At 33.7% G+C, this 52,063-nt stretch overlaps 1 protein-coding gene, 1 long non-coding RNA gene and 1 other non-coding gene across 3 annotated transcripts; all 3 read left to right on the forward strand.

The window, feature by feature from the left end:
• The first annotated feature begins 5,266 nt into the window (after positions 1-5,266).
• Positions 5,267-7,433, forward strand: LOC107853614 (chlorophyllase-2). The gene is made up of 2 exons (XM_016698598.2): positions 5,267-5,943; positions 6,650-7,433. The coding sequence occupies exons 1-2, from the start codon at positions 5,659-5,661 to the stop codon at positions 7,331-7,333; spliced, it is 969 nt and encodes a 322-aa protein (XP_016554084.1). The 5' UTR covers positions 5,267-5,658; the 3' UTR covers positions 7,334-7,433.
• A 3,370-nt stretch (positions 7,434-10,803) lies between these two features.
• On the forward strand, positions 10,804-10,889 carry LOC124897497. Its single transcript, XR_007054213.1, has one exon. It is a non-coding gene; the product is annotated as a small nucleolar RNA snoR116 (small nucleolar RNA).
• A 16,377-nt stretch (positions 10,890-27,266) lies between these two features.
• On the forward strand, positions 27,267-31,916 carry LOC107855631. The gene is made up of 3 exons (XR_007053463.1): positions 27,267-28,103; positions 28,187-28,314; positions 31,317-31,916. It is a non-coding gene; the product is annotated as an uncharacterized LOC107855631 (long non-coding RNA).
• The last annotated feature ends 20,147 nt before the right edge of the window (positions 31,917-52,063 follow it).

The raw sequence follows: 52,063 nt of genomic DNA on the forward strand, positions 1-52,063 counted from the left end.
GACAAAAAAACTATAAATATCTAAAAAAATTGAGTTCCCACAAGTTAAAAAGCCACAACTCAAAAAATTCTACGGAACACACTAAGGTGGGGACAAAATAATGGCCACAATAGTCCACTTTATCCAAAGCTAACTAACAAGAAAAGAACAAACTAAGTTATAGATTCCAGAAGACACACATACATAAAGAAACACATACATTGTAAACGGGGACGAGGGAGGGGGAGGTTCTAGTGTGGTGGTGGTTATGTTGCGTAAGGAAGGGTGGAGGGCGGAGAGAGGGTGGGGGACGAAGGTGAGAGGGACGGTGGTGGATGGGGTAGGGGTATGGTGGGGTACGGGGAGGGTGCTAGATGGGGTTAGGGATGGCGGTGGACGGATGGGGTGGGGGCGGGGTGGGGGACGAGTGGGGGAGGACGGGGAGGGTGCTGGATGGGGTGGGGGAGGGGAGAGGGGGTGGAGTGCTGGATGGGGTTGGGGGAGGGGGATTTTATATTTTTTTTAATTTATTATTATTATTTTTTAAAATATTATAAATATTTTTTTAATCATGTGCCCAAAAAAATGCGTGCAATCATGCATTATCCACCTCAGCACTTTAATTCCACATATGCATCAAAAGGATTTAAAATATTGAGATTTATTGAGTTGAGGGGTTCAGATGACAAAAATCTAAGTAAATGTGTTCACTTTACAAATCAGGACAAGTACAAAGATCTGTCAGACCATTTCGCCATTTTATAATGAATATTACAGTAAAGTTTTGTAATCTTTTTAATTTTAAAAAATTGTATAATTCTAGTAGTAGTAGGAGGAGGAGGAGGAGGAGGAAGAGGAAGAGGAGGAGGAAAGAAGGAGAAGGAAGAGAAAGAGAAGGAAGAGGACGAGGATGAGAAAGAAGAAAAATATAATTGAAAAAATTCACTGAAATCGCACTCGCCAAGATCAATAATTAGTCAAATTACTTTTGGTAAGGCATCCAACAGAAACACTCTTAATGTTTTTATATGCTTAAAATTTAATTTATTTATTCTTTTTTCTTTAATGTCACAACTAGCCGAAGATAATGTGAAAGACATTATTTAAATTATTATTGAATCGTTTAGTCGATAAAACCTTTCAAACTTTTCAGTTGAGTAAAACTCATTTAAGAGTAAATTATATTGTATTAATATCATTCATAAGGATACCTAAATAATCATTGTCAAGTGTCATCATTAGCTTTTGAATTAGTCAGTAGTTCTCACCTGTTGGAAGGTTATCATAACTGCACCAACTCTCTCTATTACATCTAACCAGTTCTTCAAATTACGTGATGGAATGTTCGATCAACCTACTGAATTGTCCATCTTCAAGTTGCCATAGTTTCAATTCCCTTAGTTTCCATGATTTTGTAGTGACCGCAGAATATTCCAGGCATACCAAGGCGAAAGTTTTCTTGAACTGCACCAATCAGATAGTTAATAGACAAGTATAATAACAGGTACATGCATTTGGTATGAAGATCCTACAAAATTTACACTCATTAAAATTTATATTAACAGGTACATGCATTGGGTATGATGATCCTACAAAATCTATACTCATTAAAATTTTTAAAGTCTTACCTTAATTTGTTTGTTGAAGTTGCAGTAAAATTGTTCGCCTTACTTGCATATGTAAGAATCGAAGAAGAGACATTGACTCAATCAAAAATTGCTGCTAGACTTAATCAGATATATGATTTTCTCAATTTCAGTCCATGTTCTTATATTTTTTTCTATTCTATAAGTTTTGAAGGATGATCCAACCATAAGGACACCAAGTAGTCATTGTGGGATAATAGTTGCTTCTATATTTGTGTATTTCAAACGAAAAATTGATTTAATTCACTAAATTAGTAAAATGTAAAGATCAACATCTGGTGAGATGTGATAGTTAAGAGTTGTAGCATATTATAGGTCAAGCTTATCACGCAGAAGTTCTTATCACAACCTTTTAATATAGGTCAAGCTCTTCATGCAGGACATAATAACTTTCTGAGTTATTACATCTTGATGGGTAGCTAAGAATTCTTTTATTAAGTAAGGCATAGTATAAAAATTTTTGACATAAACTAAATGAATCTTACAATTGAAGAAGCACAAAGTATACACTGAAGGAACTAAATAGCATACGATAATTGACAGTTTACTGATTAAGACGATTCCATTTCAGTAAGTTGGCATGAACAGAATATAAAGAAATCATTGGAATCAACATGTATGACGGGAGCCTTATGCACTCTATGTATGATACAACTACAACATACCAGTGTATTCCCATTGAATTAACACAATTCATGTGAATATTGTTAAACCTATTGTGTTGTTAGATCGATGTACAGACGACTGATCCATTCAAAATACTATTTTTATCTTAAATGTGTTTTGAAGTTGAATTTAGATAACAATTTCTCAAGAAAAAATAAAACATCAAACGAAAAGTAGAATTCGATCAATTTGGGTTTGTTCCAATTCTGACTGAAAATGCATTATGATTCGTTCAAAACACTAAATTGTCTTAAACGTCTTTTCAGATTACTTTGACATAACAATTTATCAAGAAACAATAAAACAAAATCTATAAAATAGCAAAAATATTGGATTTGTGTTAATTTAATTTTATTTCGATTCTAATCGAAAATGCTTGATACAAGTGCAACGCGCGTGCCCTAAACTAGTAAATAATAATAGTAGCAACATTATTTTTTTATTTATTATATATATATGTATATTTTTAAGATGTTAAAGTTAAAATTTGACTTTAGACGTCAAACATTTAATTCCATAATTTTTTAATTTCATACTCTTTCGTAACCTGTACGTCCGTGTGAGCATTCCAGTGATTACAAATTATGCATTATTCTACAAATTTTTAACCTCATACTCTACAAAGATCAACATAAGTTTAAATTTTGCCAGTTACTCTATCCTTTCATATTTTCCATCAGTCTAATTTATAGAAATGATATCATTAAAATTATCAGAAATATATGTAGCCCAGTTAAACTTCCCATTCACAAACACATCCAATTTACTGTATGGTAATGTGTTCTGAAAATCACACATTGCCCTCAAGAATGCGCTGATTATTCAGGGCAACGTCTTGATCATTCTCTCGATTATCCTCATTTATGTCATTATTATCTTTAAAGTCCTGAGCATCATCATGGTTATTCCATCATCCTGATTATCCTCCTAATTATGAATATCCTCCGTAATGTCCTGATTGCCCTAATTATTCTCAACGATGTCTTGATCATTCACCAGATTATTCTCATTAATGTGCTCATTCTCAAGATGATGTATGTTAGATGATGAAGAGATTATTTTTTGAAGTAATACCCATTACCGTGTACTAGGGTTTTGATAGTCTTTTTTTCATTACTTGATCTCAAAATGAAACTCTACTCTTTAATTGTGTAGCCAAAGTATGACGGGATATATATGTGTCATTTATCATAGTTCGGGGTATATTTGTCCTTTTTTATTTTATTTTTTTATTTCAAATAATTAACCCAAACCCCCTACCCGATCCAATTCCAATTAAAATTCAAGATATGCCTATCTAACATATCATTTCCCCACCCCTATATTGGTATACAAACCCAGTACAATAACACTCACTACTACCAACTTTTTTTAAAAAAAAAAAAAAATCATTAACCCATAACACCCGAAAACAACACCAAATAGATTGAACTTCTATCGTTTCAATTTCCAACAAAATACTGTCGGAAAAATACTATCCACCACCGGTAACACCATAGCCATCATCTTCGTTGAACTGAAAATACTCCACCGGTAAATCATTGTCGCACCTTTAGTTCTGGCCATCTCTGCCTAATCTCACGCCCTCAAGCCAACGAACATCAACAAGCAGCGACGACCAATCACTACAATTTAATTGGGATTCACATTTAAGAGAAAAATAAAGAGAGTATCAGATTTGAAACAAAAAATAAAGGTCAGGTTGAGTTGGTTTGAAATCCGGTTCGATGGGTTTATTTGGTCAGATAGTGAATTTGTGTTAATTATTTGGGATAAAAAAAATTATAAAAGAAAAGAGACAAATATATCTCCAAACTATGATAAATGATACACATATACCTTTTGTCATACTTTGGGTACACATATGCATCTGTCGTTAGTGTGAGGGGCATATACATACCATTTCATTGACGGCAGGAGCATATGTGTATCTAAAGTACAACGAAGGATATATACGTACCATTTTTCATAATTCAAGGGTCTATTTATCCCTTTTTCGATCCATTCTTTTGGTCATATATCCTGATATACACTATATTTCTGATAACTATTGTTGCTATGGCCTATGAGGTTTGGTAGCTCCATTTGAGCTATGATTTTTTTTACTCCAAGTCATTTCCAATCTTCCCTTGTATACAATCAAGTCTAGGTGTTTTCAATGAATAACAATCACACCCACTTAAAAAAAAACACTAAAATTTTCCTGATCCTAGTTCAATAATGGAGCTTCTCCAATTTTTTCGTCCATCTTGAAATAAATCAAGATTGATTATTTGCGGTCATTAATTTTAACTTTAATAACATTAAGCTTAATCTTTGGCTAAAATTTTGCCAATAGTTATTGAAAAACTATATAACATCATAATTTATTTTTACTAAACTACATAAAATTTTTATTTTTTTTTATTAATTACCTAAATACCTTTTTTTAAAAATAGCTACCCATAAATTTTCGGATAAATAATTTTAATTTTGTATCTCCGTTTGGTCTAATTAGTGTATTATGTATCTCGATCAAATAGTTTCAGAAATTGATGTATCTCAGTAATCAAAGTTATGTATCCGAGCAAGAATAGAGTAGTTAACTATTACATTCTTAAGTTCAAATTATGTATCTAACTTCAAAATTATGTATTTGAATGCTAATTATATGTCCTAAAATTATAGAATAAGGAATTATTTGTAATTAGCTAAGAATAAGGATAAAGAGCAATGGGGATAAACTTATATATACATGCCAATCGCTCCAAATTTTAGCCCAATTTAATAGTACCATGCCATTAGTAAGGTGCATTAGGCCCAAATACATTGAGACTAGCTAAGCTGGAAGGGCCCAACTAAATAGTCCATTCAATTGATGGCTTTGCAGTCCTGACTCCTGAGCAAAGATCAACTTTTGCTAGTCAAGTGGCATTGAGCAAGTGCTTGGTAAGTCGACAACTAATTAATTGATGGTCAGGTGAAGGTGAAATTCGGAAATTGCTATACTGCAACAAAATTCAAATTTTATACTTAAAACTTCGAGAGACTTATTGATGATTTGATTGAATTGCAACTATGAAACTTGTAACTCAAGACAGTAATTATTTTTTAAGTCGAGATGAAGAAATGACCGATAAACACTATTTCTACCTATTTCCCTACAGACAAAAAAAGCTACAAATATCTAGAAAATTTTAGTTCCCAGAAGTTCAAAAGTCAAAGCTGTGGGAACACACTAACGTTGGGGCAAAACAATGGCCACAAGAGTCCACTTTATCCCCAAGAGAAAAGAACAAACTAAGTTGTAGATTCAAGAATACACACATACATAAAGAAACACACACATACCAAAAAAAAATAATTGCAAGTTACAACAAACTCATCCATGGTGATAACTTGTTCTTCCTCCTTCTCTACTACTTCTACTACTTCTACAGCTATTTTTGATATTGGAAACTATTCAACTAAGCTATTGAATATTGAGTCACAATCACGCACCTATAATTCTTCTCTTCCTCTTCCTCCAAAGCCACTCTTGATTGCAACCCCATCAGAAGCAGGAAACTTTCCAGTAGTTTTATTCCTTCATGGCTATCTTCTTTACAATTCCTTTTACTCTCAGCTTATGCAACATATCTCTTCTCATGGCTTCATTGTTGTGGCTCCTCAGGTTTGTCATTTTTTCTCCTTTTTAAGTTGTCAAGAATTAGAATTCTGAATTATTAGGGATTTTTTCTTTTTTTTTGGATAACCGTAGAGTTAATCTGCGCGCACCTAGAGTAATTCCATAGGGTACCGAGTAGCTTTGTCCACCAAGTCTAGACAGATGGAAAGAAAGTACCTGGAGTTCTAGAATCATCTAGAATTTGAATATGAGATTTTTCTCAACCAAACCACTTCATCGACCCCTAAATCACACCCCTTGGGATAGAATGGGAACTTTTAAATATGAGACATTAATTTGATGTGGAAAGATGATAAGCTAATGGCTAATGATTATAGATAACAATCTTAAAGTGATAACTACTTAAGCAGTATCCGTTACTTCTTTTATAGTCACAACTCAAACTTGACAATCATGACCATATTTCTCTCGAATAAATATGTAGTAATTACAAGGGATTTGTTTCAAAAGGTTGTTTATAATGGATTTAACTTATATCATTGTGTTATTTAACCTATTGTAACAGGTTGTCTGTCTTATTTTCTAGCTAACTAGTTCCACTTATTGTGGACAATTACTTGTAGTTACTTTTTTGGCGTTTTAATAGCGTAAAAGCTTTTTATCGATGCATACAAGTTAAACTTGTTTATAATATGCATATGATTCTGATTCTTGGCTCTCACTTCGATATTCATTTTGCATACATTACAAGTTGTATTCGCTGGAAGGAGCAGATACAACCAAGGAAATAAAATCCATTGCTGAAATCACGAACTGGTTAGCTGAAGGATTACACAATTTTCTTCCATCTCAAGTTGAGCCAAACTTGAAAAAGCTCGCGCTAGCTGGCCATAGCCGTGGGGGAAAAGCTGCATTTGCTCTAGTTCTTGGCAAAGTTGCTAATGTTTCAACCAAACTGAAATTCTCAGCACTAATAGGCATTGATCCTGTTGATGGAATGGACAAAGGAAACCAGACTCCTCCACCCGTCCTCACCTACATTCCTCGGTCCTTCAATCTAGATATGGCGGTTTTGGTAATAGGCTCGGGTCTAGGAGAAGTAAAGAAGAATCCTCTGTTTCCTGCTTGTGCCCCGAAGGGAGTTAATCATCGTGATTTCTATAACGAATGTTGCAGGCCGGCGTGTTACTTTGTAGCAAAGGATTATGGACATGTTGATATGCTAGATGATGAAACTAAAGGGGTTAGAGGTAAGGCGACTTATTGTTTGTGCAAGAATGGTAAGTGTAGAGAGCCTATGAGGAGGTTTGTTGGAGGAATAGTGGTTGCTTTCTTGGAAGCTTATTTGGAAGGGAACTCAAGTGACTTAATGGCTATTAAGGATGGATGTGTTGCACTACCTGTAGAGCTCCAAGATGTTGATTTTCTTGTGTAGTTACTTATGATTTTGATTATGAACAAACAAGTCCAAGAGGTCAACTACCTGTTTTAGGGGTTTGAAACACATTTTACTAATGACAATCTTGAAAAATACATATCAAACATCACATTATAACATTAGTACATTACTATTCATTCTTCCTTCTTAGTGATCTGAGGGAAACAAGTGTAAAATTCAGAGGAAGATGGACAACTTCACAAGAAGCCATTGTAACAAGATTCTTGCTGTAGAAAAAATATCCAAATTAGGCATAATATGTAAACAAACACTCAAACTAGGCCTCGGTTGGCAAGTCAAAACTCCAACTTTGAGTAAGCACGTCTAGACACCTCAACTCGTCTCCACTAAGTTAAGAACATTCCAAGTTGATACCCTATGTAATTTGCTACGAGCTGTTATATAAAGGTATTAATTTGCTTGAGAAAAATAGTCATAATCACCTGGTAGTCCATGAGATTATATCATCAAGGTAAGGTGCAAAGACCACTCCTCATCTTTGAAATGCAAAAGAACTCTGATGTAGCACAACTCTGGCCCCAATAGAGCTAGTAACTAGTTCCATCATTGACCATGTAAACAGTCTTTCATCCTTCATGCGTTCCCCAGTCTGTGGAGGTAATGAGTGGATTAACCATAAACTTACACACCTCCTTCAAGGCCATTAAACAACCATGTGAACATTTTATCATGAGATGTTCGAATTTCAAGTAACTAATGGCTAATGCCATCTCGGTATATAAAGCATCCTGCATAACCGCGGATCCACCCAAGGGTGTGACATAGACATTCTACCTTAATACAAGCCCAAAGAGTACGTGTGATGTTGACGACCTTCCTAATGCAAGCATTAGCATGACTTGTAAGCTATCGGTCACACAAGAAACAATTTCACCTATCTCTAACCTCATTAGCTGCAAAACTGTGGAGACTGTTTGCTAATTTTGCCCAAAAACACATAGAAGATCTACAACTCTCACAGGTTACTCCAAGACTCTGTCGCATTCTTCATTGACGTCGGCGTGGTATGAACACTACTTCGCATCTATCAAATTTAGTTCGCCAAAAAAAACATACTTTCTCCGTCCCATTTTAAGTGTCATTCTACTTAGTGTAATTAGAAACAACTTAATTTTAAAATTCTACATTTTTTTTTTTTTACCAAAATCATCCTTATTTTTTCATCCAAACTTTAACTTCATCCTTATTATGTGTCACTTAACTTAAAACACCCTTTTAAGTTTTAAAAACTTGACCAAAAACATCCTTCTGTTATGTTTCCTATCTATTCCTAACGGAAGATTGTTTATTCACGTGACACATTTCTTTCTTCTTCCATATCTAATTCTAAGAAGAGTTTTATAAGACACAAGCTTTTGTCTTTTTTTATTTGGAGAGTGTCGTTCTCCCGCCTCCAAAGGACCATAAAAATTAAAATTGTCTTCTCGAGTGAAGTTTGTCTTGTGTGTAGCTTTATTTCTTGTGATATTTTGTCGTATAATAAAATCATGATATAATTAATTGAAATAATTATTTTAATATAGAGGTCAAGTAAAATGAAATAAAGTGAGTACATTATTTTATTCATTTTGCACTACTGCTCATATCTTGCCTTCGGCAGATTGTTTATCTCATGACTACTCCCTCCGTAAGAGAGAAGTGAGCATTACCCTGAACTCGTCGAATTTTATTCATGGTACATCTAAACTTTGATTGTTCTAAGTACCCCCGAACTTGTTGTTTTAGTAAGTCGCGAGGCCTTTTTTTGCTGACTGTCCAGTGCGTGTACACCACGCGCGTACACGTGAAAAAAAGTGTTGATGTGTTGATATGTATAATTAAGATTACAAAATTGAAAGAGTTTCATAGGAATGGAAATTGAAGTTTTAGATTGGATTAATAAACAAATGAAATTTTTTTTTAGATTAATAAACGGAATTTTTACAAAATTAATAAACGGATGAAATTTTTATTTCATAAACTAATTAATAAACTGAAGTTTTACAAAATTAATAAATGGATGATATATTTTTTAGATTGAAAGTAATGGAGGAAGAGGGATAATAAATAGGGAGAGAGGTAATTAAATTTTGTAAAAAAATTAAAGAAAAATGATTTTTTTTCATTTTTTAATCATGATAAATGCTGATTTGACCCAAAAAATACTCCATCACGCGTGTGATGGAGTGTGACTACAAACATTTTGCCACATCAACAAAAAAAGGTCACACGACTTACTAAAACAAGAAGTTTGGGGGTACTTAGGACAAGTCAAAGTTCAGGTGTACCATAAATAAAACTCGATGAGTTCAGGGGTAATAGATACTTCTCTCTAAATCTTTACCTATCGACTATTGAATTGGTCAATACTTTAACAAACAATAAATAATAGATTCGATTTTACTGTATCATAATTTGAATATAATAAAGTTGATGCTTTGAAAAATTCAATGAATTTAATAGCAAAGGTAAAATTAACATAAAATGAAAAATTATTTTTTGATTTTTCAAACTGGCTAAATATTAGAGCCAGGTCCATCCCCATTTTAGGCTCCCGATCCACGCACCAGTGTCAATTGGGCCTGGGCCTGAAGGGGACTGATTGGAGAATGAACTGGTAGTTTACTTATATAAAATTGGGTAATCCTCTCACCTCTTGATCAGTAATTCTTTGGCATTTTGTACAAATCTCTAGCAATTACTGGAATGTTACTTTTTTACTGTAGCTTTCCACATGTAAAAGAGATAGGAAGATATAATTGGGTAGAGAAAACGATGGACCATTATTTTCTTGGAGAAGGATCATACAAAGTAAGTTTTTAGTGTTCTTATGGAGAAGGAGGAACTTACATGGAAAGAAGAGTAAAAAAGTCACGTGAATAAATAAACTTTCGTTAGAAATGGATGAAAAACATAACAGAGCTATGATTTTGGATAAGTTTTTAGAACTTAAAAGGATGTTTCAAGTTAAAATTTGGGTAAAACAATAAGGATGATGTTGGTCAAAAACTCCTAAATTTTTTTCCATCTGTCCAAGGCAATTTTCGTCCTTTCCTACTCTTAACTCGTCCGGGGCATTCTGGTACTTTCAATAAGATGCAGTTTAGGGTTTAGCTGAGTTTCCCAGCCGCCTTAACTCTCTCTATATATATTCATCTACGCAATTTTCTCCCTTCATTATCAAATGTAGCCTCCCAAGTTACACAAAGTCGATATTTATTTCTATATTTCTCCGTATATCTTTTCTATAATTCCTTCGATTTAGAGTTTCAACTTGTTTTTCGTCTGCTTGTGAATTTATAAATCGTTTCTTTACTTCGTACTGGTCTGTAATGCTAGTATTTGAGTCTAAGATCTATCGAAAATAATTTTTTTATAAAGTTTGTGTACACATTAACTTCCTAACAATATTTATAATATTACACTGGTATATTATTGTTTGTAAATAACTAAATGTAGTATTTTTGAGGCTGTGATGATGAAAAATTATACCATCAAACTGTGAAAGCTTATGTATTAAGCTTGTTGATTCAAATACAACTCTCTGATGCCTCTGTCACTATGAAGAATTACGGAAAAGTTTATTTATTTTTTCTTTAATTGATTTTATTTGATGATGTAATGATACATATGTATCCATTTTAATTTTATAATAAAAGGCAATAAATTAGAGTCTCTGATGCACTTTGTTCATAGTGTAATCAGCGCTGTACCTTGCCAATAATAATGAAATAAAGAGCTGGAGATTCTGGCACAGGCATTCTTTTTCAAATGCATTGTGCATTCAGATGCCTCTACACTTCCAAATATTAATTTGATTTTATGATGAGTATTACAGTAAAGTTTTTTAATCTTTTTAAATTTAGAAAAATGTATAATTCTAAAAAAAAAAAAAAAAATTGTTTTTGATTTTTTTCAAATATCTTTCTTTTTTTTTTCAATAACAATGACAACAATATATTTAGTTTAATATTATGAATGGCGGAGAGAGATGATATACATGACAATAAGTTGTTTTTTTATGAACTTGTAAAATATAAGTAGAAATTAAAATACTCATAGAGAAATTATTCTAATAGGTAAAAGAAACATTACATTTACATTATAGAATGATATCAATTATTCAAAGTTGTTAAGAGTTATTTCATTTTTAAAAATTAAATGATTTCTGTCAATCTGGTTTGAAATCAAGAGACCATACTTTTGTTCGATGTGAATTCACTAGAACCATATGGAGAAGACTTCTTTCTTGGTCGAATTGGCCGGACTTTGTATCAACTACATAGACAAAACATTTGGACTAGACAATCAGAAACTCCAAGGGATCGTTTGGTGTGCGATATTAAAGTAAATAATTTCGGAACTGGGATAAGTTATCCACACATATGGTGGTATTACTATTCCAATATAATTGATCTTTGATATAAGATTATAAAATAATAAAAATACCCTCAAATCCTATGATTTTCATTTCACACATATATATATATTTCAGTTCAAGGAAAGAAATGATAGATCAAGGTATTATTCTAGTTCAATGTATATTTTCATTTCATTTCACACATATATAGATTTTTTATTTATGAATATATTATACGTTAAATTTATTTGAATAATTATTATACTTATTTATATATTTTGATTTCTTTTAAAAATAATAAAAATATTGACTCCATTGTTGAATTATATATTTTAAATTAAATAATTTTTTAATCACTTGAAAATTGATGTTGTATATATCAATTAAAATGAATCTTAATATTCTATATTAAATGAGTGATATTTGTTTAAATGAAGTGACATAAATAAAAAATTCTCTTTTACTTTAACAAACTTAAGTTTGAAGTTTTTATTTCAAGCTAAATAAAATGTAGTAAGATTTTTTTTTAAACAAAAAGGGCATAATCATGGGAAGACACATGCAAAAAAATTAAAGCTAAATAAGATGAAACTTTTATTTTTAAAATACACACGATATAATCATGAAAATCCACACACATAAAAAAATAAGCTAAATAAGATTAAAGTTTTATTTTTAAAAATAAATAATTAAAGCTTGAAAGTAAATTATACAAAAAAAAAGTTAAATAAGATGGAGGGTATTTTTGTAATCAATTAATTTATTCTTAAAAATTATACCATGCATATTACTTTAAATAGAACAAACTAAATACTCAATAAAAAATAATCTCAGTATAACTAATCGGGAAAAGTCATCATTTCAACCCTAAATTATACCCGAAAAGTCGACGACATACTTAAACTATTGAAGTGATTTAATACATACCTAAACTATGTAAAAGTAAATACTTTTAACCACTCTCATGATGGGAGATGTTCTGCGCTCGCCACACATCATCAATATGTCACTATCACGTCAGATAATATGTGAAAATTACAATAAATAAATTTCATGTCATTATTGTTGCTTTCTTCTTCATTATACACCATCAATTCACCATTGAAGAACCACCATTGAAGCTATCATCACCCACATCTCTATCACAAATATTTTCACAAAATACCACCAAATTCAAAGTTACACCAAAATATTATTACTATTAAAAACTGCAACAAGTTTTTACTAAATTTCTTAGCTTGTGAAAAAATTTGTAGATCTTTTATGGGAGACAACTTGTTCTTATTTATTTTTCTCCTTTTGTTAATAAATTATTTATTTTTTGTTCCATCACTATCAAAAACACACAAATTTACTTAACAACTCTCATTTTCACTATAATAATGCTAAAAAAAACTCAAATCTTTACAAGAAAATTTTAAGACGACCCACAAAAAATCGAGATCAAAAGTTCGATATTCACCTCAAAAATTACACTAACACCATTTTTATTATCGAAATTCACAACAACAATCACCACAAATTTTTGCATTCATCATCAAAATTACAACATTATCATTTTCAATCATCAAAAATAAAAACATACCAACTACTAATTTTTTCATCAATCACCAATTTCACCATCAAATAGTGAAGAATAAGTACTTAACTAGTGAAAAATAGATCTAACGAAGTAAAATGATATTGACAAGAAAAATGAAGAAGAGAAAAGGGACAAACAAAAAAGAAAAAGAAGAACAGGAAAGATATCAATGGAGGAGAGGAGACTATGATTTTTTTTCCTTTTTTGTTTTGATTTTATTCAAATAGGAATAAACAATTTTCATAGAAGATCTACAACTAATACTCTCTAACAATATCTATCAAACAATAAAGAAATAAAATTTCAAGTATTGAGCTTAAATTGATTTTCTTGCTTTGTAGAAGATGAACTTTACCTTACAACTTCTTTAAATTCTTTTTTTTTTTTGGTAAAATAGACCATGTGGCTATATTTTTAAAAAATAAATAAATAAAAAACGCGCCTATTTTCTTTTCCTTTTTAGTTTGTTGCCATATCAGTTTTTGGAGTGTAAATAAATTCACTTTTATGTAGTTTGGTTTGTATTAGATCGTCTCAATAGTTTAGGTGTGTCTTCGACTTTTTGGGTATAGTTTAGGGTGAAAATGATAACTTTTCAGTATAACTTATGACATCATAACTTATCCTATCATAATTAATCTCAGCATAACTTATATTCACACCAAACGACCCCTAAGGGGTCATTTGGTTGGAAAATAAGTTATTTCAAAATTAACTATTTCACCCTCAAGGACGAATATAAAAATACTACAATCTCGGGATTACTCGAAATGAGTTATCTTATGTATTTTGTCCTAACCAAACATGGGATAAGCTCCTCTTCTAAATTAGTTCAGGAATTAGTTATCCTTGTTCCTCTTAGGCTCCTACCAAATGACCTCTAAAGTTCTTGGTCGAATTAGCCAGACTTTGTATCTTTGGTCGAATTGGTCAGACTTTGTATCAACTACATAGACACAACGTTTGGACTAGACAATCAAAAATTCTAATGGCAGGGTGGCTCAAGGGTGAGACTAGCAAAGCCTTTGTTTTAGGCCCCCAAAATCTCTAAGGCCTTAAGAATTTTAATTGTTAATTTTATGTTTTTTTTTTCTTGATAATATTGAATATAATAAAAAAAAAAACTATTATCATTCAATAAAAATATTTTAAAACTTGAAATAAAACTACTCAAATTTTTATAATAATAAATAATATGTTTACAATAACATTCAAAGCAGTATATTACAAACTCATGGTCAATGTTTTATTAACTTAAATCAATCCTTACCATTATAAATAATAATATTACTATGCAAATATACTGTTGCACTAAAAAAAACAATTATGAAAACACAAAAAGCAACATTAATTTTTTATTAATTATAAACATATATTATATTTCACTTTTAGACCACTAATTTTATTGAGAGTCTTTGTGCAAAAATCACATATTTATTGGGAGGACTGATGGTCAATATTTTATTCACAATCCTTTAATCTTGTATGATTTCATAACCCGCACATCCGTGAATCTTCCAATGATTACAAACTAGAGAAAGATCAACATAAGTTTAAATTTTTATTCTCCATAACCACCGTTGGGTGCTTCACCATTCCATATCCCCATCAGTCAAATTTATAGAAATGATATCATGACATTTTTTACCATGATTTTCATTAAAATTGTAGCCCGGTAATTCTCATTCACAAACACACCTGTGTCACCATGAAAATCATTCGTACGTCTTCGATTTTCTTTATTTTTTAAAGTAATACCCACTACCTTTTAATCGTCGTGAGATTCATTATATTCAAAATCATGTGTTAAAAAGGATTAGACTTCAATGTAGATCTTGAATTGCTTGAACTTCCTGATCCAAAGAAAGTTATGATGTTTCTCAATGCTAAAACAAAACAACTCATTGACTGACCACAATACTTAATGATTTATCAAGAGCTTTCATTAGATAATCTAAGTCAAATGCCTCGAAAAGCAAGTCCTAGAAGTAGTAAAAGGACAGTAGTTAAGACTGACTAGGTTGTCAAGAAACCAAAATAAATGCATGGCAGGCTACTTCACTACAAAAAAGGTGACCACCTTAGCACCAAATTTGAGGGCCTCATTTTTTAATAATAATGAATTATATATTTTTTGCAAAAAATAATTAATATTATTTGCAAAAAAAATAATCTTTTTATATTAAAAGAAAGAATTATTAGAAAAGTTTGGTATATCTAGAGTACTATATACGTCTCAAGAAAGATTAATGTATCAATTATATTATTAACAATTATATAATTTTTAAAATAACTTTATTAAAAAAAAAAATTAAGAAAAAAAATTCAAGACCTTGGTTTGATTTTGACCCCTACGGGAACAAAATAAAGGAAACAAGTTAAGTTCACAAAGTTAGTTATTAAACAGTAACTTTCACAGAATTAATTAAGTTAGTTACATAGCTTCACAAAGTTAGTTACAAGCTTAAGAATTAGTTAGTAATGTGATCACCTAATCATCTAGAAGCTTCTAGCTTATGTGTATGTGTGTGTATCATTATTCACAACAATCAATTAATGAGAATAATTCAATTCATCCATTTCTCTCTTCTTCTCTAAGTTCTTTGTTCTGTACTTTACTTCCTTTTCAGTAACTACTGTAATTTCTGTATTCTTTGTATGATCAATGAGTTCATACACTTGAACTCATAATATTCTTCACGATATCAGAGAAATACTAGAACATTCCAGTAGATTACGATCCGCTCTTGGCTACATTCTCAAGTTCTTGACAGTTATCGGGACTGTCAACCAATTTCTGGTTTTTTTTTTTTCTGAAAGTCTATGTTCGATTAAATTCTTTCATGGCTGAAACTGTCAGCTCTGAGACTAGCAATGGACATATTCCTTCCGCACCATTCAATGTTCATTCTTCTCAGCCCTCAGTAACTACAATTGATCATAACCATCTTTAGTTTATGTCGACTACTGATGTAAGTGGCCTTACTATCATCTCTTTTCAATTAAAGGGTAGTGAGAATTAAGTGTTGTGGAGTAAGGCTATGAAAATTGCTTTGTTGAGATGAAATAATCTTGGTTTAGTTGATGACTTTTGCAAAAAGGAGTATTTTCCACCTAAATTAGGGGGCAGTGAGAAAGAGTTACTTTTATATTTCTTTCTTGGTTAATGAATTCTGTAGAAAGTAATGCTTCTAATGCAAATGTTGTGTGGGATGATCTTAAAGAGAGGTTTGATAAGCTTGATGGTTCAAGAACCTACAACTTGCACCAACAAATTTCTCAGATCACTTAAGGTTCTCAAGTTGTTTCTATCTATTTCTCTAAACTGAAATCATCGTGGGATGATTTTGAATTCATGGTTCCTTCCCCTGCTTGTAACTGTGTACAATCTAAAGATTTTGTGGTGTATCTGCAAAGGCAAAAACTATAACAGTTCTTAATGATTCTGAATGAATCATACTCTCAAGCTAGAAGTCAAATCTTATTGATGACTCTATTACCATCTATTAATCAAGCCTACTCCATGATAATTAGTGATGAGAGTCAAAGATCTGCATCTCAAGCTGTTTCTAGTGCTTGTTTACTAAGTGTCAGACTTACTCAGTCTGCATTTTACTCTAAAGTTGTGACTCAAAGGGTAAAAAGAAACTATATGTCTACCTATAACTCAAATGCCACATGTGATCACTGTAAGCTTAAGGGACACTACAAGAAAGACTTTTTTAAACTCATTGGGTATCCACCAGGGCATCCCAAGCATAGAGAGCAGAAGGGAGTAAATCACAGGTATACTGACCCCAGGGGCTACGGGCCAAAGTTCAAGCAACAGAGGAGGCCTGGTCCTAGTGCTCATAATGCAGTAATTAAGGACTGCAGTAACTGGACTCCATCTGAGCACGTTAGTTCCCTGATCTCTTGCACTATGAAAAATTAAGGACATACTGAAGCTTACCTACAGATCAATATCACTTACAAGACTTGTCAACAACATATGTTTCTGCACCACTTCTCAGCAACAACATGGTGCAACCTCCAAGGTTTACATAGGAAAAAATATGAGCACATTTGCAAGATGCTTGAAAATAACAAGACCAGCTCAAGCACTCATGCAGCTCACATGACAGGTAATATTAATGCACTGATAGTTGTCAATAATTCACCTGAATGGCTCATTGACATAAGTGCCACTAACCATATGACTTCAAATATTGAGTTACTAAAAAAAAGAGTCTATAACTCAACCTGAATTTCAAAATACAGTTTATTTACCAAATAGTGAAATATCTCATGTCAAGCACACTGGTGCTAGTACCATTGCACAAACCAGTACTATTCATAATGTGTTTCACATTCCTGACTTTAGGTTTAATCTATCATCTGTTTCTAAAGCTACTTAACAGCTACATTATTTTGCTATATTTTATTCTAACTTTTGTCGATTTCAGGATCTCTCCATTGGCAAGGTGAAGATGATTGGTAGAGAGAGATATGGTTTATACTTCTTAATAAACAAAAGGCTACCAGGAAGCAAGATAGCTGAAACTAGTTCTGGTTTTACTATTAAGACAGTTATGAATTGAGAAGATTTTATTCTTTGGCATAAAAGATTAGGCGTAACCTCTAGCAAAAATCTTCTCATACTATTTGCTGATACTAAGACAGATATGTGAACACTTTGAATAAATTTTGCATCTATCCTTGTGCTATAGAATCAAGACTTCCTTTTCCAAAAAGCTTGTCTATAAGTAATAATGCATTTGATTTAATTCACATGGATGTGTTGGGGCCTATAAGGTTGATACGATCCTGACCGGTCTTAAAGCTTTTGATCACATCATTCGAGGCCAATACAAAGATGTCCAAGCCATGATCAAGCAAAAGCTCAAGAATACACTTGGGGGACCCACTTTAAGATCCTAAACCTTCAATTCCACGTGTGGAGAATTGCTTGGAGCTTGGAATATATTTTGAAGAGCACTTGTGGGTTATTTCCAAAATAGCCACTTTTGAGCTATTTATGCAAAGGAAAATTCTATAAATATATGTATTAGACATTTCATTTGATAGCTTTTGATGAATTATGATTGAATACTCCATAGAGAGTGTGAGACAAGCTTGGATTAGCTTGTGTTGATACTTTGTTTTGTAACGTGGGTTGCTTGGGAATCGATTTCCTTGAGGTCTAAGTAAAATTTAGGTGTCTTGCTTAGTTTAGTTGATTGAGGGTCTAGGGTTTGATATACCTTTTACTTGTTTTCAATTCTTTGCATTGTGTCTATCTTATTGTTTCTTTATCTATTTTTTTTGCTTGTTTCTCTTCAATTCTTAGTTTAATTTTCATTCGTAGGTTGAATAGTATCATTTGATATCAGAGCCGAGCTTTATTTCATTCTCACGAACTCAATCTTGGGTCTCGTTGTGTTGAAAAAATAAAAAATCACAAAAAAAATAATTTTTGTTTTACCCCTAGATCAAAATTTTGAGTGTTTGATTTGTGTCATTTTGTGTTTCTAGTGTAGATTTTTTTCCTAATACTATTAGAGTCTAAATCTTAAATTTGAGCTTAATCCGAGAAGATTTGAGTGACCTATCATTGCTAGAGCATGAGTTGAAGAAACTTGAAGGTGGGTTCTTAATTTCGGGATTTTTGGTGAGAATTTGGGCTTAAAAACGTGTGGGTTGTGTTTGGGAGGTTGAAGTGAGCTTGGATTTTGAATTTCATCAAATTCTGAGGTCAATTGCTTGAGGGTCAAATTTTGAATGTTCTGGGTGTTCTTTGTAATCTTCATATACTATTGAAGAAGACATTCAAAGGGTGTGTTTGATCCAAAAAGGAAGCTAGAGAAGAGTGTGGTACTTGTTTATTTCCAAGAGTATTTCATTCTTCCGAAAAGAGAAAAGAATCAAAAAACATCAAAAATGAATATTCTAAAGGAAGAGACAAAGGAGAATAGAAAGGGGAGAGCCACAAAAATTCAAGGCTATCAAGAGTTGAATGATCCATTGTTGAAGCATCAAGGCCTTGGAAAATCTTCTAAGAAGCTAACAAGATCGTAACAAGAAGGAGAAAAACATTGAGGACCCTCCACACCTCTTCCATCACATAAAAAAAGCAAGAAATACCCCACTGATTAAGGTTGACGACGAGCGTGACAAGCCATCAACCAATGATGACTTGTCACTGAATTGATAACGAGGATTGACGACTAGATAATTTTCGTCACCCTTAACCAGTGTATAGCTAACGTATATAATCCTGATCTGCCTAAAACTTTTAATCACATTGTTAGAGGTCAATACAAAGAGGTCCAAGCCATGATCAAGCAAATAGCTCAAGAATACACTTGGAGGACCCCTTTTAAGCTCCTAACCCACAATTTCACATGTGGATAGTTGCTTGGAGCTTGAAGTATGTTTTGAAGAGCCCTTGTGGGTTATTTTCAAAATAGCCACTTTTAGGCTATTTTTGTAATAGGCTATTTATGCAAAGGTAATACTATGAATAGATGCCTTAGACATTTCATTAAAAATAACTTGATGAATTATGAATGTAAACTCTATTGAGAGTGTGAGGCAAGCTTGGATTAACTTGTGTTGATACTTTGTTTTGAAACATGGGTTGCTTGGAAATCGATTTCCTTGAGGTCTACGTAAGATCTAGGTGCTCTTGGTAATATTAAGGAAGGTCATTAGGTTTGATACATCTTTCGATTGTCCTTTTTCTTATCATTTGTGTCTATCTATCTATCATTCTTTCTTTTTTATCTTATACGTGTTTATCTCATTTTTAATTATTTTCCTAATTTTCTTGTGTTTTTTAGCTTTTATATTTTGGTTCGTATCATTTGGTATCAAACTCGAGCTTGATTTCGTTCCCACCAAGTCAATCTTGGTTCTCGTTGTGTTAAGAAATAAAAAAACACAAAAAATTTATTATTCTCGTCTTTTGATCCTAGGTCAAATTTTGAGTTTTTTATTATTGTGTCATTTTGTATTTATAGTGTTAGATTTTTGTTCCCTAACAATATTAGAGTCTAAATATCAAATTTGAGCTTAATCTACGGTGATTTGAGTAATCTACCATTGTTGGAGCTTGATTTTGAAGAAACTTTAAGGTGGGTTCTCAAATTGGCAATTTATTGTCGAGAATTTGGGATTGAAAATGTGTGGATTATGTTCGAGAGGTTGACGTGAGATTGAGGTTAAAATTTCATTAGATTTCGGGTTCATTTGGATGAGGGTCAAATTTTGAATGTTCTTGATGTTCTTCATAATGTTCATATATTGTTGAACAAGAACATCCAAAGGGAGTGTTTGATCCAAAAAGAAAGTGAGAGAAGGTGTGACATATGTTTATTCCCAAGAATATTCCATTCTTCCAAAGAGAGAAAAGAATCAAAAGACATAAAAAAAGAATATTCTAAAGGAAGAGACAAATGAGAGTACAAAGGAGGGGACCACAAAGAATTCAAGGCTTTCAAGAATTGTTTGATCCATTGTTGAAGCATTAAAAGTCTTGAATAATATCCTAAGAGGCTTTCAAGATCATACCAAGAAGGAGAAAGGGTAGAGCACTCTCCACACCTCTTCCATCACACGAAGAGAACAAGAAATACCCCACTGATTAAGGTTAACAACGAGCTTGATAAGCTATCAACCAAGTAATGACTTGTCAAAAATAGTCATCAACAAGGAGACAAGACATCAGCACAAGTCGTCAAGCCCCACTACCTAGAGGTGACGACTATCCCTAGTCATCAGCCTTAGTCGTCAACTCCCTGACAGGTAATCAACACAAGTCGTCAACAAAACTACCTAGAGGTGACGACTAGTGACTAGTCGTCTACACTAGTCGTCAACCCCTTGACAAGTTTTCAACTCCTACCAACCAAGTCGTCAACCACACTAGTTAAGGATGACGACTACCCTAAGTCAGCAACATTAGTCGTCACTCAAGTGACAAGACGTCATCAACTTAGACAGATTCTCGTAAGCTTACTTTTGAATTTGTTGTTTCTTTTCTTGATTCTTAAACTTGTTTTTCTTGATTCTAAACACTAATTAGCAACTATTAATCAACCTACTTAGTTGTGAATTAGTTCTTGAGTCCTTTTTTTTATCGTCCTATTTCTTTCTAGCTTTTCTCTTTTTAATTTGTTGTTTATTCTTGGTTCAAGTCCATACCTAATTTGGTTAATTTGGGTCCTTCAAACAAGAATACATTCTGACCTCAAGCCACAATTGATACCAAGAAATCTCATTAGAGTACAAATGAGTTATCAACACTTACAACGCTAATTGAGTAACAAACAAAGGTACGAACCTTGAGAGCTTGTGAGGTTGATTTCCTAACCTTAACTTGTTTGTTGTTTTTATTTTTGTTTAGTGTTTCTTAATAGGTACAATGGCTCAAGAAGATGAAATATCACACCACAAATGTAATGTTAGCTTCCATCATGGAAAAGCTTAATGTTATGGATAGCCGATTAGGATCCCTTGAAGTAAGAATGGAAAGGATAGAAGGATCATTTTAAGGAAGAGGGATAATATGATAGATCGTCCAAGCTTTCCTACCTCTACCCTTCCCAATCCACCAAATCTTCAAGCTCCCTTAAGTGGACATGTTCCATATGAACTTCAAGGTAACCAAGCTAACTCTTGCACTCTAGTGAATGCGGCTAGTAGTCAAATAAATGTGAATTATACCTTATTTTAAGGTGATTCTAATGTCTCCTTACTTCATAATAATAATGTACAACTTGAGAGTGTGGATACACTAGTTGATCCTAGCGATGACAAAATTAACTCTTCTAGCAAGATGATTTATGTCCACCTAATATTGAAGCCATTGTGATGAGAAATAGTATATTATCTTATGGAAGTCATAAGGACCAAGTTATGTGTAAACCTAGCCCATCACTTAGGGATGTTTGTGAAGTGTTTAAAGGGCCTCAATTGAATGGTGATATTGAAAATATTGGTTGATTGAATAGGAGTGACCCTCTAATTGCCTTTGTTGATGATCATGCTAGTACTGAGGGTGTAAATAAATGGATTGGTGGTAATCTTGGGGAAAAGAAGTGTTTCCTAAACCCATGTCCATGGACACTCTACCCAGTTGATCCCGGTGATCATTTGAAATGTGGTGGTTCTTCTCTACACCATATGGTGCTTAGGCAAGAAGACAAGCCAACTATGGGTGAGGGTGTTGGAACTCATCCCTATGATGGAAAGTCTTTCTTGGAGATTTCCAATCAACTTAAGGGACCAAAGTTGTGTATGGGAAGGGTCTCCAACAAAAATGAGAGTCATAGAGGGGTTTTGTGCTCATTGAGATTTAAAACCCATGTGAACCTTTATAAGCGGTGGATTAACTACCATGGTTCCTTTAACATACCCCTTTGTTCAAAGCTATTGAAGGACCATGTAGACCTTACTTTTTGGGGTTATAAACCCTTGATTGATCATTTCGATGCTTGGTTATATCTTATGTGTGTGCAACCTTGCCATGATGCTATGATTTATTGTGCTAATCCTAATCCTCATTCCATGAGGAGTTTATGTTTGTTTGTACTTTCTTTGGTTTTGCAAGATTTGGATTCGAGAATAAATTCTTTTCAAGAAGGAGAGGATGGTACGATTCTGGCCGACCCTAAAGCTTTTGATCACATCGTTCGAGGTTAATACAAAGAGGTTCAAGCCATGATCAAGCAAAAATTTCAAGAATACACTTGGAGGACCACTTTTAAGCTTCTAAACCCACAATTCCATGTGTGGATAATTGCTTGGATCTTGGAGTATATTTTGAAGAGCCCTTGTGGATTATTCCCAAAATGGCCACTTTGGGGCTATTTTTGTAATAAGAAGGCAAAGACAAATACTATAAATAGATGCCTTAGACATTTCATTAGATATATTTGATGAATTATGATCGAACACTCCACAGAGAGTGTGAGGCAAACTAGAATTAGCTTATGTTGATACTTATTTGGAAACATAGGTTGCTCGGGAATCCAATTCCCTTGAGGTCTACGTAAAAGCTAGGTGCTCTTGGTAATATTAAGAATGGTCGTTGGATTTGATACATCTTTAGGTTGTTCTTTTTCTTATCATTTGTCTATCTACCTATCCTTTATCCCCTTTATCCCTTATTTTTGTGTTTCCATTTTTTTGTGTTTTTGTCATGTTTTCACCTCGTTTCATATGTTTTCTACTTTTATATTTTGATTGGTATCATTTCGTATTTCGTTTCCTACATATGATGGGCATAAATGTTTTCTAACTATTGTTGATGATTATTCTAGAATGACTTGGGTGTTCTTACTTAAGCTAAAATCGGATGTTATTATAGTTCTTAAGCAGTTCATTGCTCATATTCATTCTCAGTACAATGCTAGACTTAAGATTATGACAAGTGACAATGGAACTGAGTTTGTCGACCAATCAATAACAGAATTGTTTCTGACACTTGGCATTGTACATCAAAGATCTTGTCCATACATACCTCAGCAAAATGGAATAGTTGAAAGAAAACACAAACATATCCTTGAAATAACTAGAGCTATCGAGTTTCAAGCTAATATTCCATTAAAATACTAGGGTACATGTGTACAAACCGTTGTTCATCTCCTCAATAGGCTTCCTTCTTTAGTTCTTAATAGTGTTTCTTCTTATGAAAAACTGCATGGAAGACAACCCTCTTTACAATACTTAAAATTAATTGGTTGTTTGTGCTATGCCAAAGTGTTAAATATGTCTAATATGTTTATGCCTAAGACCGGGATGTCAATATTAATGGACTACTCTAAGATCCAAAAAGATATCTCTTATTTAATATCACTAATATAAGGTGTTTTTTGTGCACAGGGTATGTCCTTCAGGGAAGATATCTTCCCATTCAAGCTAAATTCTATGTCTTCAACACAAAACCTGTTCATAAAACCTGCTCCACTGGACATATATGATAATGAAAGTGAACTTCACTTCACTCCACCAACAGTACCATCTACCTCAGAATTAGAGCTGATCAACAATATTCCATTAGTGGAGGTTGATCTTATTGAGGAGGAGCAATCTGTAGAAAATCTTGTCCTACCATCTCTAGAAGATTAACTAAAACTACTCATCCTCCTAGATGAAGGAAGGACTTTGTGTCCATATGCAGTATTCCATATCCATTGTCTAACTACCTGTCTTATGATGTTTTACATCCTAACTATCAGAGTTTTTTAGCATCTTCTTCTACTAACATTAAACCTATATCTTATACAGAAGCTATTCAAGATCCGAAATGGATAGCAACAATGCAAACTGAGATTAAAGCCTTAGAAAGTAATTAGACATGAAAGGTTTTCAACTTACCACCAGGAAATAAACCAATTGGTTGTAAATGAATATACAAAATCAAGTACAAGGCCACAAATGAAATAAAAAGGTTCAAGGCACTACTTGTTTTCAAGGAATATTGTCAAAAAAAAAGGATTAACTATCAAGAAACATTTAGTCCTATTGTTAAAATGGTAACTCTGAGGACTGTCTTATCAATTGATGCATCTAAAGAATGGCACATCCATCGTGTGGATGTCTTCATGTCTTTCTACAAGGTGATCTACATAATGTAATTTACATGAAATTGCCACAAGGTTTCAAGAGCCAGAGGGCAGACAAGTGTGTAGACTCCTTAAATCCTTGTACGGACTAAAGCAAGCCCCTAGACAACGAAATGCTAAACTTTCAGAGGCTCTTATCAAATGTGGTTTTACTCAAAACCAACATTATCATTCTTTATTCAGCAGAAAGACAAAGTTAGGTATGATTATTGATCTAGTATATGTTGATGATATTCTTGTGACTAGAGATGATTTACAGCAAATAATGGACACTAAAGAAGCACTACACAAAGCTTTTAAGATCAAATACTTGGGAGAGTTAAAGTATTTTTTGGGAATTGAGATCGCAAAATCACAAAAGGGAATAGTTATGCATCAAAGAAAGTATGATTTAAAACTGTTAGCTGACACAGGTCTTACTGGTGCAAAACCAGCTACTACTCCAATAGACTCTGCAATCAAGCTAACAAATGTGGCATATGATAATCATAACAATGAAATAGTTAATACTCGAGATGTGATACTTACAGATAAAAGACAGTATTAAAGACTTACACGAAAATTGTTATACCTAACTGTTACTAGGCCTGGCATCTCTTATAGTGTTCAGAATTTGAGTCAGTTCCTACAATCAGCAAAGAAGTCATACATGGATATTTCCTTAAGAATAGTTAGATATATCAAAGGAAGTCCAGGATCAGATGTTTTACTGTCTAGCAACAAATGTAACACACTAACTACACACTATGATGCAGACTAAGCCACATGTCCCTTCTCAAGAGGTTTGTTACTGGTTTTACTATTAAACTTGGTGACTCTTTGGTATCTTGGAAATAAAAAAAAATCAAGTCACTATCTCCAGGAGCTCTGCAGAGGTTGAATACAGGAGTCTTGATTCAACAGTAGCTGAACTAACTTGGTTAATTGGACTAGTCGCAGATCTTGGAATTCATGTTAAGTTACCGGTTAGTATTATGTGAGATAACAAAGCTGCTATACAAATGGCTGCCAATCCAGTCCATCATGAAAGGACAAAGCACATTGAGATTGATTGCCATTTTGTAAGGGGGAAAATTCTACAAGGCCAAGTCAAGACTGAATACATTCCTACTCAAGATTAACCTGTTAACATCTTCACTAAAGGACTAACTAGAATTCAACATGAGGACTTACCTTTCACACTTGGAATGATAAATATCTTTTCCCCCCCAAGTTTGAGAAGGGGTGTTGAGGAACAAAATAAAGGAAACAAATTAAGTTCACAAAGTTTGTTATTAAACAATAACTTTCACATAATTAGTTAAGTTAGTTACATAGCTTCACAAAGTTAGTTACAAGCTTAAGAGTTAATTAGTTATGTGATCACCTAATCATCTATTAGTTAGTTATGCGATCACCTAATCATCTAGAAGCTTTTATATTATGTGTGTGTATCATTATTCACAACAATCAATTAATGAGAATAATTCAGTTCATCCATTTCTCTCTTCTTCTCTAAGTTCTTTGTTCTGTACTTTACTTCCTCTTCTGTAACTACTGTAGTTTCTGTATTCTTTGTATGATCAATGAGTTCATACACCTGAACTCATAATATTCTTCATGACCTTAGGCCACTTATATGCTTGAGCCGCCCTTGTCTAAAGGCAACTTTCAGAAAGCTAGATTGTTTGTTATACATTGAATGTACTCATGTGCTATGGCTTGAGAAGAATCAAAGATAATTTGAGAAAAAGAGCAAACATTGGGACTAACTAGCTAAAGATATTGCCTTCATATTGCAGTGCAATATGAAGACACCGCTGCCAATCACAAGCAAACTTCAACAAACTATATTTTAGCTACTATTTTATATTTGTTGATGTTAAATTGTTTCATTCTGGATAGTAGATCGTGAAGAATCTACTATGGGTATGTGATTCTCTCATTGATGATTAGCAAATGCAATTAGTAATTACCGTTTCTTGCACTTTAAATACGTATATTTGTATTTATCATACATAAGGCGCAAACTATACATGTATTTATTTAAAAATAATTTACAATGCAAATACTTAAAACGAGATGCTATATTATTATACATACACAAAACTGTATAGTACCATTTATCATACATGAAATAGGGGACATATGAAGAAAAACAAGAAATTTGAAGAGTAAAAAAATTAAAGAAAAAAGAAAAAAACACAGATGGTTGAAAATTTTCTCTCTTCTGATGATTCTCATTGACTACTTGTTTCCTTATTTATACAAGTATTTATAAATAAACACAATGATAAAAGGAATATAACTTTTTGTACAGGTATTTCTTTTCATTTGTTCTCCTCTAACCAACTCCTTGATGGACAGCTGTGATTCTTTGTGATTAAAAGAATCGCACGACTGAGATGAATTCCAACACACATCAATTTGCTGCTTTGTACTGGACACGTGTGTGGCTGCAGTAGAAGGGTGAAAAGCATTATCATCAGATATTTGCTTCATCTTTCTTAAACTTTGAACTTGTTCCCTCCCTTTCATCTTCTTCTTCTCTTTATGAAATGAATAGTGGTTTGTCGGAGATGGCGGTGAATTGAGAGTATTTTCAACAACCCCTCAAGTTGGAGGGGAGAGGAAAGAGACCCAACTTGGGAAGAATGGTGTGATGAGAAGGCCCAGAGAGAGATTTCATAAATAGATCGGCGAGTTGAAATGAAGCCGGAACATACGAAAGAGAGATTAGTCCAGCAAAAAATTATAATCTAACTCCACATGCTTGGTATGTTCGTGAAAAACGGGATTCCGAGCTATGTGTATTGCCGATTGACTATCGGAATGAACAGGAATAGGAAGATCTGGTGGATTTCCAAGGTCTAGAAGAAAACGATTGAGCCAAGTCAGCTCTGCTACTACTCGCCTCATGGATCGATATTCGGCCTCCGCCGATGACAAAGAAACAGAGAGTTGCTTTTTGGATTTCCATGACATGGGTGACCCTCCAAGAGTAATAAAGTATCCACTTATCAATCTACGAGTATCCACACAATAACCCTAATCCGCATCGCAAAAGGCAAACAATTTCAAAGAAGGGTCTTTTGACAGAAACAGTCCCTGACTAGGATTGATGAGGAGATATCGAAGCACACGTAGAGCAGCAAAAAAATGACTAGTACGTAGCTCTTTCATGAACTGAGAGAGATGTTAGACGGAAAAACATATGTCAGGCCGGTTGTGAGTAAGGTAATTCAATTTACCTATCAGACGTCTATAAGAAGTAGAATCATTTAGTAATTCTCCTGAAGAAGTAGATAACTTCGTTGCAGGGTCTAAGGGTGAAGTGATGACTGGAAGATGAGAACAATCATATTCGGACAGCAGCTCCATAGTGTACTTTGTTGAGTGATGATCATCCTATGATCTTCTCGGAGGATTTCAAGACCTAAGAAATAATGTAAGTTTCCAAGATCCTTTATCTTGAATTCGTCATTTAGAAAAGACTTGAGTTGTTCAAGCTCATTGTGATCATTTCCAGTTAATATGATGTCGTCGACATAAACTACGATAATTGAAATAAACTCGCGACATTTTTTAACAAACAATGAGTAATCATTCAAAGAATAAATGAGACCTTTATAGTTTAAAGTTGATGTGAGTCGAGCATACCACTGACGGGATGCCTGCTTAAGCCAGTATAAGGACTTAGTGAGCTTACAAACATGATTACTGCTAGGAGACACCATACCTGGTGGAAAATGCATGAACACCACCTCTTCTTGTTGTTCACCATGTAAAAAGGCATTGTTAACATCAAATTGAGAAATAGCCCATCCTTTTTTGATTGCAATGGTTAAAATGCATCTAATAGTCGTCGTCTTAACAACCGGGGAGAAGGTCTCATTGAAATCGACCCCTTCTTTTTAAATATCATCTCGAACCACCAATCTAAACTTCAGCCTTTCTAGAGTTCCATCTGACCTTTGCTTTATCTTGTACACCCATTTACAAGGTAGAGCCTTTTTTCCTTTAGGTAAAACATCTACTTCCCAAGTCTTATTAGCCTCCAAATCTGCAAGTTCAGATGCCATTGCTTCTTGTCAACCAGGATGCATAGAAGCTTGTGTAAAACTAGTTGGCTCACTGATAGTTAAAGTAGTGTTAAGAATGCTCTGATTTGTGGAAGTGAGTGCAGTAAAAGGACAGATTGGTGGACTGATGGGAGAATCAAAACAGGACTGTGTAAGATTAGTGAAATATATTGGATTGCGAACATTTTCTAATAAATAACTAGGCCTTTTGTGACTTCTAGATGACTGCCTAGTCGGTATGATATTAGAACTGGAGGGTAAATCAGTACAAGGTGCAGAATCGGGAGTTGGTGTTGTTGTATGATTCTCATTAACTTCCTGAACTGATGATTCTGTAGGCATGGATGGATCATCAGGGATAGGATCTTCTAGAGAAGAAGCTACTGGAAACATCCTTTAAGAGTGGAATGACTACTGGGAGTATTTTTAAAAGGGAAAACAGACTCAATGAATTTCACATCTCTGGAAATGATAATCTTCCTTGACTCTATACTCATGACTTTGTATCCCTTTTGTCCAGTAAGATAACCTAGGAATACACAAGCTAGAGCTCTTGATTGGAATTTGGACCTAGATTATGACAATGTTGAGGCAAAACAAAGACATCCAAAAGATTTCAGATTAGTATAACTGGGAGATTTTCATAAAGAATTTGATATGGAGTAAAACCATTCAAAACTCTAGATGGAAACCTGTTTTTCTTTCCACTACCCCATTTTGTTGTGGGGTGGCAGGACAAGAAGTTTGGTGCAGGATTTCCTTGGAGTTAAAAAAATTCACTAGCTATGATGTTTTTTCCGAACTCTAAGGCATTATCAGACCTTATAGTTTTGACTTGACTATTGAATTGTCTTTCTACCATTGCTAAGAAATATTTAAGCATGAAGAAAGCATTTGCCTTGGTTTTGAGAAGGTAGGTCCAGGTAGCCCTACTGAAATCATCCACAATAGTTAAAAAATACTTAAAACCATTGTAGGTTGTATTTTTATATGGTCCCATGTGTCAATGTGAATGAGTTCAAAAACAGACTTTGTTTTGATTTCACTAGTAGGGAAAGGTAGTTTAGACTGTCTAGCAAGAGGACAAATATCACAATAACAATTTGGCGCAGACTTAAAAACAAAAGATCTGATATATTTCATTCCTTGAATGGGCAAATGCCCTAATCTATTATGCCAAAGCTTTACATCAGAACTTCATTTGATTACTACAGAACTGGAAACAGAAACTAAGCAAGGATTCCTAGTAGACAAATTTCTAAGTTGAATTCTTTTCTAGGAAGGTAAAATTGAACAATCTAGTTGATAAAGTCCATCCCTCACATCACCAAGAGCCAGTGGCCTCTTCATTGAAGGGCCCTGTAACACACAATTAGAAGAAGAAAAAATGATAACGCATTGTAATTTAATACAAAGCTTGTGAATAGACAAGATATTGATGTTAAAGGAAGGAACAAAGAGAACTCTATGAATGATCAAATCAGGAAATAGGGTAACACTTCCTTTATGAGTAGCTTGCACCCTGGTTGAGTCAGGCAAATTGACATAAACAGAGTTAGGTAAGGGTTCAAGATTAGTGAATAGCTTTGGGTTAGAGGAAAGATGTTCTGTGGCTCTTGAGTCTAATATCCACTGATTAGATTTTATAGGAATGAGATAAGAGATAGAAGCATTTTTACCAGCAGAATTGGCACTGACATCTGAAACTGCAGTTCATCTTGACTAACTTTAACTTGATGAAGCAATTGAATGAGTTGGAAAACTGCTCTTTGCTTAATTGATTAAGTTGTGAATTGTTTTCCAGTCCAATATCATTTGTCCCCTCTCCAGATCCAACAATAATATTGCTTCTCACATTTCCTGGAATCTTCTTAGACTTAGTGAACTTAAAATCCGAGGGAAACCCAATAATCCTATAACACTTATCCACTGTATGTCCAGGTTTCTTACAGTGAGAGCATATCAGGTTAGATTTTTTAGCCCTTGGATCACCGGTTCCAGCAAATCTATTACCAGTGGCTAAGTATGAAGCAGAATTTGCTGGAAAATGTGAGTGAATAGCCACCTCCCTTTGCTACTCATCTTGCATAATGAGTGAATAAGCCAAACTGACAGAAGGGAGAGGGTTGATCATCAAGATATTAGATCTTGCAGATGAGTATGCATCATTCAATCCCATGAGGAATTGAATGAGCCTCTCATCCTGCAAGGATTTGCTCGAAGCAACCTTTTCTCCACAAGTACATGTACAAGAGCAATAGTTTTTAGTGTTTAAAAGATCTAGTTCATCCCATAAACCCGTCATTTTAGTATAATATCCTGCAATATCACTTGACCCTTGAACTAAATCACTTAATTCTTTTTGCAGGTGATAGAGTTTTGCCCCATTAGGCTGGCCAAAACGATCCTTAAGATTTTTCCAAAGAGCTTCTGTTGTTTTTGAATAGATGACACTATCAGCAATCTCTTTTGACAGAGAGTTGAGTAACCATAAGGTTACCATGTTGTTGGTTCTGTCCCAAAATTTGAAGTCTGGTGAATCAGATTCTGGTGCTTTGCAAGTTCCATCGATGAAGACCAACTTGTTCTTAGCGGATAGGACAATGAGGTTGGACCTTCTCCAACCACCATAGCCTTTATCTTCAAAGATGGAATTCACAAGAGACATCCCAGGAGAATCTGAAGGATGAAAAAAAAATAGGGATTGCTTGAATCCATTAATCTGGATCCAACAGTCTCTGAAGAAGAAGCAGAATTTGTTCCCATTGATCTAGGAAATCAACCTACTTCTCTGATACCATGAAGAAAAAACAAGAAATTTGAAGAGTAAAGAAATTAAAGAAAAAAGAAAAAAACACAGATGATTGAAAATTCTCTCTTTTCTGATGATTCTCATTGACTACTTGTTCCCTTATTTATACAAGTATTTACAAATAAACACAATGATAAAGAAATATAACGTTTTGTACAGGTGTTTCTTTTCATTTGTTCTTCTCTAACCAACTTCAAAGAATCCTAGGTCCTTGATGGACAGCGGTGATCCTTTGTGATTAAAAGAATCGCACGGCTTGAGATGAATTCCAACACACATCAATTTGCTGCTTTGTACTGGATACGTGTGTGGCTGCAATGGAAGGGTGAAAAGCATTATCATCAGATATTTGCTTCATCTTTCTTAAACTTTGAACTTGTTCCCTCCCTTTCATCTTTCTGAAATGAATAGTGATTTGTCGGAGATGGCGGTGAATTGAGAGTATTTTCAACAACATATGCTCCCTCTATAAAAAGCATAGATATGTATCATATTTTCAGCAGTAACGTTCTAAAGGACCTTCAATCAATCAGGAACACCATCTGTCCGATTTGTTTGAGAATTGACTAATATTCGTATGAGGCCCTGCTCTGTAGAGGCTCGTATACGCTTCTAGACATTTGACATACTTATCCCCTCCTTGTCGATTTGTGCTACGTTGGAAGCTTTATTATTCCTTTGGGAGGACATCCTCACCTTGACACTAAAGATACTTCTCTTTCATATTCGACATTCATAAAATATTTGATTAAATCACGAATTTTGAATGAAACCACATGTAGTATATCTTACTTGACATAGTATATACGAATTGTATCCATAATAATTGTGACAGTGAATTTGTAACACACACTAAAAAAATAAAAAATAAACTGGAATTTACATCGAATGCCTCACAAATAGCAGACAATTTTTATTGTTTAGCTACATTATTAGTTCGCCACGAATATTGGGACGAATCTAATAAAACATGTTAAATAACCAAAAGATTTATTTAGGCAACTCTTAATACATCTGCAACAAGTTGAGTAAAATCAGCATACTCATTACACCTATCATTCAAACTGGGAGACAACTCCACACAATTATCATCTTGACAATCCATGACTTGGTCAGCAGACAACAAGATCGAAACAGCTGCATCGATATTCGAGCCCGTAAACAAACTTTGAAGTGCATTTGGGATGAAAGCTTTAACTATCAAACTATAATCATCATAGCAAACTTTAAGGCAGCGTTTGAAATCATCAGGATTAGTAGAATTTATCATCAATTTACTTATATAGACCAGATTGTGAGTGGCCCTAGATCGGGCCGCTCGGATCATGATAGCGCCAAGATTTTTGGTATCCGCGTTAGAGCTATTTGCGCTTGCCTTAAGAGTTTCGGTACATAAGGTATAATTCCGAGTCTGCTTGCACACATCGTACACTAAATCAGCAGATGTATACTCAAGGAAAAGGAAGAAATTAAGAAAAATTATTCCCCATGTTGTATAGCCCATTTTTCTATTTTGTTCTTGGTCAGATTTGATTTTTTTTTTTTTTTGAAATTAGTGCAGAGAAAAAGAAAATGTAGATCCATCATTTTTATCTTTGTAAGCATTATTATAATTATTGCATAGCTTGGATCAGATTTCAATTTTAGGCACGTATATAAATATGAGTCAAATTAGTTAAAAGCTTAAATGTTATTTCGAGATAATTTTTTCTTTCTTGTTTACAAGGAAAGAAAATCCGTTTTAATTCATTCCAATCACATTTTATCTGAATGATTTACTAAGGGGAATTGTTGATTAGTATTATGTTTGCTCCAAAAGATTGTCATTATTGATTGGAATCCTATAATTATGTAATTTAATAAAATGTAATAACGTGTGAAGATTTCGATTGAGAATTCAAATTTACAAAATAGGAAGAACATTAAAGATTGAAATATATCAATAGTGCAAAAGATTAATACGTACCTTAAAAATTTAAAAGATGTCTCTATATGTGTGTGTTATATGAGTCCCTCTGAGATTATCATTTTTAAATAGGTACTCCCTCCGTTTAAAAAAGAATGACTTACTTTGACTTGGCATAAAGTTTAAGAAAATAAAGAACATTTTTAATCTTGTGGTTTTAAATTAAAGTTGTGTCAAATGTACAAAAATGTCCTTTAATCTTGTGGTTCTAAATATGTCATGTGGAAAGTAGAAATTAAAGTATTGCCAAAAAGGGAAAGGAAATATTCTTTTTGAAAGGAACTAAAAAGGAAAGTAGGTCATTTTTTTTTAAACGGAGGGAGTATTATATAGCGGATTTTCGATCATTTTTTTGCTTTAAACCAAAGTACCAAATCAAGTTTTGTTGATTTTTAAAGGCAAAATGCTCTTCTGGACCCTTATACTATGTTAGTTTTGTAAGTTGGACACTTCTACTTACATGTTTGTCATCTAAATCCCTGAACCCATTAAAAAGTAACTTTTTAAACCCTTTATCGGTCTACTCAGCTATGCGTGTTGCACAATCACGGCCACGTCATTAATTTTGTGTAAAATAATTTTCACGTATGAAATGACGTGCGTAGAGTATAAATAGTAAAATTTGACCTAAAATTTAGGTCACGTTAAGCCTTCTTCTTCGCCTCTCCTCTCTCTTTCTCTCATCCGAAACTTAAAATTAGCACGATTTTAGGGTAATTTAGGCCGATAGTTGTTGAAGCTTCTTGCAATCCTTGTATGTATTTAACATTTTGGTGTAGTTGTAGCATGTGGTTGTTTATTCTGAAGCTTGTAGTCGATTAAATGGTGGTCCGTTCTACTGATTTTAGGGTTTTCGAGATTACGAACTTTTTTCTGCAATTTTTTGTGTGATTTTGTTCTTTTTCGTCTGCAGTGTTGTTGTAGGTAGTATTTGTAGTGATGATATGCCTTCAATGGCATATATCTGGTTTTAAGGTAGAATTTTGAGTTTTTGAGTTTTTCGTAAACTGAAAAATTGAGATCGAAAATTTAGGGCTTTTGGTTTGTTGTAGTCTAATACTCGTATTATGGCTATATATTGCTGTTTTTATGCCTTTGATGATATTTTTTGTTATTTCGATTAAATTTTAGAGTTTTTATTGGTCAATTCAGAATTGGGTCCGAAAATTTTGGGGCTTTTAATTTTTTTTTTTGTTGTTTAATGCTCCTATTAAACGTGTGTATAACCGTTTTGTGCCTTCAATGGCATGTTTTGTTATTCCAATTACACTTTAGATTTTTTGGGTAAAATTAGAATTGATGTTTTTATTCCTTAGTTTTTTCTTTAAAAATTAGGGCTTTGTGGATAATTGCCTAATGTATATGTTATGTTGTCATTGTACAGATTTTGTAAATAAATGGATACAATTGTAACAATTCAATTTATCTATGGGGTGTCTTTTTGTCAGACCCCGATTTAAGGTATGCAAATGGAATTCGTATTCCTGATAAAATTAGAGTAGATGTTGATGAGCTTCATGTTATGTTGTTTCATAACTTAGCAGCAAATTTAGATGTGGAAAAAATTGAAATCTTTTGGTGTAGAGTAAACATAAAAGGCTATTATTACAAGTTAGAAAATGATGTTGATGTTTTAAGCCTTATCAGTAGTTTAAAAAATGGAGATTTGGTTGATGCATATGTGGTTCACCAAATTAGTGAACCTATACTTGTTAATGATGATGTGGCAGCCACTCCACCATTATTAGTACTTAGTAATGGCAATGTGGCAGCCCCTTTTGAACCTGATAGGGCTGATGTGTCTTCATCTCATCCATTGAATATAAATAAAGATGAATATATAAATGAAAATCAGCCTCCTAGGGCTGAAAAGGGAAAAGCTAAGGTTTCTTGTGAAGACTTAGGTGAAGGTCAATTTAATGATTTCTCCACATACCATCTCCAAACATCTGATTCTGAATTAGATTTTGATTGGACTGATTCTGATGGTGATACACTTTATGATGTTGATGAAAACATTGAAGAGTTGAGTGATTTTGATGAAGAGTTGCTTCAAGTTAGGAAGGCTAACATTAAAAAAACAAGCAAAAGAAAAGGTTGATAGGGTGAATCTAGATGAGATACCATCTGGACCAGTAGGTATAGATGTTGGTTTTGAGGATATTTGTAAGAACAAGGAGGTTAGATATAAAGGTAAACTAGGTGAGGATGACCCTTATTTTGATAGTTCAGATTCGGGTAGTGACATTAGTGATGAAAAGGAAGGAGATCCTGTTGATGATGATGAAGTGGTAGATCCACTACCTAGAACTTTTTCTAGCAAGATCTACTTTGATAAAACTGCAAAGAAGGTATGTTTTCAGTTGTATATGATTTTTTTGAATGCTATTGAGTTTAGAGAGGCACTGCAGAATTACTCTATTAAAAGGATGTGAACCTTAAGTTGAAACCTAATAAGAAGGAAAGGGTAAGGTCTAAGTGTAAGCATAAGGGTTGTCCTTGGGTTATTCTTGGAAGTGTTGATAACACAGGATTTTTTACTGTGAAAACTTACTTTCCTGCATACAAGTGTTCTAAAAGGACAAGAAATAAGATGTACAACCCTTTGTGGATTAGTAAGCATTACAAGGGTAGGATTATGAGTGATCCATCAATAAAATTGCATCAGATTCAAGCACTTTTAAGAAAGGACTATGGGTTGTATATTAGTAAAACAACCTGTAGAAAGGCAAAAATCAGAATTATGAATAAACATTTTGGTGATTTTGTTGAAGAGTTTTCTAGGTTGTATGACTATGCTGAACAGTTGAGGACCACCAATCATGGTACCACTGTATCTATTAGGACATCTAAGAATGCAATTCCAGGAAAAGAGGTGTTTATGGGCATTTACATTTGTCTTGGGGCCTTAAAAAATGGATAAAAAGGGGGCTGCAGAAGAATAATTGGTTTAGATGGTGCGTTTGTCAAGGGTGTATGTAAAGGTATCTTGTTGTCTTGCATTTCCAAAGATGAAAATAATCAAATGTACCCTGTAGCATGGGCTGTGGTTGATAAAGAAACCAAGGACACATGGTCATGGTTTTTTAGGTGCATCAGTCATGATTTGGAACTTGAAGAAAATGGGGGTGAAGACTTGACAGTAATGTCTGATATGCAGAAGGTATGACTCTTTATGTTCATATTTTTCAGTTATTTATTAGGTTGTTGCAATGATGTCTTTAATGTTTAACTACTGTTTTACATGTTTTGATAAGGTCTTCATTTGACACTTACTAATATACTGCCAAATGCTGAGCATAGATGGTGTGCTAGAAATATATGGGCCAACTGAAAGCAAGTTTGGAGTGGTGAGGAAAGGAGGAAAAAATTCTGGCAGGTTGCAAGGGCCCCATTTGAAGTGTACTTGCAAAAGAAACTTAATGAACTAAGTAAGTTGGGTGTTGGAATTGTGGAAGATTTGCTCAAGTACAACAAAGAGACATGGTGTAGGGTCTTTTTTAAGGAACATAGCAGGTGTGATGTGGTTGAGAACAACATGTGTGAGACTTTCAATAGTTGGATTTTAGCTGCTAGGTTCAAGACAATTATCACCATGTTGGAGGAAATAATATGCAAAGTCATGGAAAGAATAAATCAAATGAGAGATTTTTTTGAAAAATGGATCACTGATGTATCACCAATGGCTATGGAAGTTCTTGCAGAGAATGATGAATATGCAGCCAACTATGAGGTAAGGTTTAATGGTGATATAGGTTTTGAGATTGGTGATCCACCTTATACACATATTGTTAATGTGAAGAGGAAGCAATGTAGTTATAGGTCATGAAAACTAAAGAGAATTCCTTGTGCACATGCAATTGTTGTAATGCATTACAAGGGATAGAATGTGGAGTTATTTGTTGATCACTGTTGTCAAAGGGAAACATACCTGAAGTCATATGATAAGTATATTCTACCAATGACAAATATTAACATGTGGCCAAGAAGCACAAGACCACCAATTGAGCCACCAGAGATTACTCCCATGCCAGGAAGGCCGGGTAAAAATAGAAAGAAAGCTGAGGATGAAGCTGTTAAGAAGAAGTTTGGAAAGGCTACAAGAAAGGAAAGAAAGATGATATGTTCTATGTGTAAGTGTATTGGATACAACAAGAAAGGATGTCCAACTTTGGTAAGCTAAATCTTTCCTTATTGATGAATTTTACTCTTTTTGAATGTGTTCTTAACCTTTCCATATTTTTTTGTTGAAAAAAAATTTCAGTAGTAGCTGTGGCAGTCAACCAAGTATGCAAGCTAGCACTAGTACTGCAGTTGCTGCTGCTGTGAGAGATGCAAATGCTTCAACAGCTGCTGAAGAGATGCTTGTAAATGCTAAATCAAGGAACAGAAGGCCAAAAGGAATGCCTTCAAATGCTTATAGTGCACCAAGATGTTCAGGAAGGCCTGCAAATGCTCACAGTGCACCAACAACAGTGAGTTCTACTGCTACACAATCTACACCTCAGCAGTCTACTAGTGGTATTGGTGCCCAAAAGAGGAAGACTAGTACAGCTTTGAGAGGTAGTGCAAATCTGACATATAAAAGACCAAGGCAAAAGAAGCAGGTTTTGATGTGTTGTTTGGACCAAGTGGCAGTGTGGTAGAGAGGGTAAGTTTCATATAATGTACTTTACATTTAACTGGTTTTAATTAGTGCATGAATAACTGATTTTTTTTATTTTTACAGTCTGAAAATACTGATAGAGTATTGCATAGTCCAACACTTATTAGTTCAGTTCCAATCAATATTGACTTAGGTTTCAAACCAAATGGACTAAGGTGAAAAGGTGGAGCTGCAGTAACTCAAAGACAGATACAACAATAGAGTAACAAAAGATCAAAGGCAAAATCATCAACAACCAGTCAAGCCACATCAAGCACTCAAGCCAGCAAGAATCAGTCCACAACAAGCACTCAAGAAACACATTAGTGTAATTCTCTTTCTGTATTGATCCCAAGTGTTGTTAAGATAATTTTTTAAGACATGGTTCATTTCTCATTTAAGATGTTGTTAAGACAAGTATTTTCATGTCAACTCTTGTTAAGACATTATATATTGCACATTTCTATATTGGCAATGGTGTTTGTCATTAAATTTTAATTTCATTTCATTGTACATACCAACTACATAGATCAAGCCATCTTAAATAATACAAAAGATAGAAACCTGATGACAACAATAATGATAACAGTGATATCAATACTAATGGTTGGTCTTTCAAGTATTCCGTGCCTTCCATATCTTCCCTGTCCTTGTTATCTTCGTTGTCTTTAATGTCTACCTTTATATTGTTCATTTTTATCGGTCCATCGAAAGAATCCACAACCAGTACCAACTGATATTTTTGACAGCCCCAAAATATTCTTTCGGGATTGGTTGGTGTTCTTGACATCTTAAGTTTCGCGTAAAGTCCACAATAATAACTTCGAATTGTCATGGTGTTGCAAAAAACTACATAAAAATTTAAATTTCCAATATTACAAGCATAACAGGAAAAAAAATTAAAGCACAAGAACTTAAAGAGAGAAAAAATGTAGAAGAAGGGATGAAAATAAAGTTGTTGGAAGAAATGAATAAGAATGAGTATTTAGGTAGCATTTATAGTACACTTTTTAACCACTGGGGCCCTTTATTAATTGGCTGGCGCACGGATGGAGTGTAAAATACACGCTCCTATGTGGTCCCAGCCACATAGGATGCCACATCAGAAATTGTGTTTAAAAAGTTATTTTTTAATAAGTTCATGGGTTCAGATGACAAATATGTAAGTAGAAGTGTCCAATTTACAAAACTGATATAGTACAGGGGTCCAGAATAGCATTTTTCCATTTTTAAAATTAAAAAGCAAAATTTGACTATTTTGATATAATTTTTTATGATTTGATTTTTCGATTTTACGTGAAAATTCCAAGATATATGTTAGTATTCAAGAGCAGAGGTGAAGTCAGGATTTCAAATAAGGGGGTCAATATTCAAAGAAAATTAAATCGAAGGGGGTTCAACACCTACTATAACCACATAAAAATAATTTTAATCATGTATAAATAGTATATATTTCTGTCGAAGGAAGTTTGTCCGAACCCCCTAAAGAGGGCTGGCTCCGCCTCTGTTCAAGAGTAGCAAGATGAACAATAATCTCTCTGATTCTATGGCCACATAGAATCCGAACAACAATGCAATAGGAACACTTATTAATAAGAGAATAAGGGGTCGTTTGGTAGTGTATAAGAATAATGCAAAATATAGTGTATTAGTAATGCTTGTGTTAGTTATGCTTGTATTTTTCTTATGCAGTGTTTGGTTCGATGTATTAAAAAACATGAATTACATAATTTCTAAAAAAAAAAAATATACATAATACCCTCAATATATATGTTGGAAAGGATGTGGAAAATTTTTTGAGAGGTAATAGGGTCTTTAAGCATGTTAATGCATGCATTAGATCCATTGCATTACTAATGCCATGGATTTTGAGGTATTAGTAATACACACCTTAATACACAATAGAGTGTATAACTAATGCAAGTATTAGTAATACATAGGGTAAAAATATAATGCCCCAAATCTGGTACCCGGAACGCTACACGGTGCTCATGACCCCGAAGGACCACAAGCTAACTCATGACTGATATCTGTACCTGTACACTCCATAATATAACATGATAATGTGGAAATATGTACTGAAAGGTCGTAAGGTTCAATACTGAACATAATCTGAATAATATAACATATGTATGGGGTAATAGAATACCCAAAATAAAACTGAAAATATTGAAGTCCGAAACATGATAGTCTAGAAAGCCTCTAACATGGCTGTTTAAATGAGTAAGGAGTTGATGGGACATGTCCCCAACTAACTCCAACTAATAAACTAATCAATGAGATCATAAATAAATAACCATGCCCTAGAAAGATAAGGACTCACTTCTGACTCTATCTGCAGATATCTGAAATCTACTGCTGTTCTGGAGCTCGTGTCTCTAAACCAAATGCGTCAGTACTTTAAATGTACTGGTATGCATGTGAGGTAGGCTGAATGCGTGGGGTTCATATGCATGAACAATATTAATAACTAACTAATTATCATGAGCGTGAGAATACATGCATGAGACATAACAACTGACACTAATATTGTGATAACATGATTACTGAATCTAAATACTGATGACATGACCTGATGATAACTGACATGACTAATAACATGAGTGACTGTATCTGAATATATCTGATAACATGAATGATTATATCTGACAGTCTTGAATCTGATGGAACTATCTGAGTTCAGTACTGTATCTGAGTTGACTGTATCTGACAATCCTGAATCTGAAGAACTATCTGAGTTCTTTTACTGAGACTGATATTGAAACTGTGGGAAGCTGTCATCTAACCGACATGCCCCAAATGCGCTATTTTACTAAATTGGGGTCCAATTTATAACCCCAATTGGAAGGGTGTCAATACCGCGCCACTGGTAAGAACAAACTGTGAGGACCCTATACTGGCAGGTACTCAAAATGAGAACAGTAGGAACCCTAAACTGACAGTTTAAGCCACCTCATCAACCCTAAACTGACAGGTTAGATTTCTCAACCTACGCTGGCTACGTAGTTCTAGAACACAAGGATTGCTTCTAAGAATCACACCCTAAACTAGCAGGTGAGTTCCCACCCTTGGGTTCGCTCGGTGCTAATTTTTACTCCCATCTGAATAGACACTGAACATGATTTACTGAACTAAACATAGACTGAGTTACTGAATTCCGTTGACTGACGGAATACTACTGATATCTGACAATTGACTGAGTTCATGAGATCATGGAGATTTCCTGAGTCATAAGACTGTCTGAATTCTAAGGATTCATAGCTTGACCGAGAGTATCGTGAAAACATGACATGGCTCTAGGCACACAGCTAATGTTTCGGGTACAAGTACCCTCAGGACTCAATAGAAGGAAACTGACAAAGCATGACTTACTTGATCACATGACTAACATTATAATCCATAATATATTTATTGAAGCATTTCATCAAATAGGTGATAGGCATAAACTTGTACATACATAGGGATTTCATGATATCATGCTAGTTAGGCACTTTTCAATCATCTAGGCATTTAATCAAACATATTGTAGGCATAGTACATGTAAACATCATTGTTTCAATTCTATTTTCATCATTCATGGATTTAGTCATGGGATTGCATGAATCTTTATCTATAATAATTAAACCCACATAGAAATTATCACCCAACATGGAGTAGAATTCAATTTCTCATTTATCAACATGAACAAGAACAACCCAATCAAGAAATTCAAAAAAAAATCCATAACTTCAATTTAGAAAAGGGATTCTTGGACTTCATGAATGAAAGGGGTCCATGAATGAACACTATACATACCTGGATTGAGATTTCTTAAAGTTCTGTAGAGGAAAACTTGAATTATTGGCTTGGAATTAAGCACATAGAATTTCTTGTTCTTGGGGATTGATCCTTGAGAGGAACCCTAATTTGTTGTAGTGAAATAATAAGGAACAAAATGGCTGAAATCGGATATAATTGGGTATATATAAGCGGTTGGTAAATGATCAAAATACTCCTGTTAAAAATGACTTAAAATAACTGAACGTTTTATGCGACGGTGGGGTGCAACGGTCCGTCGAATGGGACCAGAACTGGGACCTACTGTCTTTGTGCAACGGTGGGGTGCGACGGTCCGTTACTGGCTCGACGATCCGTCGGACTTCGCCGTCGTACTAATCTGGAGGGCAGGCTCACTGCCTCGATGCGACCATTATGGTCGACGGTCCGTCGCCTACACCGTCGCACCTGGGCTGTTTTTTCTGCCTTCAGTATTTTGGCCATAACTTTCTCATCTGACACCGGATTTTGATGAAATTGGTATCGATGAAAATCTTATTCAATTTCCTACGTGATAGAAAGTGAAAATCTCAAAAATACCATGTGTACAAGAATGGTTTCATATTTCAAAGCAAGTCCTAACATCCTTGGGATGATTTCAAGCTAAGAAAAAGGAACGGATATTATAAAAAAGGTATACCAAACAAGGTACTAGCAATACACATTAAACTAATGCAAGCATTAATATTTCAATATACTCTACCAAACGATCCTTAACAGTGTAAGAAAGTAATCAAAAGAGGATGAGACACTAGAACCTAAAAGAAAGATGAGAGATAACAGAAAACCTAAGCTTTGACATAATTCTTGCATAAATCGTTTTGTCTAATCCCAACTCGTATATAACCACCTGATAATTGGGTCTGGAACCAAACAAAGTTCTTCAACATTTCAATCAGCCCAATAATCCTAACTAGATCTGTCTCATTCACCCCTTACAGCTCATCGATCCATATGTAATAAGTTTGGTTCACAACAGCTGACATTATCATTGAACTCTCCCACCATAACCGTCAATAGTGTTACACAAGGGCGGAGCTATAGAGTTCCACACACAAAGGCGGAGCTATGGAAAATCACACTATATATACAACAACAACAGCATACTCAGTATATTCCCACCAAGTGGGATTTGGAGGAGGTAAGTGTACGCAGTCCCTACTAACTCAAAAATGAGATAAAGAGGTTATTTTTGAAAGTCCCCCGGCTCAAAATAGAACAATGCTGAATATAAAACAATCTAGACAAGGCAAAGTCAAAGGACAAAATATCATAGAAATCAACATATCCAATAATATCATATACAAGATACACCAAGTAGTATAACAAAGGATACAACATCCTAAACTCATCCTTACCTTGATCTACCCTAATCCGCCTCCTCTGCAATTTTCTATCTAGGATCATTTCCTCGGTAAGCTGAAGCTGCTCCATGTCCTGTCTAATCACCTCCCTCCAATATGTTAGTTCAAAATCCTTTTTAAGTATATATAGTAAATAATAAATTATTTGATATAAATACCAGTTACCACCTCTATGCCATTGGAGTTAAGAACTTCTAACTGGTCACCAAATGTTCACGGATCTCCTACTATATCATTAGGTTTAAGGGGTCGTTTGGTAAAGTGTATAAGAATAATCAGTGGCGAACCCATGATTTCAAGGTTGTGGGTGCTTTAATCAGGGGCGGAGCTACAGTACCCTACGAGGGTTCAGGCGAATCCAGTAGCTTTTACGTAAACTCTATATTTACACTAAAATTTTGAATATATGTATATGATTACATAGTGTGAACCCATTGACAAACATTATCGCTTCTCCTAGTGGTAGATGGACCAACATTAAGGGCCTCTCTTCTGCCGCGGATGTGTGTTCGAACCCCATTACAACATATTTATTTTTTATATTTCTTTAAATTCAGAACCCACTGACTTCAAAATTTTGGCTCCGCTTCTGGCTTTAATTTTTTTTTAACATAATTTGCTAATGATGACATAATATAAAAATATACTATTTAAATGCAACATTAAAATTTGGTGTTTAAGTTTTGGAAGAGTAAGATTTTTTATGGAGAAGGCCAAAAGGTTTTCAAATTTTTTGTTTGGGTAATTAAAAAAATACAAAAAGTACTTTTAGTTTAATAAATTAAGAAGTAAAAAAAAAAATACACAAAAAGTCAAACTCGCGTGTGAACTAGTGTACAAGAGTACTTGGGTCTTGTGCGTGTGTGCGCATTAAATGTAACTGAAAAGTTACAAAAATATTTATACAAAAATGCAGCGTAAGCTAAGGGGAATCGATCCCAAGCACCTGGACATGAAAAATCCACCTAAAGCCAAAGCACCCAGACAAGTTTTAGTTCTATGGGTGTTTTTTTATGTTTTATACCATTTTTTCAGTGTTTCTTATATAATAATACCTATTCAACGTCAAGTTTAGTGGGTGCTGGAGCTCCCCAAAATAACACAGTGGATCCGCCCTTGAGAATAATGTAAATATGGTGTATTAGTAATGCTTGTGTTAGTTATGCGTGCATTAGTTATGCTTGTATTTTTCTTATGCAGTGTTTGGTTCGATGTATTAAATAGAACATGAATTATATAATTTTTTAAAAAAATATTTTTTTTTACATAATACCCTCAATGTATATGTTGGAAAAGATGCGAAAAATTTGTTGAGGGGTAATAGGGTCTTTAAGCATGTTAATGAATGCATTAGATTCATTGCATTACTAATGTCATGGATTTTGAGGTATTAGTAATACACACCTCAATACACAATAGAGTGTATAACTAATGTTTGCATTAGTTATACATGGGGTAAAAAGGTATACCAAACAAGGTACTACTAATACACATTAAACTAATGCATGCATTAACATTTTAATACACTCTACCAAATGACCCCTAAGAGTATTTAAGTATAAGATCGATGAAACTATAGACATCTAAAATAAAATTTAATATGTGGACTCTTCAAGAAGAATCTAAATTCTGTTAGAGCTCTAGAAGGCTACTTTACCCTAAATTCCGTATATTTAAAGGGTAACATATTCCCTGAAACAAGCATCTTAAATATCCCATAAAACTATAGGTATTCGTAAAAAGATCGAGATCTCCAATATCCCACAAAATTATAGAATATTCATAAAGAGATCATCCTACGTTCGAGAAATACGCCACTAACGGCCCTCGAATTACGGACAAAAGAAAATGAAAAAGAAGAATAAGGGAGGAACAAATTTGTACTCACATCGTTTATCAATAAAATTATTGTGTCTTCATATTTTTATTTATGGTTGAAATTAATTTTTCATGAATTAAATTATATCTGCAAATCTGTAGCCGCCGCATAAAGATGGAAGCTCTATTGGTACTTCAAGACTCGTCATCAAATCTACACTTCAACAAGCCTTGAAGTATGGGCATTTGTAGACATCTAAAATTTAATATGTGGACTTTTCAAGAAGAATCTAAATTTTATTAGAGTTCTAGAATGCTACTTTGTCCTAAATTTCGCCTATTTAAAGGATAATATATTCCCTAAAACAGGCATCTTGAATATCCCATAAAATCATGGGTATTCGTAAAAAGATCAGGATCTCCAATATCCCACAAAATTATGGGATATTCATAAAGAGATCATCCTATGTTCGAGAAATACGTGACTAACGGCCCTCAAATTACAGAGAAAAGAAAATCAAAAGAGAAAATCAAGGGAGGAACAGATTTATACCCACATCGTTTATCAATAAAATTATTATTTCTTCATATTTTTATTTGTGATTGAAATTAATTTTTCATGAATTAAATTACTTTAAAACTGAAACAAATGAATCAATTGTAAAACCTAATGATTTAGGAAGATAATGATCAAAAAGTATAAGTTGATCGATAATTAGTGATGGTACCTCTTTTTCTTCTCTAATTCAATCTATTCGATCTTATATTTTTGTGTCATATCAATGTAATCTTGCATTTTAATGTACATGGAAGCAAAATAATTTCTTTTACCCCCCAACCGGGATTCACAGTGATTCTCAACTTACCCCTTCACGTGACTCGAAAACTCTATTATATTCAATTCTCTGCTAATTATGTCAAGGAGCTAGTAAAAAAAAGTAGAGGAAAAAATAAAAGCTAGTTCATAACTTTTGCATTGGGTCCAAGAAGTATAAGAGAATCGTTGAACTATTTTTAGAACAAAAAACAATCAATCTTGTCTATCCTTTTCTTTCCCTTTAAATTTCATCATTTTAAGCCTTTTATTTTTACTTTTGACCAAATGTAGGTAAATCACTAAAGTAAAAAGATTGTGGAAAATCAGAAGATCTTTGTTAAAAGATGGTTTACAACTTTACAAGCTTGGGAAGACAGAGGGACAAATACTTCCTTCTTTTTAGCACGTTTGAAGAGAATTACATTTCTTCAAATTTAATTAGAAACAATTCTAACTTAAAAATTTTTAATTTATTGAAGCTTTTTATAGCCTAGGAAATGTTAATGAATATTCAATATCCAAAATCATAAGTTTCAAATATCTTAATTTTAACCATATTGGAGGTATGAGATAGCTATAATGGATGCGTCAAATGAACGTTAAGTGGTAACTATCGAAACCTGAAACCAAAACTGATTTAATACATTGTATGAGTCTTATAACATATGAATAACCATAAATTTTAACAGTTTTGTATTTTTGTCTAAATTTTGTGTCTATTCATATTAATTATGTCATATAAATTGAAACGGACCAATTTAATAAACAAAAGCAAAAGGCAAAGATAGAGCTCGAGGAATCAGTAGCATAAACCCACATGAATTCACTGGCAATACCAACAGTTATTGTCCAATGGAGTATTATTGGAACCGCGTGCAACCTCATCCAAACTCCGCACTAGTATGATATTGTCCGCTTTGGATCAAGCCCTCACAGATTTATTTTTGGGCACCTCCCAAAAGGCCTCATGCTAGTGGAGTTGGATGATACTTTAAATGTAGGACATGTTTCCTCTATTTTTCCGACGTGGGATTGTTTGCTTCCCAACAATCCTCCCCTCAAACCATCAGTACCACCGTTAACACCCAATGGGACACGCCGCCTGACCACCGGTCGTCAGTAAGACTTTCGACACAAGGCATCAACCGTAGATCTCAACTACTAGGTCACACTTCACATGATCTGCCAAACATCTTGTACTGCCGTTAACACCCAACAGGACACGCCGTCTGACCACCACTCGTCAGGAAGACTTTCGACACAAGGCACCACCTGCAGATCTCCAGTCTTGTCATTTTTCACCGGGAACTTCACATCAACCGCAGTCCAATACTTTAATACATCCGAACTTGGGCTTTGATACCACTTATTGGAACCGCGTGCAACCTCACCCAAACTCCGCACTAGTATGATATTATCCGCTTTGGACCAAGCCCTCACGGATTTATTTTTGGGCACCTCCCAAAAGGCCTCATGCTAATAGAGTTGAATGATACTTTAAATATAGGACATGTTTCCTCTATTTTTCCGACGTGGGATTGTTTGCTTCCCAACAAATATCACTTCAAATGATCATTTCCCTTTTGTTCTTTTTTTTCTTTTCCTCTTTAATTTTTACCAATAATGCATGCACTACCAAATATTTCATCAGAAAGGGGATGTGCTTAGAGTGTGAAATGGGAATGGGCACACTGAGGGGAATCATTCATTCATTCACAAACATCTACAATAAGTAAAATAACATAAAAGTCCCATCAACTTTTATTCAGTCAGAAGGGGCAACACGAATCTTGCCACTCATTGTACCCTCCCAACTTTGGTAACTACTAGTAGTTCCATAGATTTTCATGATTTAATACCATCCTTATTACTCCCTTTGTACATTTTATTTGATCAGTTTTCTACTCTGGGATATGCAACATTTTTCCTTTGCCATATACAATTTGGGAAATGTGCTAAAAATATATGTAATTAGGTGAAATTTATAATTACGCATTCTAAATTTTGCGGGAATGTTATGACCTCTCTAGACTAATTTTTATCGTATTTAACTGGCATATATTTGCTCCTTATCAGACATTTTTTTCTCACGCGCTCAATGTGCGTGAAATACGCGCAGTAAAATATAAGTCAGCTAAATATGGTAAAAAATAGTGTAGGAGGTCATAGGACCCTCGCAAAGTTCAGAATGTGTAACTGTAAATTTTGCCAAAGTATAGGTATTTTTCACACCTTTTTCCCATACAATTTCATAGCATTAAATTTATGATATTCAAAGATAATATGATAAACTTACACTTATCATTTACTGTTTCTTAATCTCTGAACCAATAGAAAAGTCGATGAGTAAATATGGAAGGAGGGAGTAATATATTGAGTGACTGATTGTTGAGATATTAAAGGGAAAAATAAAGGGGAATGGACAAGAATAGCCACTCGGCTAAAAGAATTGTCGCTGAGTGGCCATTGATTTTGAATTTCCAAAATATAGCCATTTAGGTCATTTTTTGCTACTGCCTTCATTTTTTTCCTTGTTTTTTAGCTATTTTTTAAAAATTGCTGCTACACTTTTTCAAAAAATTCATCGCTTGCCCTCTTTTTCTAAAAACATCTTTTTGTCTTTTTTTCCATTATTTTTTCACAGCTCCATTTAAAAGAAAAAAAAAACTATTCTTCTAATTTGGTATGGTTTTTCTAACAATCAAATACAATTTTATAACATTGTAATTGTTGCTCTTCTTTTTTATCAATCAAATACAATATTTGATATCAAATACATGAATCTTTGATACCAAATAACAAATACATATTTTATATAATAATTGTATAAAAGTGTATCAATGTGGTGTAAAAGGGTATCAATTGAGTAGAGGAGACAGCATGTGTCCAATTGGGTCAAATGGCTAAAAAATGAAAATAAATTGGGTCGACTGACTCCAATTGTCCACATTTTCAAATTGTGGGGCATTTCTTTTTAAAGTGGTCAGCCCATGTTCTTTCCCCCAAAATAAAATGTATTTCTTCAGTTTCATTTTAGTTGACCCTCTTACTAAAAATATTTGTTTCAATTTAGTTGTCTTTTAAAAAAAAAAAAATGGTGTAGGAGAAGGGGAATGGGGGGGGGGGGGGGGGGAATTACAATGTGGGGAATCGAACCCTCACCAACAAGGTGAAAGTTCACGTAACTAACCAACTAAACTACTGAGATTCCCCTTTTAATTTAGTTGTCTCATTTATGAATTTAAGAGAATTTTAATACTCCCTTCGTCCCATTTTACTTGTCCCAAATTTTCTAATTGATTTTTCATTTTACTTGTCATTTTTCACAAATCAAGAGCAGATAAATTTTTTTTCATGTTTTACCCTTTGCATTAATTATTTTTTCTTCAAATTAGAATGTAAACATCATTTGATAGAGGTATTATGGTAAACTATTCATGTTATTAATTATTTTTCTTAATCAATATGTCAAGTTAAAATCGGATAAGTAAAATGGGATGGAGGGAATATGTTTTCAATACTATTCTCTCATTAAATGATTACATAAAGTGCACGTACTCAATTTTACGTTTTCAAAGCATAATTAATTAATAAGGCTGATTTAATAAAATAAACTTTTAATAAAAAATTTCTTAAGAAAAATCTCAAGTTAATAAGGATCAACTATTTTAGAACGGATAGTAGTTTAGTCAAATGCTTTTATAATTAAGAGTTGGCAAAAGGAAAAAGCTTTAAACGCATTCTACATTTACCCCAAATTATACTGAAATTTTTACTATGATTAAACGTCGGGAATGTTTCAGAAACAATAAACATACCGTCTAATTAACACAATATATTACATAATCATATTTTTATTTTTATTTTTTTCGTGGAGCGGGGGCGAGGGGGACGACAGCTTATACATTCGATATACAGACATTATACATTTGAATATTCAATATATTAACCTTGTAAACATGTATTCCGTCCATTCCAATTTTCAAGTGTCTTAGTTTGACCGACATGAAGTTTAAAATGTAACGAAATTTTTTGAATTTTATGCTCTTAAATTAAAGGCGAAATAGTCTCGTTGATTCTTGTACTTGTTCGAGTTTGTAAAGTGAATAGATATATTTAAACTTTTGTCGTCTGAACCCCTCAACTCAATAAAACTCAACAGTTTAAACTCTATTTCGGTGTGTGTAACATACCCTCCTCCACATCAACTTTCACGTTATTTTTAAATACTGCATTAAATTTTACGTCATTTTTAAATACCACATAAAAAATAAAATATTAAAATAATTCATTTTTCTTTCATCCCCCACCCCCAAACACACACACAATTTTTTTCAAGAAAAGATGGTTGCTTTGATCAAAAGAATACTCACGAAGTAAAAAAAAAAAATTACCAAATGAAATTCAAGAAATAATTCCTCTGAACTTGTCAAGTTCATAAACATACAAAATTCTCTCTCTTACACGCACAATATTTTTTTCAAAAAAAGATTGTTGATGTTCAACACCCTTCATTCAATAGTTGCACCATTGTGTGTGTTCCAACGAAACCAGCTTAACGAGGCATCAAAATATTTTCTTGACGTTCAACACTGATTTTAGAAAATAGAAAAAAGGTTGAATCTTTGTTGTAACCAGAAGCAATTTTTATGGAGAAATTCTTCAATTGATTTAAATTTTTAACTATAAATTCAAATACACAAAACAATAAATTTTTAATTCTTAATTTTAAATATATTTAACAAATCAACAAAAATCACTACTTTTACTCTCCTCATACTTATTCAATATCGAATTACCCATTTCATGAGCTGAATAACCCAATTTACCCTTCAATTGCTTATACCCAAATCTTAAATTCCTACAAGGAGCATGAATTTCTCTTGAAATCACCCATTTACCCTTCACTTGCTTATATCCAAATTTTGAATTCCTACAAAGAGAATAAATTTCTCTTCGAATTGGGTTTATCGAATTCGGATACTTGAAAGACTTATGTATATTTGATGATTTACTTGGTACTAATGATGTGGTGGTGATGGTACGGGGTTGGGATGGAGGACAAGGGTGGGAATGGTTGATTAATGTCGTGGTGGTGGTGTTGGGTGGGGGAGGGGGGCGGGGAGGGGGGTGGCTGGATATGTCATGCTCGGTGGGGTAGGGGACGTTAGGGACGGGGGAGGGGTAGATAAAGAAAACAGAGATTTTGAGATTTTTTTTTAAAAATTTGTTGTTCCTATTCTTTAAATTAATTATTTTTTAAATTTTAAAAATATTTTGAACTGAAAAATGTTAACTTCACTTGCCTAAAAATGCACACGCGTTTGTCATCTGAACCCCTCAACTCAATAAAATATTGATCAGTTTTATTAAGTTGAGGGGTTCAGATGACAAAAGTCTAAGTAGAGGTGTTCACTTTACAAACTCAAACAAGTACAAGGATTCACGAAACCATTTCATCTAAATTAAAGTTGTGTGTGATCCTTTTAAGTGTGGGAATATATTATTGGTATGTGTTGTTGTTGTGTTATACTTTAAATTTTGTTGTTTTGAGCTAGAATGTTGGAATTGAAAAAACTAGGGTTAATAAATAAAAATGACGGCCTAAACTTGACATCAAATTATAACTTTGACCTTAAACTTTGATAGTGCACAAATAGGACCTTTAACTATTCATAACCTGAACAAATATGACCTCTGATTTTGCAACCCCATGCGTGAGTCTCACTCGCGCCTACGTGGAAAGGTAATTCAATCACACGGTGCCACGTCGTTAAAAGGGATGACTTGGAGAGAGGTCATATTTGTGCAGTTTTGAATAGTTAAAGGTCATATTTGTGCTCTGTCAAAGTTTTATTTTTTGTGTTAAAACGACTT

The sequence above is a fragment of the Capsicum annuum genome, chromosome 3 (genome assembly GCF_002878395.1).
Source record: "Capsicum annuum cultivar UCD-10X-F1 chromosome 3, UCD10Xv1.1, whole genome shotgun sequence".
Classification (NCBI taxonomy): domain Eukaryota; kingdom Viridiplantae; phylum Streptophyta; class Magnoliopsida; order Solanales; family Solanaceae; genus Capsicum; species Capsicum annuum.

Excerpts from the sequence above, each read along its gene's own strand:
- LOC107853614 (XM_016698598.2), top strand. The coding sequence starts at position 5,659 with ATGGTGATAACTTGTTCTTCCTCCTTCTCTACTACTTCTACTACTTCT. Across the intron at positions 5,944-6,649 it reads TCATTGTTGTGGCTCCTCAG|TTGTATTCGCTGGAAGGAGC; the intron begins GTTTGTCATTTT and ends ATACATTACAAG.